The sequence below is a fragment of the Papaver somniferum genome, chromosome 11 (assembly GCF_003573695.1).
Source record: "Papaver somniferum cultivar HN1 chromosome 11, ASM357369v1, whole genome shotgun sequence".
Taxonomy (NCBI): domain Eukaryota; kingdom Viridiplantae; phylum Streptophyta; class Magnoliopsida; order Ranunculales; family Papaveraceae; genus Papaver; species Papaver somniferum.
In genome coordinates this window covers 4,067,702-4,139,790 of record NC_039368.1, presented here as the reverse complement: position 1 = coordinate 4,139,790, position 72,089 = coordinate 4,067,702, and the positions used below count along the sequence as shown (strand labels likewise).

At 36.1% G+C, this 72,089-nt stretch overlaps 4 protein-coding genes and 1 long non-coding RNA gene across 13 annotated transcripts; 4 read left to right on the top strand and 1 right to left on the bottom strand.

The window, feature by feature from the left end:
- The first annotated feature begins 1,595 nt into the window (after positions 1–1,595).
- On the top strand, positions 1,596–4,188 carry LOC113323954 (F-box/FBD/LRR-repeat protein At1g78750-like). Its single transcript, XM_026572297.1, has 3 exons — positions 1,596–2,150; positions 2,259–2,408; positions 3,709–4,188. The coding sequence occupies exons 1-3, from the start codon at positions 1,596–1,598 to the stop codon at positions 4,186–4,188; spliced, it is 1,185 nt and encodes a 394-aa protein (XP_026428082.1).
- A 2,145-nt stretch (positions 4,189–6,333) lies between these two features.
- On the top strand, positions 6,334–7,652 carry LOC113320510. Its single transcript, XM_026568417.1, has 2 exons — positions 6,334–6,641; positions 6,762–7,652. The coding sequence occupies exons 1-2, from the start codon at positions 6,413–6,415 to the stop codon at positions 7,517–7,519; spliced, it is 987 nt and encodes a 328-aa protein (XP_026424202.1). The 5' UTR covers positions 6,334–6,412; the 3' UTR covers positions 7,520–7,652.
- Positions 7,653–33,382: 25,730 nt separating this feature from the next.
- Positions 33,383–34,747, top strand: LOC113320107. Its single transcript, XM_026568046.1, has 2 exons — positions 33,383–33,702; positions 33,825–34,747. The coding sequence occupies exons 1-2, from the start codon at positions 33,474–33,476 to the stop codon at positions 34,580–34,582; spliced, it is 987 nt and encodes a 328-aa protein (XP_026423831.1). The 5' UTR covers positions 33,383–33,473; the 3' UTR covers positions 34,583–34,747.
- Positions 34,748–34,970: 223 nt separating this feature from the next.
- Positions 34,971–41,284, bottom strand: LOC113322577. 9 transcript variants are annotated; one of them, XM_026570693.1, is made up of 17 exons: positions 41,179–41,273; positions 40,530–40,592; positions 40,303–40,470; positions 40,017–40,143; positions 39,809–39,849; positions 39,565–39,658; positions 37,962–39,430; positions 37,709–37,840; positions 37,519–37,591; positions 37,310–37,349; positions 37,099–37,171; positions 36,869–36,934; positions 36,578–36,655; positions 36,267–36,439; positions 35,903–35,949; positions 35,526–35,769; positions 34,971–35,375 (listed from the first exon to the last, which is right to left on the bottom strand). In XM_026570693.1, the coding sequence occupies exons 3-17, from the start codon at positions 40,458–40,460 to the stop codon at positions 35,041–35,043; spliced, it is 3,150 nt and encodes a 1,049-aa protein (XP_026426478.1). In that variant the 5' UTR covers positions 40,461–40,470; positions 40,530–40,592; positions 41,179–41,273; the 3' UTR covers positions 34,971–35,040. The 9 variants fall into 9 exon arrangements, with proteins under 9 accessions (XP_026426478.1, XP_026426476.1, XP_026426475.1 ...); XM_026570691.1 differs by lacking the exon at positions 40,530–40,592 and having other exon boundaries at positions 41,179–41,284; XM_026570690.1 differs by having other exon boundaries at positions 40,303–40,592.
- A 23,355-nt stretch (positions 41,285–64,639) lies between these two features.
- Positions 64,640–66,183, top strand: LOC113321559. The gene is made up of 2 exons (XR_003346752.1): positions 64,640–64,712; positions 65,664–66,183. It is a non-coding gene; the product is annotated as an uncharacterized LOC113321559 (long non-coding RNA).
- The last annotated feature ends 5,906 nt before the right edge of the window (positions 66,184–72,089 follow it).

Sequence of the window (72,089 nt, the reverse complement as noted above, 5' to 3'; positions counted from 1 at the left end):
TGTCCGAATACTACAAGTGCAAAACTAGAAAATTTTAGGTTTTTCGAAATTTCTGATTTTTGGACCATCGTATATTCGGGATTTTATGTATACTACATATCTTCCGAATATGACAGGTTCAAAACCAACCATGCCATGGCTCCAGGTGGTTCCAAAGGACGTTATAGAAGGTTAGCCAACACATTTTCAGAGATTTATTCAAATGATATATTTTCCGAATAGTACAAGTGCAAAACCAGAACATTTTTGGGTTTTCGAAATTTCTGATTTTTGGGCCATCGTATATTCGGGAGTTTATGCATACTACATATCTTCCGATTGTGACGGGTTCAAAACCAGCATGCCACGGCTCTAGGTGGTTCCAAAGGTTGTTATAGAAGGTTTGCCAACACACGTTCAGAGACTTTTCAAATGATATATTGTCCGAATACTACAAGTGCAAAACTAGAAAGTTTTATGTTTTCGAAATTTCTGATTTTTGGGCCATCGTATATTCGGGAGTTTATGTATATTACATATCTTCCGAATGTGTCAGGTTCAAAACAAACCATGCCATGACTCTAGGTGGTTCCAAAGGACGTTATAGAAGGTTAGCCAACACACATTCGGAGAGTTTTTCAAATGATATATCTTCCGAATACTATAAGTGCAAAACCATTTTAATACTGCACCGACTATAATCGGGAGTCTGGGTAATATTTTATTCTACCGAATGCATTCGGGAGATAAAAATGTTACTTTATCGTCCGAATGTGTAAGGATAATTCCGCCATTATGAATTACGCGAGATGAGGGATGGCTATATTTTATATTTGGGTGACCTTTTTTGTTTTATTGTTGACCCCTAAATCCTTTTGAGTTGCCCCTAAAAATATCAGGTTAAATATAGCTAGAGCATTTTTCATTCGGCATAACTTGACATTTTTGGAGATTTATTCTACGATTTCCTTATTTATTTTTATGTTCTTCTATGTATGATTGATTGTATTTCAAAACTAGGATTTTTAAGAGATAAGATCCATTTTTGAATCTTTTTCAATGTTCTTGATTATTTCACTTCCTTTCATGTTTTGACTTGAATCTTCATTTCCATTTAGTGCTTTACCCTAGCCTTTTGTATTAATGCTAAACAATCAAATATTCTTGTGATAATTAGGGTTTAAATGATAAAATTAGAGTTAGGGAATTTTTCACTTAGTGCAGTTCAGAGTTATATAGATTTATTTGTTTTTTTCTTTTCTTCTTTGTATGATTATTTCAAGGGAATGAGGTATCAATATGAGGGAGGGAGCAAAGGATAGGATCACTAATTTACCAGACTCACTTGTTCACCATATCCTTTCATTTCTTCATATCGAGGATGGTGCTCGAACTAGCGTATATCTAAAAGATGGAACTACCTTTGGACCACTGTCCCCGTACTTTATTTTCAGATCCCTTTCTCTCGCATCCCTACTTCTTACGAGACTGATAAATTCATGGATTTTGTGGATGGAACATTGTTTCGCCATGCGTCAAATGTAGACAAGTTCTTTCTCCACTGGGACGTCGAGTTAAATGAGTCTCGGGTTCGTTCCTGGATCTCTTTTATAATCATGGGTAAGGTCAAGGAGCTCGATCTATGCTTACGCCAAGAACGCCCATTGTTTATACCCCCATCTCTTTTTACTTGTGAATCACTCATATTGTTGAAGCTACGAACTAACCCTAGTATCCACTTTCCCAAGTATATGTCTTTTCCAAGACTCAGGCGCCTTGAACTTCATCATTTTAAGCTTAGCGATGAATGCTGGAATGAGGAGCTCTTTTCAAATTCCCCTGTCCTTGAAGAATTGATTCTGGAACGCTGCAACGTTAGTATGAGTTATCTTTGTATATCAATTCCTACACTTAAACTCTTGAAATTCAATACTTGGAATGTTGAGGGAAATGGTTTACGAGACTGTGTTTTCAAAATTGATGCACCACGGCTTGTCAGTTTGTCCTACTCAGGTTATGTTCCAAAAGAATTTATCTTCTCTAGCTTTCTAGCACTAGTGGAAGCAGATATTCACTTCAGCAGTGAAGAAAATGGTTGTGCAGAAATAATTCGGTTATTTCGGGCTCTCGCACATGTAAAATGTCCAACTGTTTATGATTTAACCCTGCAGGTATGCTTTTTCGTTGATATCTTTGGTTTTTCATTTCGTCCTACTTCAATGGTTTAAACTGACTCCTTGTAACTGACTCATTTGCTGTTGTTGCTTTGTGATGAATAGGCTATCTACCGTGTACAGCGTCAGTTGAACAATTTGCTGACATTTCATAATGTCAAAGTGTTGAATATAGCTGAAGTTCTGACCACTGATCAAGGACTAATTGCTTTGCTCAAAGCAGTACCTAATCTGGAATCACTTGCAATTTTCGAGGCAAGTGTTTGGAACTGATGATTCTGCCTACTGTAATCCGATAAATAACTAATAATAAGTTTTCTTCTCTGAAACCCGATTTAAAGCCTAAATCCCATGATGGAGTTTGCAACCCATTTTTGTGCACCATTCTGTGTATCACTCTTCCTTTCTTGCTCGACTTTCTCCAAATTTTAGGATAGAGCTCCTTCAAGGATTGTGCTGTTTTCCAACTATCTTCCCAAAAACGGACATTCTTACCACTCGATAGAATTTGCTTAATCCCACTTTTCAAAATTTTTGATTGCTTAAGAATATTTTTCCATAACCCGCACCCTTGAGTCTGGTTTGTTGCTGCGCTTATTGAAACTATTGGGGATCCTAGCAATTTAGGAACAGAAGAAGATACAAGGTCATGGACTCCGGGTAAAAATGGAGAATTCTCAGTTTATTCTTGTTACGAAATGATTGATGGACAACAACAGTTACGAGGACAAGCTCAAGCTCAAGCTCAAGCAAGACAACACAGAATGCCGTCGAATTACATTTGGAATTCAGTCATCCCAACGAAAGTGTCATTTCTAGTTTGGGCTGCAGCAACGAATGGATTACCAACGAAAGTGTCATCCCAACGAAAGTGTCATTTACGTCGAAGAGGGATGGCAATCACAAACATTAACTGTTGTCTCTGTCATCAAGAACACGAATCAATTTCACACATCTTTATTCAATGTGAGTTTGCAAAGAAAGTGTGGGATCATTTCTTAAACTTGTTGTAAATTAGATGGAGGCCGCCAGATTCATGTATGGTTTTCGTTGCGTCTTGGCAGTTGAAATTCAGGACCGAACCAAGGGAATTTCTTAAATTCTGTTTGCCATTCGCCATATGGCAGCAAATCTGGGAGGAAAGGAACGATAGAGTTTTCCGCAACAAGGAAAAAACAGTAGAAAGGGTTATTATTCAAGTGAAGGCTTCCTTATTCAGTTGGGCGAGAGTTCATGAATCCTTTAAGCATTTTAAGTTTGTGGATTTCATGCACGGTTGGGAGGTTTTTAAATAGTAACTAGCTTCAAACATGTAGTAGGGGAAATGTTTTTTTGTTCCATGTTTTACACTCCCCTTTACTCGTTTTCTGTTGTCCAGTTTAAATAGTTGTGTATTGTTTCTTTTAGTGCTAGCTCAGCACTATCTAGTGAATGAATTTTATCTTCTCCAAAAAAAACTAATAATAAGTTTTTGGCTTATGTATGTTTACTGTATGTCTGTAGTAATTATTCTTTTGATATTTATTTTTCTTGTTGTTTATATCCTCAATTCCAGTTTATGGGTGATAAAGAAGTAGAGGAAAATACTAACGACACTGAAGATAATGGGGATTATGACCATGAACATGATTATGCTGACTACTTTCAGTTCGAAAACAACCACGACAATGAAGATGTCTCAGATGCAGCTGAGTGCGACAAAAACTATGGTAACTCAGATGACGGTTGGGCACCCGATATTGTGACTACTGGATGTTCGTTGCTACACCTTAAATCAGTTTGTTTTCACGAATTTTTTGGGAATCCAAGGGAGATAAGGTGGGTGAAATTGATTTTGAGGAAAGCAAAAGCTTTGCAAACTATGACTATACGTTACAATGATGATTCTGATTTCCATTTTTTGAATGCGAAAAGTGAAAAAGAACTTATGGTAGAAGTACCAAGTTTTCCAAGAGCCTCTGCAGGTTCTGTGATTAAATTCTGTTCTTGGGATTGGAGGTCTGTTGTTTTATGTCGAAATAAGAAGCTAGAATGAACCTGATTTCAACCTTTTACGGTGCATCCGACTGTTATCCATTTCTGATTCCAATTGATCACAAAATTGTAATCCATATGAAACTCCTAAAATAGAAAAAAGTCTATGGATGTTTGTTTCCAAAGCCAAGCAACAGATTGTTTTGCATAGCCAACACCCCTTTTGTCTTTAACGTAGCTTAGTGAGGTACCCAGCAAAGTATTTCAGTATAAGTCATGTTTGTACTTACGAATAGAGAGTATTTCAGTCCAGATTTCGTTATTGATAGCCCAATACTTGTGCTCTCTACCAAGCGAAATTTATCAAAGCTTGGTTCTTCCATTAGTTATTTTTAAGTGTCATTTCTTACATTTTTTAACTAGAGTTGCTGACTTGTTTCCACTCATATAACTCTTTAGAAACACGTTTAAATGCTTCGCCATCTAACAACCCCATTTTCGGTTATCTGGTGTAAGAGTCATGACTCTCGAGAAGGTCTCAGTTTAATGAGTCATGGGTATTGGATCAACTAGTTACTAACGATTATGTGAGAACAGAATTTCGGGTGACCGATGTAACAAGTTAAGTGGGTATAACTAAGACTCCCGAGAATCTCCATCCAGGAACTATGTCCGAAACAAAAACAATACATACAAGAAAAATCTTGGGACATTAGAGAAAAACGAAATATTTTATCACTAATGGAGTTTGTTCAACGATGCTCTAGTTGCTTTAGTTACTTATTTGGAAAATAAAGAGATGGGTGTAAATTGGGCTGTGCCAGCACGAGCACAGCCCAGCCCAGCATGCTAAAAATCTGAGCACAACCCAGCACAATACGTGATTTAGCCCAACACGGTCCAGCACGTTAGTTTCGTGGGTTGTGCTGGGTTAGTCATAGCATGCACAAGTACACCATATAACAAGGCATAATACATCACATTTTGTGTATACTTCACAAAAGGGTCACTATTCTAGCTAGTTATTGACATTTTATGATGGCTTTTTTTATAACAAGACATATAATACCTACATATTTGGAAAATATATTTCAGTATCGATGTTATAATTTCGTTACATATATTTGACTAGAACATTAATTTACATGACAACGATCCAATTTTATATTTGATGGGCAATTTCTCCTTGTTAATTTTACTTTAAATAATTTTACTTGTTAGTTATTGAACAAATTTGTTAATATTTATTGAACAAACATGTTATTTCTTATTATTGAACAAACTTGTTAATTTTATTTGAAATAATTTCAAATGATATGTTGTTTATTTAAATTCTCGTGATAATGTCCGACTTTATGTATACATTAAGTGATTTCAAATTGTTTATAGCACTGTGCCAGCACGGCATAACACGACACAACACGACACGTTTATTCGTGTGTTGTGCTCGTGGGCTGTGTTGTGCCTAGCTTTTGCCTAGTAAAGCACAGCAAGACACATTACATTTAAATCATCGGCACAGCACAACACGACACATGGCACGTGAAGCACGTGACTTCGTGTGTCGGGCTGGGCCGGGCGGGCACATTTTACACCTCATGGCTGTTACTAAAAAAAATGGCAAACAAAATCATCATTTCGTTTCAACCATTCAAACAAAGTCAACTTCCCGATGATCCAGCCTCCAAGAACACGATAAACTGCTTTGCTTTGATGTACGTAAAGAATGAAGTAAGAAATGAGGAAGAAGATCATTTGAAGATGTGATTTCTTTTTACTTAAAAGGATGACCTTAAGTATTTCGTACATGTCTAAAATTTCACTCTAAGAGTTGAGATGTATGACTTTCGGTGATAATAATTATCATTCTTATCCAATTACAAAACATTCAAAATCATTTTGGACTAACTGATCTGTATCTTTTAATGAATTTAGTTTTCTTACATACCTCCTGCATAAAACCACAAACACGTAAAGAGACAATAAAAATTTTAAGAAAAACAAAGCCTAAGCAACAAATGATTTACATAATTAATGAATCATGTGTAAAGCAATTAACGTGTTATTCACTAGTACAACTATGTATTTGCTGTACAACGCAAACGCATTTCACGGTGCAATGCACCAATTTCCATTCGGCTACAGTCGAAGTCACTATAAATAGCGGGTTCCGAGTACGTACTTTCCATAACAATCATTTAAGAAGCTTAATTATCCAAGCGAGAGTAGTTCAGCAAAAAAAACAATAAGAAGAATAATTAGTATTAACTTTTCCTGCTAAGGAAATGGCTGGAGCTATGGTGAGACTAAGTGCTTATGCACTCCTCCTTTCCACGATGGTTTTGGCAGTAACGGCTGTAGCACCATATCCTAAACACCCAGTCCCAAATAATAAGAAATCAAAGTGTAAGGTGGAGAAATACGACAAATGTTTCAACAGTGAGCATGTTTGCCCCTATGATTGTCCTGGAGGAGACTGTGTTGTTGATTGTGTCTCCTGCAAGCCTATTTGCAGTAAGTTAATTATTCACTCCTTATAAACTTCGTTTTGAATTTCTAATGAGCAGCACCTGTAATTTTTTTTTTTTTTTTTTTAAGTGCGTACTTATAACAGATACGATCTTTTGGGTGCAGAATGTGATCTTCCTGGAGCAGTATGTCAAGACCCAAGATTCATTGGTGGTGATGGCATTACCTTCTACTTCCATGGAAAGAAGGACCATGATTTCTGCCTTGTCTCTGACTCAAACCTCCACATAAACGCTCGCTTCATTGGACGTCGTAACCAAAACATGATGAGAGACTTCACATGGGTTCAATCAATTGGTGCCATCTTTGACAGTCACAAACTTTACATTGGTGCACTAAAAACCTCAACATGGGATGACTCAGTCGACCGCCTTGCTGTTACCATCGATGGAGAACCCATTGAACTTGCACTTAGTGCAGGTGCCAAATGGGAATCTAACGGTGTATCCATCACTCGATCACGTAACACCAACAGTATCACTATTGAAGTTGAAGGTAACTTCAAGATCACAGCCAATGTTGTTCCCATTACCGAGGAAGAATCACGTATCCACAATTACGGAATCACTCAAGAAGATTGCTTTGCTCATCTTGAACTAGGATTCAAATTTTATTCATTGAGCAGTGAAGTAAATGGTGTGTTAGGCCAAACTTACGGCAAAGATTACACAAGCAAGGTTAACATGTCAGCTGTGATGCCAGTTATGGGCGGAACTCTTAAATTTTTGAACTCGGCTCTTTTCTCTGCTGATTGTTCAGTCTCTCGCTTTGGCCTTGAGGCGCCAGGCACTGCTGGATCAGAAATCGCTGGCTTGGAATGCGGTAGCTCAATGGAGGGTCGCGGGATTGTCTGCAAGAAGTAGAGAATCACACCATTTGTGTTTTAAGTGATTAATTCTCACATTTTTATGTATTGTGTCCTCTTCTGTTGTTGTATGTGTAACTAAGCGTATGTCTGACCTTTGTAACCTGTAAAATGAAGTTGTTGAATAAAGAAAAAAGAATATTGTTATTGTATGACGGACGTTATTTTAATGCTCTTTCCTTCGCTTAAGCAAACTGGCCTATTAGCTCAGTTGGTTATATCGTTGTGCTAATAACGCCAAGGTTGCAGGTTTGAGACCTGCATGGGCCAAAATTTTTGATTTATTCTTTTTGTATTTAAATATTTTTTATTTTTTATTCTTTAAATTTTGTTATTATCGGATAATTTATCATTTTTGTCTCTATTTTATTTTGTAAATGACAAAAACTATCCTTAAATATTTTTTATTTTTTATTCTTTAAATTTTGTTATTGTTGGATAAAGAGTATTACCTTAACTAGTTGGAAGCCTAACAAGCTAAGCTCCAACAACATACTACTACATTAATTGAACAGGTTGTTGTGTAAGCCTACCAGCGAGCCTCATGCGTAACCTAGCCAAGGGAGCCGAAGCGGATGGGGGCTGAAATTGTGTCACAAGGGGGCAAACTAACTCTACTTCCATGTTAATTTCTGCAATATTACGTCATTGGGGGATCGAACCTGGGACCTTCTGCAATATTCTTTAAATGTTATTATATTTTATTTTCAAACTATTTTATGATACAATTTCATTTAATTTGTCAAAAATAAAAATAATAGGGAAACATGGTTTAGAGCAAGTCTCGTGGTGTAAGACATTTCCATCTTCTAAAATCCATGCCACCTCACTATCTGGAATAGATCATGGAAGTGGAATAGATCATGGAAGTGCAATTCTAATGGTGGAAAAATACAAAATAGCTAGAGTCCCACATCTTCTTTTGGTTTTTTATTTTTATTTTAGAAAAACGTATTTAAAGAGATTCCACTAGTAAAAATGTGACATGTGTACATTGTTTATTATTAAATCAAGAAATTAATCACCAGCTAATTTAATTGGACGCAGTTCCTTTTAGCGTTTTACAATATTCTTTTTAGCATTTCCATTCTAAGCTGCATTCCAAAAAACCTTGGAACATCCCTTGAAAAAAGTGTGGAAGACCCTAACTTGGAAACCATTAAACATTCCATATTTTTTCCATACTTGGGATAGTTTGGATTCCATCATAAGACTTGCTCTTACAAAACACTAGCTATGTACCTAGAGAAAGCATGTGGAAATTTCATGGCACCTCACAATTCCAGCAGCTCCTCCGTAACACAACCATCTTTCCTCCCTTTGTTCATGTTCCATCTCACTCTATGCAGTGCTACAATCTTGGAAGGAAAATCTTCAATTTACATTTCTTTTTCTTCCATTTCTTTTTCTTCCTTATGATTTTCTTCTCCTCGTCTGAATTCTCTGTAGGTTCTTCTTCCATTGTTAAAGCTTGGTCTGCAACGGATGTTTTCTTTTTGAAAGCTTTGGTTTTAGGAATTGATTTTCCCTTTTGAGAATCCACCGAAAATTCAGATGTGCAATTTGAGGTATGGTCATCGTCCCGTAAAACTGTGTTACAAAGTGAAGAAAATATAGGCTTTAAGAAATATTGGACATGTCATAGATGCAAAAAACACTGGATATGGGTGGTTGAAACTTAATGAGATGCAAAGAAAAGTATCACACACATGAAATGCCTTTCACGGTGGTGGATGTTGCTGAAAGAAATCCTACAAATTACCCCAAAGAACAATTCCTAGATCTAAACATCATTCATCATCCAAATGTAAAATACAAGTGCTAGAATGTAAAGATTGACACCAGATTTTACGTGGTTCGATCCATAATGAGATCTACATCCACGGGTTGTTTCACTATGATTATTGATGTTACATTTGGACTCCATTAATGACTTTCGGTTGAAGTTGTAGTCCTAAGTGGTGGTGGAAGAATATGATAAGATTGGCCTCCCTTTCTCAATCTCTTTCTTTTAGGATTAGGATAGTTAGGATAGGAAATTATATTTACATCCTTAATTTGCTTACAAACTAAGCAAACTACGCTAAGACAAGGTATAAACAATCCTATAATACTAAGTTGTTTCGGCTATTATAAGGCGCCACGTGTCGAGTCACACTTTTTTCCTTTTTTTGCTTGAGTATTGCTTGAAGAGTGGTCCTTAAGGAAAAATCCGTTTTGGTGTTGTTCTTGGAGAGAGGCGCGTGGTATTGGAGTGGATGATTGCAAACTTTGATCTTTGTTGCTGAAAGAAATGAGCGAAAGAATACACCTTGCTTCAAAAGTATATACTTTCCCCTATTCTTTTGCGACGTTCCGAAGCTTTGTTGTTATTGTACCTTTATATTTGTTGTTGTATAGAAGTATCAATCTGTTTCCATAAATGCCTTTCCTCGAAGTATATACGAAATAAGAAGTATCATTCCCCGAGGTATACGAAGTATGAAGTATCCTTTAAAAAGTATAAGAAGTACCAATCCTTGAAATACAAGAAGTATCAATCCTCAGAGTATAAGTAGCAAAGTAAGAAGTATTGGGTGAGAAGTGTAAATAAAAATAAGTATGGATCTTCGAATGTCAATAAGAGAAAAAAGCATATAAAACTACTACTAATTGTTCTCCGTTCCTTGTTGTGCTGTAACGCAACTAAGAGTTTAAATTAGCATTCAAAATTTCATAGATCAAACAAGTTTCGTATATGTGGAAGCTCAAATCGTTTTGTTTCTTTGATTTCAGTTGTATGACTTGTTTCGTCTCATTTGATAGATACCTCCCATGAAAATGATTCCTAATTTTTCTTTTTGAACCGACTCATGGTCTTGAGGTCTTATTATGCCCTTGTGAGGTCTTATTTTTCCTCCTACTACTTTCCATGTGAAACACCATATCGTTTGAAGCAAAGCAAATATTTAAAAGGAATATTAACAATTGATATGTGAGATATTTCTTGGTCTTTTGTAATTGTGTAATTGTCGTATTGTAATGAATCAAATCAAATTTTATATATGTTGTAAGTAAAAATGTTCAAGGAAAGTGGTACTTAGCTTCAATGTGATTCGATGCTGATATCAATCTCGCGGGAGAAATATATTGCATGAAGTTGTCATTCATCTAAGTTGACGTTATAATGGGATGTTTTATTATTCAATATATATTAGTGGGATTTAATCAGCTTCGTGAACTATCCTAGCTTCGCCAATTGCTGATTTGACTTCGCCCCAAGGTTGCTTCTTGCTTCGCTGCTTTACTCCAAATTGACCAGGAGTTCATGGAATTGATGATAAATATAAGAAGAAAATGTTTGTGAAGAAAATATATGCGAAGAAAGTGTTTGCAAAGAAAATATTCGTGTTCGCAAGGATATATTTGGACGTCGTAGTAAAATTCCACTTCCACGGAATCTTCACACTTGTAAGACATATGAAAACATTCGCATTTGTAAGACGTATTCACGAAAGAGTTAATTCGCCTCTACACTGAACTACTTGATTCGTTGAAGTTATATTTATGTTTCTTCGCTGGTGATGTAGCTTCCTTGACGTGCGATCATAAAAGTTGAGAAAATTGGCTGCTCGACGAAGTTGATGACGTAGTGAACTAAACTCGTATCTTTTTCTTCGTGTGATATATCCATGAACTTTATTGGTTCCGTTGAAGTAGGTCGCATGATTAGTATCCATTCAATTGGTCCATGAACCCGAAAATAAAAAAGGATATATATTATGGAGATGCAGGTAATCATAGTAGGACAAGATCTCTGGCGCATAAAACCAAAGGACAAGGTTATTTCTATCCTTATATTCATGATGATGCACAGGAATTCACCACAAGATGCGAAGAATATCAGCGATATGGAAAGCGAATTCATGCTCCCCAATATGACGCTGACGTTCCCTAATATGACACGAGTTAGGGATCACATAATTGTGCCTCTTGCATCATGTGCGAACTAAGGTGGACGCCGAAGATTGGGTACCTAGCCTCCAAATAGAGGATTTAAATTTATTTTGGGGTCTTATTAGCATCACAAAATTGGTTAAAAAGACCAAAATCAACAATTTCTGGGTGAAATGGACAGTTAGATTTTGATACTGTTTAAATGGACAAAAATGTAAAAATAGGCAGGATGTAACCAGTTTCATCGTGCCCATTTTCAAATATTTTTCTTATTTTTAATTTACACAGGATGTATCCAGTTTCAACCTTGCTATTTTTTAAATTTAAGCTAGGATGAATCCAGTTTCATCCTTGCAATTTTTTTTTGGCCATTTCACCCAAACTATTTTTTACTCGTCCATTTGAACCGTGATTTAAAAATATTTGGACAAATGACCCATTTTTCGTATTAGCATCCTGTTGAGGTATTACTTGCCTGTTGAAAGAGGTCTTATTTTGTGCGAGATAGAACTTTCTTATCTTTTTTCCAAATTAAAGACTAGATTCTTCTGAGCATGAAGTTGACTTCTGAGATTCTTGTAAACCTGTTGTGCTTTTACATATTCAAGGCCAAATGAAGATTTATCACGCACCAAGACACGTTTCTCTTCCATTAGAGTGCAAACTTCATCTCTTAGGGTTCGATTCAGCTCATCAGAATTATACAATAACCTTGTGAGGCGATTCACTTGGGAGTTAAGCTTAACAACTCGTCTATTGAAGTCGAGATTTTCAACTTTCAAATTACCGATGTGGTCTCTTAGATATGAATGAGCAAAGTTTAAATGATCCAATTGACTTATCAAATTCGTACTCTCGGCAGTATCTTCTTTAGCAGCAAATTGGAATTCATATCACTCATTTACGCATTTCGATTAAGATCTTTGTATACGAATAACCTAAAATCAAGAACTGAAACACAAAGGGAGTAATGAATGCGACAGACAAGTTTTTCTCTCCTTTAAACTCTTGATTTTTCACAGAAAGATTGGAAACTTCGTTTAATTCAACAGTTAGTTCCCCTGGAAGCTTGGACACGTCTCCCTGAAGTTTAGATACTTCCCCTTGAAGCTTGGAAATTTTCTCCAATCGCACCAAGCGACGAAGACCCTCCTAGGATCATAAGGAATCATTAATAACCGAAATAGCGCGATGAGAAGGGAAAATTAAATGCGATAAGAATATTTCTTTACCATATAGTCCAAGGCGCAGTGCTTCCTTAAATTTATGGCGGAGGCAATCTCACGTGTGGTTTGTTTGTTTGGGGAAGATTTTGAACCCAAATTTGTCATCGCATTACAAACTTGGGAGAAATCCGGGTCATTGCTAGAAGATTTGGCCGTATTGAAGATCCTAGTGATATAATCAATATCGACAAAGGAGTCCTAAAGGCGAAAGCATCGGGCCCAAGCATCCGCTTCTCCTTTAAAGAAGATTCATTCTCACTCGCTCAAGTTGTCTTGTTGGCAGTAGGGATTTGCGAGTCATTAACATTGGGTATGTGGTTGATTTGGAGAGGCATTCTTATCCTTCGCAGAGGATTCAGCGATTTGAGACTCTATTAGCAGGACGTGAAGGAAAGGACATAGTGGATGATTTCCAGTTCTTATTCTTTGCGAGAGGCTTTTGACAACCTGGTGCATTTTAAGGGTACCAACCTTTAGATCCACATTCACATCAATTTTGGGAGAACAATGTTTCTTTTTTTCCTTGGGAGGTGATGAAGTACCCTCAGCATTCCCCTTCCCAAACCAAAGCAGATAAGAAATAGAGGCAACAATATTTTTTTTGAAAAATAAAAAAATTACACGAATTAGTATTTCTTACTCGTTTAGCCCTTGTTTTGTGGGAGATCTTAAACTCCATCAAGTTGAAAACATCAAAAATCCAGGTACATCGCATGAAATATAATAGAGAAATAGGAAATGAAAATGCGAAGTCGAAGTCGAGAAAAATACATTATCAGACTTCTCAGGCCAGTGAAAAGATCAAGGACTGTAAACCTCAACTAGATGACCTTCAGCAGGACCTAGGTGAGCAGATCCATCGTCGATTTTCCCCAAATGAAGGTACCTTCAATAATCAAAGGAAACTGCATCCAAGATTCATCAGTAGAAAAACGAAGTTTGGAGTTCTTGCTGCTGTGAAAATCCATATCGTGCATAAGCTTATCCTCCTTTTCAGTCCATGTTGATCGATTAAAGTGAATACCCCAATGCGATTCTTTGCGAGAGACAAAGTGAACATTATATTGTTTGAAGAAGGACTCGACATTGTAGTCCTTAGGGTTATAGGGCTTAGATAGAGCATGGAGAACATTCACCTGATGCGCGAAGGCAGAACTCATGGAGAATGTGAATGACATTACCACATAATTGAAACACTCCTCATTTTGGCTTAATATGCGAAAGAATTTGATAGAATAAAGGATTATTTGGATCGTAAAGAAGGATAGGTAAACCTGCTTGTGTTGTCCCAGCATAACGACAATTCTATTCGTATTCCAATTCTCCTTTGTGAGCCAGTTGTAATCTAGATAAGTGGTCGGTGAAGAACTCTCTGGAATCGAAAGCTTAAATCCTTTCAATTCTAATTCTTCTTGGAATTATGACAAGGGTTTCTTGGTTGATTTTGGCGACATTTGGCTAAAATAGGAAAAACAATAGTACGGGAATATTATCAAACTTCAAGAGTTACAACAGCATCAACGGAAGATCCAGAAACAAACTCAAGAACTACAACAGTAGAAGAAAATATAAAGTCACAAAAAAATAATAATTCAAGCAAAATCAACTAACCTTGATGGAGAATCGACAGTAGGAAGAGCGTCTGGTCGACTTGACATAAAGATCAACTCGAAAAAATTGTAGAGTATGGAGAAAGAGAAAGTTGCAGAGAAGAAGAGGGAGTTCAAAAGATAGAAGAATAAATTAATGAATTAATGAGAGAATAATCTCTATCCAAAGCCTTTTTTGGGAAACCGAACCGGCGGAAGCGGTTAACAGTGAAAATGTGACGGACCGGAAAATTACGTCTTTGGAGCGTTGTCCCGCAGACCGTAACTTCCTCGATGCACCATGATGATGATACGATCCGGTCCTGTAAAGCTAGGCAAACGCACGTCCATTTTCCCTTACAGGCATGCTCGTGGAGCATGATGCATCTAATTTAGCTTCCACACCGTTCCAAACTTAATCTTGTTATATTGGCTACGTCCGATGCATCTTGCATGCATCACTGGCTTCCGAGTATTGTCCAGGCATAAGGAAAATGCCTTGGACTTAGGCATAGGCCGCTCCGAGCCTATATCCATTCCCCTACTTTGATTATCAACATAACTCACTCTATTGGCCATGTACAATTTCGCAACTGGAACATATACCAACTCTATGTAGCTTGATAGTAAGTATGAGCATTCACTGCCTGGCATGCAACTTTCCTCATCAAGTCTGGCCACAATCATCTCTTGCATCGAGCTACCGAGTCAGATGATATGAGAGGTCAAAGTGAAGCAATCATCTCTAAATTAGATGATATGAGCGACAACGTGCAGGACCGGCGATGCTGCAATTGATTGCGGTTGCCTACGTACTCTTCCCTACTCTAAAGCGATCAAGCACAAACCGTAGTTCATCACGAAGTGACAAGTAACTTATTCCAACTCGTTTGCAAGACCGTGGCATAGCAATAAAGGTAATGGCCTAGTCCGTAAAGGTCGTTCCGTCAAAATGCATTCAGGTGATGCATATTTGGTCCGCAGTATGGCATAGTGATGCCTTCGCATCATATTCCCCATTGGGAAGGCTACGGAGCTATAAATGAGACTTAAGCATCATTTATACCCTTTCGGCTAAGCTATGAAGCTTACTTGGTGCATGGTCCGCATATGCACCTTCAACCAACTACCCCTCCCTATATATGTTAACTTTACATTTTTACAACTTATATTAGGGGAGCAAAACTCATTCATCAACTCCACAGGCCGAGAGGGCTGCACCTCACCACCCTGGACAACAGCGATATACGGCCGCGATGGCTGTACATTCAATTCTGCCTCACAGGTCAATTCTAATGTCCGGCCCTGACGGGTGAACATTTCCTGAGCCAGGTCCCGTGAAGGGTCGTGATGGTTTTACTTCCATATTTTTCCAATAAGCCACTCCAATGTCCAGCCATGATGGTTGTACATCTCTAAGGCTATGTCACTTGGTGCATGGTCCGTATATGCACCTTCAACCAAGTACCTCCCTATATATGTTAACTTAACATTTTCACAACTTTGATTAGGGGAGGAAATATCATTCATCAACTCCCACTTTTACTATTCATGGTCGTTGCCATATACCCGGCCATGATGGGTGCTGGCTGTCTGATGCCAACCCGATGTCCAGCCGTGTTGGTTGTCCGCTTCCGACCCAATGTCCAGCCGTGATGGCTATCCACTGCCGCCCCGATGTCCATCCATGTTGGATGTCCGTTGCCAAACCGATGTCCATCCATGTTGGCTGAACATTGTCAACGCATTGGCCAAGGGAAAATGTACCTTTTCCTACGCAACAGAAGCTTTGAATGAAGCTTAATCTCGGGCCATGGAGCATCTCTTAGCATGCGCCATGATAAAAACATGACGTGTTATATTATTCACCCCTTTAAAAAAAATCGTCCCCGAAATTCAAAACAAAACTATTGTGTACAAACGCTTCGGTTTGGATTTCCTAAGCAAAAGTTCCATACCAGATGCTCAGAAATCACAGGTATCTTTAATTTGTCATTGAGCATCAATTAGGACCTTCTGAGAAAATGTCTCATACCGCATACTCAGGAATCCAAAAAGAGTCCACAACTTTACCAAGAATCTCAACTGTCCAGTTTCCAAAAGGATATCTCGACAAGGTATCCCAAATGTGCATCCCATACTACACACTCAGGAGTCCCTAAAGTTCACAAAGTTGGTGCCAACAAACTGTACTACTGTGTGGAAAAGGATTCAGTTTCCCACCGTCCCTGACGGTCATACAGGTTGTCACTCGTAAGTGGGATGCTAGTCGGGCCTGGAAACGCACACCATTGGCCAGTTTCCAATGGGTTGGGATGATCAGTCCCATTGTCTACCCACCATCCCAGACGGTCTTCCGGATATCCACCCGTAAGTGGGGTGCCACTTATGCCAGGCAAGCTCACAGTACTTAAACAAGCTCAAATCGATTCGCAAAGTAACTGGCCTAGCAGTTACTAACTCTTTCCATGCAAAAGTTGGCATACTCTCTAACTTTAGGTTTTCCATTAAGGAAAATACTCGCTGACAAGCCGATGCCGCACAGTCCCTAGAATGATATCGGAACTTGCTCTGATACCAACTCTGACGGACCGAAAAATTACGCCTTTAGAGCGTTTCCCCGCAGGACGTAACTTCCCCGATGCGCCATAATGATGCTACGATCCGGGCCTGTGAAGCTAGGAAAACGCACGTCCATTTGCTCCTGCATGCATGCTCGTGGACCATGATGCAACTAATTTAGGCATAGGCCACTCTAATCCTATTGTCATTTCCCTACTGCGCTTACCAACTCTACGTAGCTTGATAGGAAGTATGAGCATCCACTGGCTGGCATGCAACTTTCCTCATCAAGTCTGTCCAGAACCATCTATTATATCGAGCTACCGATTCAGATGATACAAGAGGCCAAAATGCCGCAATCATCTCAAAATTAGATGATATGAGAGACAACGTGATGGACCGGCAATGCTACAACTCATTACGGCTGCCTACGTAACCTTCGCTACTCTAAAGGGATCAAGCACTGATAAACATATTTTTGTGTCTGAATTTTCCTCAGTGTCTCTATTGCTAGTGCTTGATTTTGTACTTATTATGGTGTTTTTATGTTTGTATAGGTGTTCTTGGAGAAATACACTTGTGTGGAAAAAGTTGCTCAAAAAGTGCTATTTGGACCCCTGGAGGACATTTGCTATACGGACCCCGGATTTGGCTAAGGGATACCCAAGGTTATGCATATCCCAAATTCATCCTCATCACCCAAATTTGACCTCAGCACCCATCTACTATTCGCACCCCAGAAAAGATAGGGAGCAGTCCGGAGCCAAGAGCGTTATTTCATTTGGAGTTTAATATTTTCAATTCTATTTTCTACTGTTTCTGATTATTATTATTTTAGAAAAATGATTGTATGGTTTATTGTGAGAACTCCAATGGTGATTAATAAAATAAATTTATTTAATCATATTATCATCTCTGGTATTATTATGAGGAGCTAGACCCCATTATTGGGACAACGGATGAAGCAACTTTTCATGATTGTGGTAAATGAATTAATTCTTTATATGACTTTTTACATAGATTTAATTGCGTTATGATTTCTACTAATTATTTGTTATTTTGCTTGATGTCGCATGCTTGGTTTTAATTACTTTTGATGCGTCATGCTCACAACTTACAACTAATGTTTTATGAAATCTATTTTGGCAAAGAATTAGAGTCACAACTTCTTTTGTTTGAGCTATATTGTTTAGAATTAATGATTGAACCACAAGCATATGAAAAGTAGTGAAATCTTGCGTCCTAGTATCTCTTCATCCTGTGACCTTATTTTGTATATTTTCCTTTGTTTTTAGTATTTTGTATATTCAAGCCTAAATCAATCTCAATAAAGTCCGAGTGAACGACAACCTTATTTACCACTATTCAAAATTCGATCAATTTTTTGCGCAGCCGACGCGGACTTGTCTTTTAGGCTAGAGTTTCTAGATTTTTTTTTTAGGTTTTTATTTTTATTTGTTCTTGTTTACGTTTTTGGGTTTTTGTCTTTTTCTTACAGAATTCGGAATTTGAAGCGAAAGAAAATTTTTCCAAAGCTTTTGGTGAATACTTAAAGACTTCGAGTGAAAGGCAAAGCGAAAGGAGTGAAAGAAGAAGATTTTTTTTTTATTTTATAAGAAAAAAGAGACATTTTTACTTTTGTAGATTTTTATTTTTTTAGACTTTCTTTTTCTTTTGCACTTTATATTTTTTTGGACTTTGGACTTTAAATTTTGGGACATTATTTTTCAAAACCCTACGGAAGGGTAGTTTAAATATAAACTGTTTGCAGAGAAGGACGGTGATTACGATATCACCTCGTCCCCTCGGGTTCGTACATGACATAGGAGTCGTGTCCCGTCTGGTACGGGAGGTAAGTTTGTCGAAACACTCGTGAATCCCCTGTCAGCGAGTTACTGTCTTCCTTCGTATGCATATATGTTGAGGACTTGAAAACGGCTGCTTTAATTTCCTAGTAAAGGGAAAGGACTGGCCATACAAGATAAGGGTTCGGATTTCATCACCGTTCTTTTCTTGCCCGCCTTAGGAAAACGACACCAAATGCGAACCTAAGCCTACAATTTTGACTAGAACGAGACAAAAAGGGTAACGAGCTTAACAGGAAAGTCATTCGAAAAATATTGGTTACTCTTTTAAGCATACTTCGAAGTTCTTGACGTTTTCTGTAAGTTGAATGCGTGACTGCGCCGCCTTGTAATACTGGTGAGGCCTTGGGTATTAAAGCTCCACCGAGCTTCCCTCGCCTCTATTCAACTTACTTTAACTCGGATTGATTCCAGAAGGGTTTGCATAAATTGTAACGAATTCCCGTTCGAAGGATTAGAAGCTGGTCTAGAAACAATCTAAGTGGAGCCATCATACTTTTTGTTTGCTAAAAATCAGTAGGTTTGCTGTGGTGGAGTCAGCCTTGTTTGTGTTTGCATAGAACATCCCTTCCTTTTTAGGACTTTTCTTTTTGATTTTGTTTTTCTAGTGTATGCCAAAAGATTTTAAACGAGCTTGGAAAAGAAACACTCTAGGTCGTTTGATTAGTGACAAACCTAGTAGTTCTTCTTGTGAAGACGGGGATCTCGAAGACTCTTCTTTTGAGAGCCCCGTTTTTGGAAACTTCAGTTTTAAGAATCTGTCTCTTCGTGAGGAAAGTACCCCTAGTACTACTAGTCCTTTGGTAGTTCCAGAAATGGCAACTTTTAAAGCTTTTCTAAACCCAACTAGGACCTCTCGTCCGTCTTGTACCAAGTTAGCTGAAACCGAGGAAAATTATGAACTGAAACCCGGGACTTTACAGATGCTCCCAACGTTTTTAGGGAAGGAGAATGAGAACCCCTATTTTCATGTTATGGAATTTGAGGAAGTGTGTAGTACTCTAAGAATTAAAAACCTAAGTGATGATGCGTTGAAACTTAGGTTATTCCCCTTTTACTTAAAAGATAAAGCCAAATCTTGGATGTATAGTTTGGACTCTGAGTCAATTGAAACCTATGACCAACTTACATCTACCTTTATACATAAGTATTTCCCAGGGCATAAAACATCGTCTATTAGGACACAAATATGTACTTTTGCCCAACAACAGGGAGAATCTTTATATAGGTACTTAGAAAGGTTCAATGACTTGATATCTCAATGTCCTCATCATGGTTTGGAGAAGGTTAGGTTAGTTCAAATCTTCTACGAGGGTTTAAATTATTCAACAACAACCATGGTTGAGTCCTTATGCACAGGTGGGTTTGAGAATAAAACTGTTGATGAAGCGATGACATTTTTGAATGAAATCGCCGATAAGACCCAACAATGGGAAAATAGTAGGGAACCCCAGAAAACAATTCTTCTAAGTAGAGGAAATGTTAATAGGGTAGAAGGATCTCATGAGTCAGATGCCAAAATAGCAGCTATAGCCAAAAGGTTAGAAGCCTTAGAATTAGGTCATTCTAGTGGTAGTAGTGGAAGAAATGAGCCTTTTTGGGAAGGCCATGTTGTTGAAGAGCAAGCCAATGCTCTTTATAACAACACTAGGTTTGATAACCGACAAAAGTTTGACCCATATTCAGAAACCTATAACCCTGGCTGGAGAAACCATCCAAACCTTTCTTAGTCCAAGGGCCAGAATCAAAGTCAGTCTAGTAATGCTCAGGTCCCCCAGGTTTTGGCTATACTAAGAATCCTTCAGCTCCGGCACAGTTTCAGAACCCTTCGGATAAGAAGATTATGAGTTTAGAAGAGTCTCTTGCTTTGTTAACTCGAAACACTGTGCAGTTTCAGCAATCTGTTGCTCAAGGTTTAGAAGAAAATAAGAGAATAGGTAAGGCTAACTCTTAGGCTATTTCCGAGTTGAAAACCCAGGTTAGTCAGATAAATGAGTGTTTAAGAGAAAGAGGTAAGTTTCCTAGTCAGACTCAACCCAACCCTAGAGGAATTAATGAAATAGGTGAAAGACCATCTGATCATGTGAATGTTATTAAAACCCTTAGCAGTGGTAGAGTGATAGACAACAAGGTTTCCATGCCTGATAGTGAACATGTTGTAGTTCACCCTTCTGAACCAGAAACTGAGGAGACTGATAGAGTATCTAAAGAGACCAATGAGGGTCATATTGATACCAGTTTTGTCCCTAGAGCCCCATTCCTACAGCTGCTAGTTCCAACTAAGAGGGAGTCCAATTTTAATGATATATTGGAGGTTCTTAAGCAAGTAACTATCAACCTTCCACTACTAGATGCAATTAAGCAGATTCCCTCTTATGCCAAGTTTCTCAAGGATATGTGTACGCGAAAGCGAAAGCTTAATGTCCAGAAGAAAGCCTTTCTAGCTAGTCAGGTGAGTTCTATTATTCAGAATACCACTACTCCTAAGTATAAAGACCCAGGGTCCCCTACCATTTCTTGCACAATAGGTAAATACCGTGTTGAGAAAGCGTTGCTTGACTTAGGAGCTAGTGTGAACTTACTACCATATCATGTGTACCTTAAGCTAGGACTTGGTGAGATGAAACCTACCCAGATGACACTTCAGTTAGCTGATAGGTCCGTTAAAATTCCTCGTGGTGTGATCGAGGATGTTCTCATAGAGGTTGACAAGTTTATTTATCCAGTGGATTTTGTTATCCTAGATACCCAACCTGTCCCTGACCCAGAGAACCAGATACCGGTAATTTTAGGTCGCCCGTTTTTAGCTACATCCAATGCGATCATTAACTGTCGAAATGGTATTATGAAATTGTCTTTTGGTAATATGACTATTGAGCTGAACATTTTTAATATTAGTAAGCTACCCTCTGAACTAGATGACTCGAACATAGAAGAGGTGAACATGATAGGAACATTAGTCGAGGAGTCATTACCAAACACTTTGTTAGAAGATCCATTAGAGAAATGCCTAGCTCACTTTGGGATTGATTTTGATGATGATAATGTGATTAATGAGGTGAATGCTTTGTTAGATTCAACCCCTTTGTTAGATACTAGTAATGGATGGAAACCTAAAGTCGAACCACTACCAGTTTCTAAGTCTACCCTAGTTCCTTCGTTAGAAGAGCCTCCTAAGTTGGACCTAAAACCATTGCCAGATTCCCTGAAATATAGGTTTTTAGGCCCGTCTGAGACTTTACCTGTGATTATTTCTTCCGTCTTGGATAGTGACCAGGAAAGTAGGCTAGTAACCGTCCTTCAAAACAACAAGGAAGCTTTAGGGTGGACCATAGCTGACATTAAGGGTATAAGTCCCACTGTTTGTATGCATCAGATCTATTTAGAGAGTGATACCAAACCTTCTAGGGAGATGCAACGTCGACTAAACCCTAATATGAAAGAGGTAGTTCGAAACGAGGTCCTTAAGTTGTTAGATGCAGGCATTATCTACCCCATTTCAGACAGTAAGTGGGTCAGCCCCGTTCAGGTTGTACCCAAGAAATCCGGTATTACTGTAGTCCAGAATGATAACAATGAGTTAATCCCGACCCGAGTGACCACGGGTTGGCGTGTTTGTATTGACTATAGGAAATTGAACAAGGTCACTAGGAAGGACCACTTTCCCCTTCCCTTCATCGACCAGATGCTAGAGAGATTAGCTGGACATAGTCACTACTGCTTTTTAGATGGCTACTCTGGATATAATCAGATCGTTATTGCCCCAGAAGACCAGGAGAAAACCACTTTTACCTGTCCCTTTGGTACCTTTGCGTATAGACGCATGCCTTTCGGGCTTTGTAATGCCCCTGCGACTTTTCAGCGTTGCATGATGAGCATATTTTCTGACATGGTAGAACGGTTCTTAGAGGTCTTTATGGATGATTTTTCAGTGTTTGGTTCGTCTTTCGATGAGTGCTTGCATCATTTGTCACTAGTGTTGACTAGGTGTAAGGAAAAAAATTAGTGCTTAATTGGGAGAAATGTCACTTCATGGTTCGTTCAGGAATTGTTTTAGGGCATATCGTATCTTCTAAGGGTATAGAGGTAGATAAAGCCAAAGTTGACCTTATTAAGACTTTACAGGTCCCAAAAACCGTAAGAGATATTAGGTCATTCTTAGGGCATGCAGGTTTTTATCGTCGATTCATTAAGGATTTTAGCCTAATTTCTAGACCTCTTTGCAATTTGCAAAAGATGTTAAGTTTGTCTTTGATGATGCTTGTTTAGAGGCTTTTGAGAAGCTTAAGAATTTACTCACTACCCCCCATAGTCCAGGCACCCAACTGGAACCTACCCTTTGAGATCATGTGTGATGCTTCAGATTATGCTATTGGTGTTGTGCTAGGTCAGCGAGAAAACAAATTACTTCATGTGATTTACTATGCTAGCAAAACTCTGAATGATGCCCAGTTGAACTATACCACTACGAGAAGGAACTGTTAGCCATTGTGTTTGCCTTAGACAAGTTTAGACCCTATCTCTTAGGTTCTAAGATCATCATATATACTGATCATGCTGCTTTGAAATATCTTTTGTCTAAGAAGGATACAAAACCTAGATTGATTAGGTGGATCCTTTTGTTGCAAGAGTTTTCTCCAGACATTAGAGACAAAAAGGGTGCCGAAAATGTTGTAGCAGACCACTTGTCTAGGCTAGTTGTTAGTTCCCCTGATGATTCCCTTCCTATAAGGGATAGCTTTCCTGATGAACAATTGTTCTTTGTTACCCAATTACCTTGGTATGCGAATATAGTGAACTATCTTGTTACTGGTCGAATGCCCCAACATTGGGGTAAACAAGATCGTTCTAGGTTTTTAGCTGAGGTTAAGCACTTCTTTTGGGATGATCCTTATTTGTTTAAGTATTGTCCAGACCAGATTATTAGGAGATGTATACCTGAGAGTGACCAGTCCAGTATTATTTCCTTTTGTCATGATCATGCTTGTGGGGGTCACTTTAGTGCTAAGAAAACTGCTGCTAAGATATTGCAGTGTGGATTCTATTGGCCTTCGTTGTTTAAAGACTCCCACAGTTACTGTGTGACTTGTGAACGTTGCCAGAAATTAGGAACCATTTCCCGTAGGAACATGATGCCCTTGAACCCTATTTTAGTTGTGGAGGTCTTTGACGTGTGGGGTATTGACTTTATGGGTCCGTTTCCTAATTCTTTTGGTAACTTATACATCCTTGTCGCTGTAGACTATGTCTCTAAGTGGATTGAGGCGCTGCGTGTAAAACCAATGACCATAGGGTTGTGATTGAGTTCTTGAAAAATAATATACTTACACGTTTTGGTACACCGCGAGCTATAATTAGTGATGGAGGGTCGCACTTTTGTAATGGACCTTTTAGGCTTTTGATGAAGAAATATGGTATTACACATAAGGTAGCTACCCCGTATCATCCACAGACTAGTGGTCAGGTAGAAGTTTCCAATAGGGAGATAAAACGTATATTAGAGAAAACAGTTAATCCTAATCGGAAAGACTGGTCGTCTAGGCTTACTGATGCCTTATGGGCTTACCGTACTGCGTTTAAGACCCCATTGGAATGTCACCTTATCGCTTGTTATGGCAAGGCATGTCACTTACCTGTTGAGTTAGAACATAGAGCTTATTGGGCTGTTAAGCAGCTAAATTTTTCACGACAAGGCAGGAGCCCATAGGAAACTCCAGCTCAATGAGTTGGAAGAGATTCGTAGAGATGCATACGATAGTGCTAAGGAGTATAAGAACAAAATGAAACTTGTGCATGATAGAAATATCTTAAGAAAGTCATTTTCTCCAGGTCAAAAAGTTCTTCTGTATGATACCCGCTTGCATCTTTTCCCTGGGAAGTTACGTTCTCGGTGGACGGGTCCTTTTATTGTTCGCACTGTCTTTCCTCATGGAGCTGTTGAGATCGAGACACCGGATGGTAGTAGTTCTTCGAAGGTTAACGGTCAGAGATTGAAACCCTTTTTAGAGCCCTTTCCTACAGGTGATATTGAGGAGGTCCCTCTGGAGGACCCTGTTTACCCTTGATTGACCATCGAGGCGATTGTATGTTGTATATTAATTTTTGATTTCTCTCTTCACCCAGGTACTATCTTTCCGACTTCTCTCTTTACTAATTCCTCATGTTACTTTACTGTTTGGTATTGCTCTTTCATTAGAAACATTGAGGACAATGTTAGATTTAAGTTTGGGGGTGGGGAAGAAACTTTTTGTTAGCTTTTAGTTGCAATAAATAAACTCCAGAGCCTAGAAATTTATGCTTATTAAGGTTGGCACTAACCAATCTAAGTGGATGGGAACATCTTGGTTGTAGGAGTTGAGGAACCAATCTGATTAGATGGAAACATCTAAAGAGTCTATTCATAAAAGCACAGAGCTCAGGTGTTAGAATTAAAAAAAAAACATGGTAGTTTCGCCATATCTCGTTGAATCCTAATCCTTCTGTTTTTATTTTTTAAGTGATTTGGTGGGGCACACGATTCAAGTTGTTACCTTTGCTAGGGTAGAATAGAGTGATTGAGATACCAAAAAAAAGAAAAAAAAAAGAAATGAGACCAGACCATTAGACCAACCGGAATAAATTCAATAAAGTCGACCACTGGTGCCCTTGTATATGCCAGTTGTGTTGACCTAGAGTTAGGTTTATCGACCACTGGTCCCCTTGTATATGCCAGTTGTGTTGATATTAGTCAGACCGGTATCTCAGTCCATTAGGATAGGTTCATCTTGGCAGAGGCCTTCAGACAGATATGGGAAACACCGTTCACTTTTAACCATCTCTTTATCCATCTTCTTAATCTTTCCATGTGATTGGTTGACTCCGGTTATGATGTACAGAAACTATCTGAGTAGAGATCTGTCACTTATATATGAATTTTAGTATGCTGAGTGCAAACTCGTGTACAACAATTGGAATTTCGCATCAGGGTACTTCCTCCTGTAGTCAATGAGAGTATGCCAACCAAGGAGATTCTTTAGTGCTTTCCAAGGTTCTGCGTAGATAGCTAGGGTCTGGAGTAAAGGTTTTGTGGTACACCTCTGGTAAGCACTCCGCCGCTAGGGCCACCTAGCGGTTTAACGGCTTGCTGCACGTGCTAAGTGTAGTCATTTTATATTAGATTTGTTCTAGGACTAGCAAATAATAAGTTTGGGGGTATTTGATAGACACATTTTTGTGTCTGAATTGTCCTTAGTGTCTCTATTGCTAGTGCTTGATTTTGTACTTATTATGGTGTTTTTATGTTTGTGTAGGTGTTTTTGGAGAAATACACTTGTGTGGAAAAAGATGCTCAAAAGGTGATATTTGGACCCCTGGAGGACATTTGTTATACGGACCCCATATTTGGCTAAGGGACACCCAAGGTTATGCGTAGCCCAAATTCATCCTCAGCACCCAAATTTGTCCTCAGCACCCAGAAAAGGATAGGGGGAAGTCCGGAGCCAAGAGCGTTATTTCATTTGGAGTTTAATATTTTCAATTCTATTTTATACTGTTTCTGATTATTACTATTTTAGAAAAATGATTGTACGGTTTATTGTGAGAACTCCAATGGTGATTAATAAAATAAATTTATTTAATCATATTATCGTCTCTGGTATTATTATGAGGAGCTAGACCCCATTATTGGGACAACGGATGAAGCAACTTTTCATGATTGTGGTAAATGAATTAATTCTTTATATGACGTTTTGCATAGATTTAATTGCGTTATGATTTCTACTAATTATTTGTTATTTTTCTTGATGTCGCATGCTTGGTTTTAATTACTTTTGATGCGTCATGCTCACAACTTACAACTAATGTTTTATGAAATCTATTTTGGCAAAGAATTAGAGTCACAACTTCTTTTGTTTGAGCTATATTGTTTAGAATTAATGATTGAACCACAAGCATATGAAAAGTAGTGAAATCTTGCGTCCTAGTATCTCTTCATCCTGTGACCTTATTTTGTATATTTTCCTTTGTTTTTAGTATTTTGTATATTCAAGCATAAATCAATCTCAATAAAGTCTGAGTGAACGGCAACCTTATTTACCACTATTCAAAATTCGATCAATGACAGAACGTAGTTCATCAAGAAGGGACAAGCAACTTTTTCCAATTCGTTTGCAATACCGTGGCCTAGCAATAAAGGTAATGGACTAGTCCTTCATGAAAGAGTCATGTATTAAGAGCTATTGGGCTTAATCTTAGACGTTAGCCAGTTTAGTTTACTGTTGGGCTTATGCCATAGTGTGTTTGTTTAGTTGGGCTTCTTTTAAGTATTAGGGTTTTGTTAGTTGTCAGCTAGCTTGATGAACTGGGAACCGTCCGATCTCTTGTTGTGGATAGGTCCTTTAAGACCAACCACTGTAGCATCTGATCCCTCAATGAAAAATAACCAGTTTCTTCTCTAATTTCGATCTTCCCTTCCCTGAGTTGCTAACTGAGCTAATTTGTAACGTAGATCGTTACAATGCACTCGATCCGAATTCCCGTGAGTATAAATGGTTAATCAAAAGGATTTTGATGACCTTCATAAGAAGTTCAATACATTGATGAAAGGCCATGAAAAGATTATGAGGAAGTATGATGAAACTCAAGGTAATATTAGCAAATCAATAACTGAGAGATAAAAACGATGGAGGAGAGAATCGTTAACAAACTCAAGGTCAACGAAGGGTCACCGGGCCATTCAGAAGTACATCAACAATATGAAAGATCTGCAGGAGGTAGTAACAATAGTGGTAATCGTCTAATTTCACCTCATTTCTCTAATCCGCAAAAGCCCAAGGTAGAATTTCCAAAATTCGATGGTGTAAACCCTAGATCTTGGATTAGGAAGTGTATACAGTATTTCTAGTTGCATATTATGGATGAGGAGCAGAAGGTTTTGCTAGCTTCCTTATACTTAGAAGGCAAAGATGATAATTGGTTTCATGACTATCAAAAGGGAAAATAAGTTATTGTAAGGGAAGAATTTGCTGCTGATATAAACTTCCGATTTCAAGGACTGGGTCATGATGACATTGTTGGTGAGTTCAACAAGTTAAGTCAAGAAGGGACAATGTTAGAATATCAGGATCTATTTGCATAATTGAAGGCTCTTATGCTGGCTAAGAACAAGCACTTGACTGAAGATTACTTTACCTCCAGCTTTTTCAGTGGGTTAAAAGAAGAAGTGAGGCTAGCTGTGCAAATATTTTCACCTACAATCTTGAAGCAGGCTATGTACCTAGCTAGGATGCAAAAAGCTAAACTCTACTTCTTCTGGGTGGGAATGCATAAGCAAATAATACAGTATGTGCAAGAATGTGACATCTACCAACAACACAAGGGGTTTACTTCTCTTCATAGTGGATTGTTACAACCTCTTCCTGTACCTGAAAAATCTTGGGAGCATATCATTATGGACTTTATCACAAGCCTAACTAAGTCTGAAGGCAGAGAGATCATTATGATGGTGGTGGATAGATCTCCAAATACAGTCATTTTTGGCATTGAGCCACCCATATACAATAGCCTCAGTGGCCAAGGTATTCATAGATTTAGTTTTTAAACTCCATTGACTCCCTAAGAGCATTGTGTCAGACAGAGATAGTGTCTTTATAAGCAATTTTTGACAAGCTCTATTTGCAAGACTGGGTACATCCTTACACCTCAGCACAGCTTATCATCCCCAAACTGATGGTCAAACTGAGAGGGTAAATGCTTGTGTGGAGGCTTATCTCAGGTGAATGACAAGTTTCAAGCCAAGAAAATGGGCCACTTGGTTACCCTTATCTGAGTGGTGGTATAATACTAGCTACCACACAAGTCTCAAGCTTACTCGTTTTGAAGCATTATATGGATATCCCCCTCCATAATTTGGTATTACTTCAGCAGCTCAGGGTGTAAGTGCAGAAGTTGATAACTATATGTAAGAGAGACAACTCATGGGACAAATACTCAAGGGTACATTGGAAGCAGCACAATACAGGATCAAACAGCAGGCTGATAAAAAAAGATCTGAAAGATCTTTTGAAATAGGAGATTGGGTTTATCTCAGGTTACGACCTTATAGACAGACCACTATGCAGCTAAGAAGGAATCTTAAGTTATCAGCTAAGTTCTTTGTCCCCTATCAAGTTATAGAAAAGATTGGCAAGGTGGCTTACAGGATGAAACTACCAGCAGGGTCAAAGATTCATCCTACTTTTCATGTGTCCCAACTGAAACCGAAACTAGAAGCTAGTTTACTACCACAAACTGAACTGCCAACAACCATTAAAGGAGGGGAAATGAAGATTAGACCATTGCAGGTGCTGGATACAAGAATGATTACAAAGAATAAGCAAGATGTCTCACAACTTCTTATCCTGTGGGAAGGATTATAAGCACAAAAAGATACTTGGGAGGACAAGCAAGTTATGCATAGCCAATTTCCAAAACTAATCCTTGAGGACAAGGATCAGGTGAAGGAGAGGAATTTTTCATGAAATAGTCATGTATTAAGAGTTGTTGGGCTTAATCTTAGACTTTATCCAGTTTAGTTTACTGTTGGGCTTATGCCATAGTCAGATTGTTTAGTTGGGCTTCTTTTAAGTATTATGGTTTTGTTAGTTGTGTGTTAGCTTGATGAACCGGGAACTGTCCTATCTCTTGTTGTGGATAGGTCCTTTAAGACCAATCATTGTAGAACCCGATCCCCTCAATGAAAAATACCAGTTTCATTTCTGATTTCGATCTTCCGTTCCCTGAGTTGCTAACTGAGCTAATTTGTAACGTAGATCGTTACATAATTCGTATAGGACATTCCATCAAAATGCATTCAAGTGATGCATATTTGGTCCGCAGTAAGGGATAGTGATGCTTTCACATCATATGTCCCATTGGGAAGGCTACGGAGCTATAAATGAGACTTAGGCATCATTTATACCCTTTCGGCTAAGGTATGAAGATTACTTGGTGCATGTTCCGCATATACACCTTCAACCAACTACCCCTCCCTATATATGTTAACTTTACACTTTTACAACTTATATTAGGGGAGCAAAAATGATTCATCAACTTCTCAGGTCGTGATGGATGCACCTCACTACCCTGGCCAACAGCGATGTACGGCCATGATGGTTGTACATTCAATTCTGCCTCACAGGTCAGTTCTAATGGCCGGCCATCACAACTGAACATTTCCTAAGCCAGGTCCCGTGAAGGGTCGTGATGGCTGTACTTCCGTGTTTGGCCCATAGGCCACTCCAATGTCCAGTCGTGATGGTTGTACATCTCTAAGGCTATCTCACTTGGTGCATGGTCCGTATATGCACCTTCAACCAATTACCCCTCCCTATATATGTTAACTTAACATTTTTACAACTTTGATTAGGGGAGGAAAAATCATTCATCAACTCCCAGTTTTACTATTTATGGAAGTTACCACATACCCGGCCATGATGGTTGTTGGTTTTTCGCTGCCAACCCGATGTCCAACCATGTTGGTTGTCCGCTGCCAACCCAATTCCATCCATGATAGCTGTCCACTGCCAACCCGATGTCCATCCATGTTGGTTGTGCGCTGCCAACCCGATGTCCAGTCGTGACGTTTATCCGCTGCCAACCCGATGTCCAGTCGTGATGGTTGTCAACTGCCGACCCGATGTCCATCCGTGTTGGATGCCCACGGCCAACCTGATGTCCAACCATGTTGGCTGAACTTTTCCAACGCATTGTTCAAGGGACAATGTTCCTTTTCCTACGCAACGAAAGCTTTGAATGAAGCTTAATCCTGGGCTATGACGCATCTTTTAGCATGCGACATGCTAAAAACACGGGGTTTACACAAAAGTGGATAGAAATAAAGAGGTGTCACTCAAAATGGATGATTATCAACACGTGTATACGGTTACGCGAAAAATACGGAATTATATCTACGGTTATAAAGAATCTCAAAAGACAGGGCGAATACGAAGGTCATGTGATTCTCTTACAATTCCTCATTCGCCAAAATAATGCGAGAAGAGGCAAAATGTGGATACAAAATATCGCATCGCCTATGTGGAATTATTTTAGACAACCTAATAAGTGTGAGAATAATTCATAGCAACCATTAGAGTGCAACCTTAATTGGTCACTATTGAGGTAAGAGATGACGTCAATTCGACACTAAATGCGATGAATCCCAATGCGATAAAGATAGAAAGTGAAGATACGTTAAAGTGCGAGGAAGAATAAAAGGGCGTAGATGATGTTGACTAAACACTCTTTACTATAAGAAAAGGAAAAGGTTCACGTGAAAAGTGTGATACTGCTTGAGAAGAAAAGTTTGACTTACCAACATCAGCACGATGGTTGGAGACAACATCTCGCAAAGATAGCTGAAATTGTAGGCGAAGTAATGAGCTTTATTAGTTGTCATCCATCATGTAATTTTAGTTTTCATTCACTATGTAAATGCCTATATAAGAGAAATATAGCATTGTAAAAGGGGTTGAACTATTTTTATACTGAGAGATGTCTTGAGAGGAAAGTTTTGGGAGTTCTAAGTTAGGATTTATGTAAAAGCTTAGTCTCCAATATCATCTTCTTAATAAAATCATAAACTTATATTGGTAATATAATGTTTGTTCTTGACAGTTTTACATTTGGATGCACTGTAGATTTTCCTGCAGCTATAGTCGATGAAGATAAAAGTCATATAATAGGGTGAGTTTTAGTTACCCTATTTAAGAAGAGTTATATAAAATCTATTATGTTTGGTTGGGATGGGATTTAGGAAAAGTAGAGACAGGAATTAGATGAAACCTTTTAGTTTTAAGTCTCTTAAAGTTCATCCATCTGAAATTCCCAAAATGAAAGAAAAAACTACTGGTGGGTTTGTTTGCGTAATTCACGATTTTGGGGAATCTATAATCTCATGGGATACTAATTTTTGGGATTCATGTAAATCCTTCGTGTGTTTGGTAACTCAGTTAAAATTCTTAGGATTCATATAATTATCTTGTTTTTAATGTTCATATATTGTTCGGCATTATCCTCGGAATGTAAAAATTGTATATATATATATATATATATGGAATTTAGAGTTAACAAAAAGTGGGTCCATAAATCTCTCGATAAATTTCCCAACAAATCATAGGGAGAATGGATCGGACTCCATATGAAAGATTTGCTGGAAAATTAATTCCCATAAAAAACATGATTCCAAGGATCTGGACAACCAGATATACAAAGGAAAACATAATTCCACTAAATCCCCAGGACCCAAAAATTCCATCTTTAAAATTCTACATCCAACCCACCACAAGGATTTATGTTTCCAAAATTCAACACCCCTTTTGTCTTTCATGCATGGGGCAATTTTGGTGCTGACTACACAAGGACCTATCTAGCCTGACCAGTAACTGGGTTTTAAAATGCCACTTTATCAAGCTAAATTTTTATCAAAGCTTATCTTTTCCATTAGTATTTTATTAGTGTAATTCAATTACACTTTAGCTAGAGATCCGTAGAGTGTAGAGTCGTGATGCGGGGTAGAAAAACCAGAAGCATTTGAGAAAACGTAAAGGTCATGACACTCAGCTAGAGGCTAGGATTGGTTCTTAAAAGAACTCTTTGGAAACACATTTTGATGCTTGGCCACCTGACTGCCCCTTTTACGGTTAACTGGTGCAAGTGTCATGATTCTCGTGAAGGTCACAAAGTCATGAGTCATGAATATTGGATCCACTAAAGATTATGGACGGAAGTACATATAGATCAATCAGACTGAGTATATATAAATACAAAGTTGAGATGGGAGAATACAAATTTCGGAGAAAAACATGCAACTGAGACGTTATGAAATACCGAGGTCATAAGGTTAAGTACGACTCTCTTCGAAATTCTCCAAGGAACTACATTGAAACAAAAACAAAACATGCTAATAAAAATCTTTGGGACAGTGGAGGAGACCAAAAATATCAAGTGGAAGGATTGAAATCAAATAACGTATCGATTTAAAGCATTGTTTTGTTGTTTGAAGGCACTAGCTACGGATACCCATCTTTGACACATACAAGTCATTGGGAAAACTCACACAAGATGATCGCAACCATTTAATCCAAAAGTCAATTTCCCAAACGATCTCGTTTAGTTAAAGATAAAAATAAGCCGATCGATCCGTAAACCATATGAATTTATTTGATGTTTGCAAGAAATGATTAAGAAAATATGACTTGTTTTTCTAATCCCTTGATTTACAAGTAATGAGTACATGTCTTAAATTGTACTCAGATTTGTAGTGTAATGACATAGTAAAGATTAAAATACAGAATTGTGTAATACGTAATAAACCTTAATTTATGGATTGTTCTAGCTATGACTTTGTGTAATAATTATCATCTTAATCCGATTAGAAGACATTCCATATCATTGGCAAATCGTTATATCATCTTGGACTCACTAATTTGCATCGTTTGCATATAGACGTAAAGAAACACTAAAGACGTTAAGCAAAGCAAAGCCTATAAGCTACAAAATTTTACATAATTTATGAATTATGTAAAATGCAATTAACGTATTATTTACTAATACAACTATGTCTTTGCTGTACAATGCGAACACATTGCAGGGTGCAATGTACCATTTTCCCCTCGACCTAGAGTTGTAGTAACTATAAATAGGAAGTTTCGGGTACGTACTTTCCACAACAATCTGTTAAGGAGTTTAATCATCCAATTGAGAGTTGAGCAAACAAAATTAGTAAGAATTTTTCGGTATCAACTTTTCCTGCCAAGGAAATGGCTGGAGCTATGGTGAGACTAAGTGCTTGTGCACTCCTCCTTTCGACGATGGTTTTGGCAGTAATGGCTGTACCACCGTATCCTAAACACCCAGTCCCAAATAATAAGAAATCAAAGTGTAAGGTGGAGAAATACGACAAATGTTTCAACAGTGAGCATGTTTGCCCCTACAATTGTCCTGGAGGAGACTGTGTTGTTGACTGTGTCTCCTGCAAGCCTATTTGCAGTAAGTTATTTATTTTTAGTCACTCTTTGTATACTTCATTTTGAATTTCTAATGAGTAGTTCCTGTAATTGTTTTTTGTGTTTAAGTGCCTACTTATGACACATCCGATTGTTTTGGTGCAGAATGTGATCTACCTGGAGCAGTATGTCAAGACCCAAGATTCATTGGTGGTGATGGCATTACCTTCTACTTCCATGGAAAGAAAGATCATGATTTCTGCCTTGTCTCTGACTCAAACCTACACATAAACGCTCGCTTCATTGGACGTCGTAACCAAAACATGATGAGAGACTTCACATGGGTTCAATCAATTGGTGCCATCTTTGACAGTCACAAACTATACATTGGTGCACTAAAAACCTCAACATGGGACGACTCAGTCGACCGCCTTGCTGTTACCATCGATGGAGAACCCATTGAACTTCCACTTAGTGCAGGTGCCAAATGGGAATCTAACGGTGTATCCATCACTCGATCACGTAACACCAACAGTATCTCTGTTGAAGTTGAAGGTAACTTCAAGATCACAGCCAATGTTGTGCCCATTACCGAGGAAGAATCACGTATCCACAATTACGGAATCACTCAAGGAGATTGCTTTGCTCATCTTGAACTAGGATTCAAATTTTATTCATTTAGCAGTGAAGTAAATGGTGTGTTAGGCCAAACATACGGCAAAGACTACACAAGCAAGGTTAACATGTCAGCTGTGATGCCAGTTATGGGTGGAACTCGTAAATATTTAAACTCGGCTCTTTTCTCTACTGATTGTTCAGTCTCTCGCTTTGGCCTTGAGGCGCCAGTCACTGCTGGATCAGAATTCGCTGGCTTGGAATGCGGTAGCTCCATGGAGGGTCGTGGAATTGTCTGCAAGAAGTAGTGAATCTAGAGATGAAATATCTCTCACAAGTCACAACCATTTGTGTTTTAAGTTCATTTCTTTTGTTGTATGTCTTACTAAGCGTCTGTCTGAACTTTGTAACCTGTAAAACGAAGTTCTTGAATAAAGTTAAAAATATTATTATTGTGTGACTAAATTATTTTCTATGTTTTCACTTTAGCTAAGCAAACTGGCCCATTAGCTCAGTTGGTTAGTCGTTCTAAACTGCTAATAACGCGAAGGTCGCAGGGTCGAGACCTGCATGGGCCAAAATTACATTTTGCTTCTATTTTACTAATCCATGTAATGATGGTTTTATCAGCGCTTTTTTGCAAGCAGAATGATGAAGGCACCAAGATTCATAGGTAAACTGGAAAGGCGAAGACAATTTTAGACTGTCGATTAAATTTTATTGAATAGGTGAGTATGGTTTACAAAACGCTAGCTATGTACAGCACCTAGAGAAAACTCGTGGAAACTTCTTGGCACCTTACAATTCCAGCAGCTCCTCCGTAACACAACCATCTTTCGCTCCCTTTGTTCATGTTCCATCTCACTCCGTGCAGTGCTACAATCTTGGAAGGAAAAACATCAATTTCCATTTGTTTTTCTTCCATTTGATTTTCTTCTCCTCTGTCTGAATTCTCTGCAGCCTCTTCTCTGATTGCTAAAGTTTGGTCTGCAGCGGATGTTTTCTTTTTGGAAGCTTTGGTTTTAGGAATTGATTTTCCCTTTTGAGAATCCACCAACAATTCGGATGCGCAATTCGAGGTATTGTCGGCTTCCCGTAAAACTGTGTCACGGCGAGGAAATTGTAGGTCTTAAGAAAGATTTGACATGTCATAGATGCATAAAACACTGAATATGGGCGGGAGAAACTAAACGAGACACAAATATAAGTATTACACTCATGAAATGCCCTTCATGGAAATCGCAAACTTACCAAGTCTTCTATCATCTGATGTTGGCTGATCTTTCGCTTTCTTTGCATGGTTGAAATCTGATGAAAAACCACGAGTCGATCTTGGTGTGTCCCCCCACTCATTCAAAGACTTTTTCAGAGGGAAAGGAAGGCCAGGTAATGGAGTATTGACCGCCACTGCTGCGTCTTCATCTGTCAGTGACCCACAAAGAAAATGTGGAGCCTTGTTCCGTGAAGGATCTTTGTCTACCGCTTTTTCAGTGAGCTATTATATGAAAATGAACATGTGGGCTTGGTAAGAGCAATTTCAATAAAGCCTTGTTCATACAAGATAGAAAATAATTATAGCCTCAGAAATCGGATAACAATGCATGAACCAAAGGAGAAATCAAACCGACCTGAAAATGAACAACATAACCATCCGCACTGCAATATGCAACGATACCTGCAATTTGGCATATGTTGATCAGAGCAAAGCTTGGTGATTCAAGTTCAGAAATATATGAGAGTATTGATTCTACTAAAAACTAGAGAGTGCATTTTAGTTTTCACGAAGGTCAAGAGTAATGGTAACTCTATCTGGATACAGTTCAATGATTAGGGTGGTGTAATAGCACAACCCAAATCTTCAGAATTTATCCCGGCTTTGGAATGTCCTATCTTAAAGCCGATCAACAATATAGTTTTCTAGATTTTTCATAACTTTTTATAATATATATTACAGTCGTAGTATGGGGTATGTCCAGCAAGGAAAGTATATACCTGTCAGTCTAGAGGCTTGTACACTCCAGACGGGAAATGATGAACAGAATAAACTATGCAGTCCTTGTTGTTGTGTCCCTGCATAAGGCTTCCCAGTGACAGGAACATCGTTTGCAGACTTCAACAAGCTGAGAATCCTTAGTGTACCATCATCGAAGGACATAATGACACACCTATAAACAATTATGGAAGGAAACTTCAGGACACTTCCCAAATAAACCAAGGGATATCAAAGTGCAATAACTATCAGGAACTGAAAGAGTAACTGAAGTATGAATCACATGTTACTTCATAAGAAAAATCATAGATACCTCGGATCTGGGAGCCAATCCACACTATATATGGTTCTCCTCATCGGGTTTAGGTCCCATAGAGGGCGATATGGATCACTGCAGGGAGATCAACAAAGATTTCAATTTCATAAATCTGGAAGGAAACCGTGGTGATGCTTCTAGTCATTATTACAGCAAACCCAACAACCCCATATCCATGGAAACTTCCCCATAAATTCATTGGCATGTGGAAGATGTATTCATTGTGATAAACCAATTGGGCATAATCCTCTGTTATTAAATGAGCATAAACTGCCACTTCAACCTTACCGTAAGTCCCAAAACCTTAGGCCGCCATGTCCAGCAGTAGCAATTACATTTACACTCTCTGCATCACTGGAAACAATAATTGTATTGTTAATAGCCCGATCAATCTTGTAACGAATACTATGATTTAAAAGATAAAAGTTAAGCTAATAAAAAAATGACAACAGAAGACAAAGATTAAACTTAGAGAACAAATAAGAAATCAGAACTCAAAAGTCTCAACATCATCTTACCTACCACAGGGAGCCCAAGCAAGGGATCTTATAGGGGCATTATCTGCACTGAAGCGTAGCAAAGGTTGGGTATCTACACAGTGAAGAAGCTCGCAACCGTTAAATAAAAGTGATAAGCTGAAAAACAATGTTCTCAAAACAAGGCTACAATTATAAGACACTTAGCGGGAACCAGTTGATAAACAACTGAAGATAACTCATTTGACTATACCTTGAGGGGAACCAGTTGGAGAGAATTTCCACAAAGCAACCTAATATATAAGAAGAAGAAAAAAAACACGGTGAAAAATCGCTTCTCAAAACGAAATGCATATCGAACATAATTTTTACTTCAGAATTAAAATGAAAACTGAAAATACATAGTTTTAACTTCAGAATTAAAAGGAAAACTAAAAATACAAACTGTGGTGTAGACATTACAGTTCCATCATGGCAGCCTGCTACAATTAAATCATGGGGGGATGCACGCGACCACTCCAAGGTTAGGGGAATGCTGCCAGATGAAATTTTAATAATATAGTTTAGTAAATAAACATACATATAAATCCTTCAATATTTGGTCACACAGGTTATAGTAATTCCTCATCTTTATCGTAGAATACCGACATACCTTTGCCTGTCCCCAGTTTTCAACTCCGAGCATTTGAACACTGGCGCAAGTTTCATAAATCGAGGATCAGTACTGTCGGTTTGGTAAGAAGCATATAAAGCTTTGATCTTACTTGGAGAGGGAACCTCCCACCTGCAAACATGGAGTTACAATCAAATCACTCGTTCCTTAAAAGTAGATTTCCACTTGTATGAGAACATGAAATAAAATATGACGATGAAGATAACTGAAAGGGACGAAAAGATGCACTTACACTTCCAAGGAACCATTTCCAAGCAATACAGCAAGATAGCCCATGCGATGCATATCTTCAGAAGACTCGAAATCAACATTTAAAGGCCGCCATTTCACATCCCATGCAACTTTACCATTGTGCGCAAGACATAACACAAGTCTAGGCAAAAGAACATCCTTTGGAAGCTGAAAATCAGGCTTGTTAGAATCTAGGCACCCATCAGTAACTTCTATCTGGTTTAATGCCGTTGAGTGTTGACCGCAATCTCCAGATGCTGGCAAAACTGGAAGGGGTGATTCGTCTGCTTGTCCCTCAGTCAATGCTTGTCCCTCAGTCAATGCTTGTCCCTCTGTCAACTTAGCAGTTTCAGTAGACCTAATACCTTCAATAAAGATCTCATCCCTTCCCTTCTCTTTCCTTTTTCTCTTCTTCCTGAATGTATTAATGAGAAGATCACACTCTTCTTGTGCTTCTTCCTGTAACTCAATATTAGTTTCAGCGAATTTCAGTTCCGCTTCTCCATCATTATGCCTCTTTGCCCCAAAATTAGTTAACATCCCAGGAGGTTCATCTAATAATTCATCATCAGAAGTTAGAGCACTTCTTTTTTCTCTGGCCAAATTATTTGAAGTTCTACTTTTGGTTCTTCTAGATCTTAAGTTAGTCCTTGTCGACGGTGGTGAAGTTCTGTCAGTCGCCTTGTCTGATGGAACAAGTGCCAGAGATAACATGCTACCACTGTCTAAGTCACCAATAGAATCCTCAGTAACTGTTTTCCTTCTCAGTTTCCTTTTTGTTTTATTCAAAGGTGAAGAGGTTATTTTTGTTTTATTCAAAGGTAAAGATGTTATGCCCGTACACTTTTCAATCAGAACTCCAAGTGCCCCAGCAATCTGGTTATTGACATCTATATTCTTCACAGATTCCTTAGACACTGGTTTCTTATCCGTTCTCCATTTTGCCCGTTGATAAACCTTCAATGGTGGGACTGTTTTCTCTGTTGGATTCTCTGTCGGAATAGCAAGAGCTTGAGTTATCTGACTATCGCCATCTGCACCAGCAACAGATTCCTCCATAACCGCTTCCTTTCTCTGTCTTCCTCTTCTCTTTCTCCGAGGCGGTGAAGCTTGGTCAGTTTCCTCGTCCGTTTGAGAATCCAGAAACACCTCGTCACTGTCCTCTGAAAGACTAAGGTCCTCAATGATCGGGGTCTTTCTTGGTCTTCCTTTTGCCTTCTTCAATGGCTTTGTAATTGTTGTCTTTCTTGGTCTACCTCTTGGCTTCTTTACAAGTGACGAAGATTCCTCAGTGACTATTTGCTTTCTTGGCCTTCCTAGTTTACCTTTTTTCTTGGTCAATGGAGGCAAATCTTCCTCTTTCCCACTAACATTCAAAACACACCATATTTGAATCACACCTCTGCCCGTCAATGAAGCACCTATCTTGTGATAAGAAGATTCTGGTGGATGAGCAGATACAGCAAGATACTGATAGATAGGCAGGATGATGGTGTCACATTTACTAAGAAAAGGAACAAAAAAACAACTCCACAACACGTAAAGGTCGTAAAGTTGAAATGCATGAAGATAATGACTTAACCTTCCTAGTATAGTAGGAGTACCTCACACTTGATATCACAATCGGATTTTTGATGAACTCTAGGACACCAATCCAACGCCCAAACATGTCCTCCAACATATAACACAAAATCTTTCCTGAAACATAATTCGGTAAGAAGCATAACAAAAAGATTGTCGAAAAAGAGCAAGTTTAATCATAAGAAGTTAAGGTATGTACAAAAAATAACTCCATTTTTTGAACACTAAGCATTAAGGCAATAAATAACACGGACAGAACAAATATACCGAGGTTTTGAAGAATTTGCATCACTAGACACCTGGTCCATCTGCATGAACATAAATCAACCAAAAAGTAAGGTTAGGAAAGAACATCGTATAGATGGATATAGGAGTTCAAATAAAAGTAATTATACATTAAAAATCTACCTTGAAATGTAAACACAACAAGGATGACAAAGATATGAAAGCACAAAAAAAAAATTCTACCATGTACCTTGGGAACAGAAGCAGCAGAAAACTGAGGTAAGTTTACATCATTACTGACATTTTTTCCTTGCTGGCTTTCAGTTTCGCGAACGAATTTAATTGTTCTTGGTACATAACGAAAATCCTCCCACTGCCTGTACACATGCAGTGAGTTTAACAGTTAATGACTAACAAACGTTGGTAGTATGTCCCAAAGTCCGAAGATAATAGTTGCACTTGCAACATTTTTTATGACAAAATTGGGAGTGAAAAATGTTAAAAACAAAGAACAAAGAAATGAAAAGAATCCTAACCTTACAAAAGTGACTGATGACTCTTCTGGGGCATCCACACACAAAGGTTCTTCCCCACAGAGCTCAGATATTTTATCCATTGCTCTGAAATGATTCTCAGTAGAATAATCGAATGGTGAAACCAGAACATCTTCTTCATCAGCAGTAGAACTATCCATCTCCTTTTTCCTGCGAATTCAACCTATCAAATCTAAGACCAATTGGTATAAGAAAAATGTTAATCATACCCCCATTAGCACCAGTACTGAGGAAACAGATGTGATCATGACGCGTGAGCTCACTTAACCGAACTGCACAAGTTCAAATCAAAATCTCATGTCTTCGTATAGCAAAGCGATGGTGCAAAGTGATATGAATAGCACGGTGCCACGGTGAATTAAACTACAACTATCTTTTCGACCGTAAATGTAAAAAGATTTTCAGTTAACTAAACAAATACAATGGAAGTACGGAATTCTCCATCTTTATTTCGGTCAACATTATCTGAAAATAGAATTTTGGTTTTTCCTACATTTGAACTAACTCAAAAGGCAATTCTCAAATCAATTCCATAGAAGGACATTACAGAAGTTTAAGTAGCACATGATCTATAAAACTATAAATAATTGTTCGATCAGTGAATTCAAAAACAAAAAAAGAAACTCGTCTTTAATCCAGTATTGAAAATTCTGCATTAACCTAAATCAAGTACCTGCGAAAAATCACTACATTCTTCTCTTTGGAATTTCTACAAACATTTAACGAGCAGATTTGAACTTTCAAAATCTCACAAAAAAATTGCTAAAACACTAAATTCACTAGGATTAAAGCATACTAACAACGATTAAAACATAACCTAATCAACGAAGAAGTATAAGAGTTTAGGTAATTAGTTACCTTAATTAATTAGATCTTTGGAAGAACTTCTCTGGTTCTCTCCGACATAAACCCTAACTCACCTCGACTGAACTGGAACTGATGTTCTTTCTTGCTCCTCCTCTTCTTCTTCTTTTCAATTTCAAGTTTTCAACTCTCTTAAACTCGAGGAATATGGGCTACGGATTTACTACCCAACTCAAGCCCGGTGGTTTCTTATCTAGAGCGAAAAAATATGGATGGGCTTTTTAACCTGGTCTTCTTATGTTTCATACAAATATTTTCAATCAAAAGGAACCATGTTACAGGGCATACAAGAAAATTTTAGGCATAAAAAAGAACCCTGATTTTGGGCATACCAAAATCTTTCTAGGCATACAAAACAATAGTCCCATCTTGGGTGACCTTATAAGGGGTACCCTATGGGTAGTTCACTTACCTATATACCCTTAATACAAAAATCTAAAATCAGTATTCTAAAAAATCGAAATCAGTTTCCCTTACCATCTCTTCTTCCTCCTCCTCCTCTATCCGAACTCTTCCCCCTCCTGCGAAAAAAAATTCATCATCGTGATTAAATGTCGATTCGTAAAAATTTGATCGTCGATTAAACTCAACCACATAATGACTCGTACAAAGAAAAGCAGGGACTAGGCAAACCAAATCGTCATCTAATCCATCAATTGAAGAAGAAGAACCAATTGAAGATGAAGGTGTAGAAACTAAAAATCAACCACCAATTGAACCAGAAATTGAACCAACTGCATCTCCAACTCCGGAAATGAGGATAAGAATGCAAGTTTTACAAACCCAATCTCTTATTTGCTGTTTTTCATCGATTAAATGACGGTTACAGTGTTGGGTTCGGCTCAAAATTGAGTTTCTTTTTTAGCCGAACTGTTCTTCACAAAAGCTTCATGTAAGTGTATATGAACAGTTCGGCATGAAATTTCAAGCCGAACCTAGTCACAGATAGAGATGCATAGGGGTTCGGCGTATTCGATAATCATAATATGTGTCGAACCTAGCACATTAACGAGGTTCGGCTATTACGATATTCTCAATATGTGCCGAACCAATAACAATATTTTAACCCAAAAAATAACAAATTGCTGTTCGTCTCATACGATTTTCGAAATATAAGTCGAATCGGTAATTTTTTTTTTCCGAGCTATTCAGGATGTTGTTGGGCTTACTATGAAACTTTCATATAAGCCGAACTAGTGTCTAGCAAACAGTTCGGCACATGCAGTAAACAGATTCAGTAAGCCGAACCGTTCATCAATTGGTAGATTCGGCTCATAGATGTGAGCCGAACCTCAACCTGTTTCTCCGAACCATGATTCAAAAAACCTAACTTTTGATAATTGAGAGCTATAGAAGTGAGATTAAGTATAGGATATAAGTGTACCTGTGTATTAGAAGCATTGGGTTCCTCATCAATGTCTTCATCATCAGGATTGGCTCATAAAAATCATCATCTTGAGTTTGAGTGGGTGTAAAATCATTCTCATAATCTAAGAAATCAGCCATTTCTGGATCATTGTTGTAGTTGATATATATTTTCCTAGGTTTTTTAGATGAATGATGACCCTCCTCATCCTCCATTGAATCAAGAATTAGAATTTTCTCACTTTCTCCTTCTCTTTCTCTCCTTCTTAACCAAACCAAAACTTTGATTTTTTTTTCCTCAAATTTTTCATCTAAACAACTCTTATAATTCTGAAAATTATTTTAATCACTAAACAAAATATTTAATCACTAACCAAGATTATTAACATTAATACGTAAAGGGCAGATTTGCCATTAAAAAAATTTAGGGTTAAGGGGTTATCTGATTTTGCTATTTCACAACCTTTTTTGTCTTCATTCAGTATGCCTTGGAAGATTTTGGTATGCCCAAAATTATAGTTCATAAAAAATGATTACCCTAATTAGGTGTGGTCATAAAGGGTATAAGGATAGGTAAACTTACTTAATTACCTTCAATGAATTTATTAATTTACTTATTTATTATTTATTTTGTCATTAAAAAAAATTGAAAAGAAAAATTGTTTAATTTATTTATGGAAGGTGGTTTGTGCTCTTGTTGTAATAAGCTTATGGATATTTTTGGTGATCATGCGCTACATTGTGCTAATGACGTTGGTTTTAAGTTTTGTCATGACTTAGTCCGTGATGTCATTGTGCATATCTGCTACAAGGCTGGTGTCCCTGCACGTAAAGAAGTTGTTTTGGGTTTGTCGACAGTTGATAACAAGGATTTACGCCCAACTGACATCCATGTCCTAAATGGGAAAATGGTCAAGACGTGTGTATCGATGTTACAGGTGTGTCTCCGTTCACTGGTGATGGAGTTCGTGCTTTCATCCCCGGCCAAGCCATTTCGAGAGCGATTTCGCGTAAGCGTTCTAAGTACTTGAATGAATGTGGCACACATGGTTATGGTTTGGGTGTTTTAGCTTTCACTACTTTAAAGGAGCTTAGCGAAGATACTGTATATTTTTTCAAGCCTCTCAAGAATTGCTTAGTTAGTAATGATGCTGGTAGTGGTCTTGGTAGTTTTATTTTTTATAGATTAGGCATTGCTATTCAAAAGGGTGTTGGTGCCCAGCTTGTTGCTCGGTTACCAGCAAAGATCCCTTGTGTAAAATAAAAAAATTATAAGAAAAATAGGGTTTTTTTCTTCTTTTTTCCATTTTAGTTTTCTTTATTTTTTGCTGGTTTTTTCATAAATTAACAAAAAATATTTTAAAAAATTAAAACAGTAGAAAAAAAAATAAAAAATATTTTTTTAATAATTTTATTTTACTTTTTAAAAAAAAAATTAGTTTAAGAAAAACAGAAAAAAGAAAAAAGAAAACTAAAAAAGAAAAAAAATAATAAATTAAATAATTTTTTAAAAATATTTAATTTTTTAAAAATTTAAAAAATATAAATTTAAAAAAATATAAAATATAAATAAGGAAGTTTTGACATTATGCAAAATATATGGATAAGGAGATTTTAAGATTACTATCTAATAACCCATTTTTGTCTTTACATGGTATGCCCTAAAACATGGTTCATCAAAAGAAGCAGATGTGTTTCTGTTTCTCAAAAAGTAGAGGGTGTTTTTAGTAGTCAGATGCAAAAAAGAAGATAGAGTTGCTTCACGAGAAAACAAAAGTTTTTCCTATTTTCTATCCCAGTTCCCGTATTTCCCATCCACATTAATTCTCATCCCCAATATTCTTATCTACCACCCATATATATTTTCATATATCCTAAATACTATTCATTTGACATTTTATTTACACCCGTTATAAAACTTCATGGCAACTAAACAAAAAACAAAAAAAATCCAGTCACAACATCACTTATCTTCTCCATCTCAATTCTCCGCCACCTCCACTCCATCTCCACAATCCACCGCTACCCAATAATCCCAAAACGAAGTCAAAACTAAATCAGCTGGACTGCTGAAGTAATTTTCCTTTGCATCAATACATAGTCATGGAATCGCACAAGAAGAATCGAAGAAACATACGTCATGGTACATTTTTAGTAATTAGAAATTGACGTTTAATCCCATTTTTAGTGGGCTTTGGACGCTCTAGTCCTGCTACCTAAAGCTTAGTGTTAGGAAGTCCTAATTTACCAAATCTAGAACGAGTTGGTCCAAATATTAACGATTCAGTCCAAGTTGTATTTCTCAGCTGACTAAAATAACCCCCCACACAGAAACATATCTTGATTTGTTCGCAAACCATTTTTTCATTCCATTTCTCCACCAACAGATCTCTACGATAATAATAGGAGATTCAGAACCTCTATACGAGAAGAACAAATTTTCATTTCACCCGTTAGATTGCAGGTTAGTATTTGAATTTTCATTACTCTTTATTCGTTTATTTCTCATTCGATTTTGTATGTCATTTGATTTTTAATCGATTCCAGATGTTTGATTTGTGATTAGAAATGATCATGATCCAATATTTTTGCATATCATTTTACTTCTCGTCTCTAGCGATATGTCGAGGAAGAATTTTAGTTAGATTCTCTTATTTTAGACCTTACTTTTAGGGGCTAGATGGAAGAAGAGGAGGAAAAATGAAAACGGTTTAGTAATTGAAGAAACTGAAGCTTTTGTAACAGGATCTCAAGAGACGGAAAACCTTATCAACGGAATTCTTGAAAAATTTGAGCGACACTCAACAGATAGTAGTAATCCTCATTTTCGCCTGTTTATTCATATAATTATGCCCTAGTTTATTGTTATTCAGATGTTTATATGTCGTTTCGGTTCGATTTCTTCTCCCTACGTTTTATAGATGCTTGAAGCAGGAAAAATACTTTTTCAAGATCCTAGTAACAATTAAATTTGAAGAAATTCAAAGATTTAAGAGAGATCTCTTTTAGCAATATGTTAAACACGATGGAATTGCTGATAAAATGGGATCTCTGTTCACGACTTCATTGTAGATCCATATGATTAATGGAGTTTGGATTGTGTTAACTACAACCAACTTCTTGTAGCAGTAGTATGACCTAAAAAATGTACGTGGGAGGGGCATATTCACAAGCTTCATTTGGTCAGGTCAATTGGATCTTTTGGAGGATGGACTAGTTTTAAATCATCATACAACAAGGGACCCCAGCATTGTTTCTTCGTTGCTATTTGAGTCGTCTCCCTGCTAATCCACCAAGTTAAACAGAGTATGTGCGCAGAATGGTATGTGTCTGACCTACATTTCGCATATTGACCAATAGTATCCTTTCTTTGCAATTTCAGTGCAGAGTTGTTGTCCGTGTGTCTCCGGGTACTCCTTTATCAGTCCATGACTTTTGATATGAATATTTCTTTTATTGTTTTCTGTAACAAAAAATTTGCGGAAGTAAAAAAATGAGAGCAAGTCGAAAACCTAGTGAGACATAGATATATAAATCAGATTAGTACGTAATCGACACTATCGTAACAAGACCCAAGATTATATGTCACAATTCATTAAATATTTTGGAAGAGTCTGAAGTGGCCAACATCATTCAAATAGATTCTTATCTATTGTATTCATGTCTATTTTTAATTACGAGCAGCTTCTTACTGGTCTTTATCTCAGGTTTTAAAAGAAGCTGAAGTTCCAATAGATGAACTATACAGTAAATCAAAGACATCAAAGATAGATAGCTCTGACTTATTTTTTCGTCCTGAACTGTATGATCATAGTAAGTACATTAGGTTGCTTATCTTTTTCTCTTTTTTTAAGGGTTGGTTAACTAGATCTATTTAGTGGTTGTTTTCCATGTTGTATCTAGGATGAAAAACTAAGTTAATAAAAGATGCGATCAAATGCAATTTTACTAGAATTAAGATAGAATCATTCTTGTGAAATGAAAATAACATTATAATTAAGTAAGTAAATGGGGAAGTTGGATGGAGATGTTAATTTAACTAAAATTCTTTTTTTTGTTGTTGTTTAAGTTACCATTTAGTTTAGTCTTCAAGTTGTTGGAGACTGTATTGGGTTATCATTCGTTGTAAAATACACTGGAAAGTGAGAATTGAAGAACCAGGTTATACTATTTTATGTCATTAGTATGTTTGTACAGTTGATGCATCTCAAAGTATGACTGATGCAATTTTCAAAGGATTTTGTCATTCATTGAATTTGTTTCTTTGGATTTTTCTTGCGAATTTATTTGTACATTGGTTGTGTATAATTGTTTCCATATTCTCGGTTTTTTCATTTTCTCGAATTATATATCAGTTCAATTTCAGCAATCACCTTTTGTTATTGAGTTATTAATGTGTACATGGATGTACACCTGTTTATTCTTGATGTGTACATAATTGTACACCTATCATTAATGTGCACATAGTTGTACACTCGTTGATCGTCAATGTGTACATAATTGTACACCTGTTAGTTGTTAATATTTGATGAGTCTTGTGGGTGTGTATGCTAGAATTTGTTAGGTTTCTAGACAGGTGTACATATTTGTACACTAATATGTTCGGTAATTACTTGTTTTAAGTTTAGTTTTGATTTTGATTGTATACATGTTTTGGGTGTACATAATTGTACACATGCTGATTATTATTGTGTACGTAGTTGTATACATGCTGAATATTAGCGGTACATAAATTAATGTCTTGTGCCATTAAGACTTGATTTGGAATCCAACCAGAAAAGAAGACTTTGATATCAATTTGTCTCGGTATTCAGAATCCATTGACGGTGAGTTGATGACCTTTCGGGAAGGTGGACATGGAACTACCCCACCCGCCAGCACTTGAGAAAAAAGTCGATAAGCTGCATTGTGTTATGATATTGTCAATGTGTTAAAATTTTGGATTTAGGGTGGTACCTAGATAGGTACATTTTTCTTTCTATGTTCTTTTTCATAGAATTTTTTTGTTGAGGACTCGAGTTTGTTTTGTTATATGCATCAACAGATAAATTTTTGTTGAATATTAATGCAATATTTTTCTAGACTGGTTAATATATGTTGGAACTAAAGGTGTGTTTTTTAAATATCACTGTAGTATTATAAGCAGATCAAATGAAGAATATAAATCCTAAATTTTAAGATTACTTATCTTAGATTATTTCTGTGCATAATTATGTTCATTTTTATGATATTTTTTTATTTTTCGATTTATCCATTTGATGTTGTTCGTCTGATCTTATTTACATGAATTGGATAAGCTTGGAGAATGAGTTGCCTCACTGTTTAACTCGGAGGATGAGCTGAAGATGATAAAGGAGGTTGTGAGAACATTTTCCTCTGGAAGTGACCTTACCTTATGCTCCTATGCTTGCAACCTAAGATGCTGCAACATGGTGCGAGGCATAGTTCCCTTACTGATTCTTATCTTAATGTTGGTCTCAACTGATAACAAGATTGTTCTAATTAGGTTTCTTAGTTGAATTTGACGAGTACAACCTTCGTGTTCACCAACGCTACCGATGTAGCTGCTTTTTTTCCTTTGTTATGGATATCTTGTTTTTCCTTTTTTATGCATATAATGGTTTTATATGTATTAAGTTTAAGGACTCGCAAACATCAAATGGGTTTAAACACTTTTGGCATATATGGCTTAAGGTGTGTACATACTGGTGCACCAGTAGGTTGTTTATAGGTGTTTGTAGGGGTGTACATATTAATGCACTAGTGTATTTTTCCATGAAAAATAGGTCGACGTGTGGATATGAATGATCGATTGTATGCATGTTTTAGGTGTACATATTGGCGCAACTATGTAATTTCCATAGTTATACACATGTTGATTCAAAATATATGCATAGTTATACACATGTTGATTGTTAGCGTATACATATTTGTACACATGTTGGTTGTTAATGTGTTGAAGTTGTACACCTGCTGATTGGTAATGAGTACAAAACTGTACACCCTTATGCACCTTTCACATCAATTTTTTGTTTTGGTTTTATGTATTAAATATTAAGAGTCATAAGATTAAAATGGTAGAGCGTATGAACCTATCACAAGGTTTGCGGAGGTTGATGGTTCAAATACATTTGACTTTCCATGTTATGTTTATTAAATATGGATTGATGCTTAGGTAGATGATTCAAGTTGTATATGTGTACAAACTTATGCACCTGGTCTTGTCATATGAATATATGGAATGTTTTTTAGGTATGGGTGTTGGATTTTATGGATTTTTTATATGTGTACATGAGATTGCACCTGGTCTTGTCTCATTATTTTATGTTTTTATTTGGTATGTATGATGGATTTGTTGGGTTATGTAAGTATGTACATAGTTTTACATCATTGTACAAACTCAATAAAATATATAATATATGACTTGTTTTGTGGGTATATATGTTTGTTTTTTTAGATATTTTATATGTGCATACATGGTTGTACACCACTGTGTTATCTCAACAATATGTGCATGCTTAATGGGTATAGATGGTGGATTTTTGTAAGCTTTTACGTAGTTGTACACCATTATACTTTCTCGTGATTTTATGCCTTTTTTATGGATATGTATGTTGGATTTGTTGGATTTTTGTAGGTGTGTGCACCATTGTACAATCTCAATAATATATATATGACATGTGTTGTGTGTATGGATGTTGGATAAGTTGGGGTTTTTAGGTATCTTGTCAATAATATATATAAACCTTAAGTTATTGTTTTTCGATATCTTGAAATGATTTTAATAGCATTTTTTCTATGTGTTTAGTTACTTTTCGAGGGAGCTTAAGAAAATCGAGAAGAACAATGGACAGGTTTTGCAGATGGAAGATTTTCTGTTCTGATTTTAATAGCATGCTTACTATGTGCTGGATTTCAATAGCATTCTTGTTAGTGGTGCTCGAGCGTACGATTTTTAAAAAAATGATAATTATATGGTCACATGGGTACTCTTTTTATAGCTCTCTGAAAGAGCTTTCCGAATATATAAAGTTTGTGAATTTTGGACAAACTGTTCAAAAGATAAATTGCTTTTAATTTTTTTTATATTCCCTCCGTCCCGCTATTAGTTGACCTAGTTTATAACTAAATTTAGTTATAAACTAGGTCAACTAATAGCGGGACGGAGGGAATATAAAAAAAATTAAAAGCAATTTATCTTTTGAACAGTTTGTCCAAAATTCACAAACTTCATAAACTAGGTCAACTAATAGTTATAAACTAGGTCAACTAATAGCGGGACGAAGGTAGTATTATTTAAAATTGCTGACATCATCATGAGTCACTTTGGACTAAACTGTAAATATTTGTACTAAATTGTAAATCAGGAAGTTATATGTGTATTTTTCATATTTTTAATAACTTTTGGACTAAATTGTACCTAGTTAACTCGAGATGGACTAATCCATACTTTTTGACGCGATTTTGGACTAAACCGTTTTTCTCCCCTTTAGTAATGATTTTGTACTGCCAACAAAACTTATCATATCATGTTGGGATATATATTTTAAAATAATTCTTTTGTATATTTATATCAACAATTCGAGCTTGGCCCAGTGGTTAAGCATTTTGGGCTTTGAGGGTGAGGTCTCAGGATCAAATCCCTCCCCCTACTTATATATATATATATATATATCATTAGTCCGGGAGCGGGGCCTTGGGGAGTCTCTTGAATTTGGAAAGTATTTTTGCTGTTTTTTGAAAATATTTTTCAAAACATTTTCTGCCCTTAATTACGCTTTTAATTGTGATAATTATGGCATAATTTAATTGTCCGTTTTCTAACTGATTGAATGGAATTTTTATGGCAGCAATAAATTTAATTTATTCTCTATTAATTTCGGTCTTTAGTGTTAGGCTATAAAAGGCAGTTTTTGAGAACAGAAAAAACATAAGTTTTAACAGCATTATTTTTCTGAGAATCAAGAGACCAGTTTCCTGAGCAAGATTAGAAAGAGTGAAAGTGATCAATCTCTCATTTTGTCCGTGATGGATTGAAGAGAGTTTTATCTCGTCTGTTTTATCCTGGGGACATTGTGACGAAGAAAGAACTGCTTGCAAAAAATTCAAGGCAGAGCCACGAAACGTCTTAAAGAGAGCCACCTGGTCGTGACTCAGCCGATAACTTGTTTTTTGTGTTTAATCCTTATTTTGCAGGTATAAAATGGGCGACTGTTCCAACGTATCATCCCAACAATCTCTAATAATCGTTGAGCTTAAATATTAGTTGATGAAACTTATATGGAAGGGGGCTACGTTACATGTTAGTCCAATCTTGCATTTTAGGTTCAATTTAAAATGTGGCTGGAAATATTGAAACTGGAGTGTGTTTATGTAAGTGAGGGCTTATCCAAAATAAGAAATGAGAGAAACACAAATACAAAGAGGCGATTCCATTGATTGAAAACCATATATGAACATTGAAGCCCGAAACTGATTTAAAATCATAAAAACTAACCCCAAAATAAGATCAAATCTTACGGCCCATTGATTCATTACAAAGTTGATTGTACCCAGTCTTCAAAAGTTAACTGAAAGAAGCTACGGATCGAGCATGGGTGATTAAAGAACGATTAGGTTAATTACTAACCTAATTCACCGATTAATTCATCTATGGCGCATTAGATGATAAAAATAGAGAATTTACTATATTAATAAGAATCTAGCTTTTGATTATTTAACTTGATATTTTTTGGTTTTGTTTAATGAAAAGGAGAGTTCAGTGAAGAAGAAGGCAAATAAAAATAATAATACTCTAGTCAAAGCAATTTGACTCCTGTAGGTGCTACATAGGAAAAACTGGAATTGAAAAGTAAATTAGTTTTAGAAATTATGAAGGGATGGGAGATAGGAAAAGTAGGGATAGGAAATAGGGAAAACCAAAAGAAATACTTTCTTTTTTATTTCTAAAAGTTAGTTTAATCTTTGATTCCCAAAATAATTTTGACTTTTCGATTTACTTAAGTGGAAAGATTCAATTGAACTTTAGAACGAACTTTGTTTCTTGTTTCTAAAACTTAGTTTGATCTTTGATTCTCAAAATAATTTTTGACTTTTCGATTTACTTAAGTGGAAAGATTCTATTGAATTTTAGAACGAACCTTAGAATCTAGATTTCAGTCGAAAGAAAATAGTGAGTTGATGCTTGATCTAACAGTGTCATGGAAAGAGTTGTTACATTGTTTACGTGCAACTGTAAATATTATAGTATCCAAAAAGCCCCCGGAACAAGATCATATGGGCACACCCGAAACCCGGAAATACATTACAGCTTCGGAATACAAATATCTAACCCGAACCCCCAATCACTTGCATAGAAACCTATACCATTTACCAATTTTTTATGGACATTACCGTGTCTCCAAAAAATACAGTTATTTTTTTTTTGTAGAAATCAATTAATGAAGGCATACCGACCTTCAATATTCTAAACTTCATCTGTTAAAGCATTGCTCGGATGAACCTATCTAGCATTGGTATTAAAGTGTGGTTATCAAATTTAGCTCCAAAACTCGGAGCCGCTTGAGTCGATTACGAAAGTCAGATTCGTTAGCTTAGACTAGAAGCATAGAAATGTTGAGACATGCTATGGCTACTCATGAAGACCTGAAGACGATTCGAAGAAAGTGAAGACGTCATCTTTCAGTTTGAGGTTCGTAACTACAGGACTTGTTTTATTTTCTATTTTTTGTTCTTTTAAGAATTTATTCATTGTACTTCCGGATGAATCCAAAGATTAGGAATTATGTTTGTAAATCAATTTCAGGAACACAGTTTAAAGAAATAGACTTACAAAACTTATTTCCTAGTTGAAAAGTGAGTTCAATACCGATCTCAGGTTAGATCCTATTTATAGGATTGATCCCTAGATAGGATCATCTCCAGGACTGATCCCTTGTGGCAAGGATTGATCCCACAACCTATCTTAAGCCAGGACCGATCCCAAGTCAGGACCCGCCCTAACTATGTCTGACGCATATTTATATATTCAATTGGTCTTTTATCTTTGGGTTTCTGCAGATATCGAGATGTACCTGAGTTAGACATGAAGTTTTCATAAGTGTCGACATTGTGATTGAACATGTGCTAAACCTTAATATCTAATTGTTCAGGTATATTCCTTTAATCTCAAGGCAAAATCATGGAACCGATTTGTCAATACCTATTTTGGTATCGAATTATATGATTACTAAATTTCATAGCTGTGTTTTGATATCTCTAATTGTTATATTCGTCAAGTACATGGATATGTGCTGCTAATCTTAGTTATCATATAAAGAAATTGGTTTATGAGTTGGAACAAAATTGTATTCGCTGATTTTGGAAATTTAATATATATTCCAAATCTGTAGTATTTTAAAAATTGCTAGATCTTGTTTCGAAACAAGCCTCCGTCATAACTCTATAAATGGAGAGTCTTGTATCTCTAGAAAATCATCCCTTGAACACATACCTATGTTGATTTTGTGGGAAATCTAACTTGTTAAAGAGATATGAATATCTAATCAGTTGAAATATTTTGCATTTTTTTTTTCATTTTAAGTCTTCCTTGGGATCAATAAGCCTCTAGATTACCGTTGGTGGAAGCTTGATTAGTTATTTTCTTTTGGGTATTTAATTACTTGTTATTAAACAAACGGTGTAGTTGTCTTTTAGTAGATCAAACGTGTTTATTTTATGGTCCTTCTCTTATAATAATATAAGGCCACTCAAGTTTGTTTGAGGATTTGATTATCGCATATCTGAGTAACTCTAAATCTGTCGGATGGAATATTATTGATCACTCAACATTAACATAATAAGATCTGTATGTTTGATCAACAACGGAATCAAGTTGTTTGCGGCGATTATTTTGGAGATTATAATTGAAGATTGAAGATTTTGAGACTTTTTTTTTATTCTGATATTTGTATTATTTCTTGTACACTTGATTATGTGAGATCCACAAGTAGTTTATCTTGATAAAATTAAGACTTGTGGAAGATCGTACAAACTGTCTAGTTACATTAATTTTCTAGGATAGATCTCATTCTTCAAGATTGATTATTTCGGCAATCATTCTCTTGGTTTGGTCTTTAGAGAAAATGATTTTATTAATATAAACGTATTAGAGAATAGCTCGGTTGAACCCTCCAAGTGTTGGTATGTCAAGCTTGGTTATCATATTTTAGTATCAAAACTCATCTAGAGTCGCTTGATTAAATACTAGAGTCAACTTCGTTTAGGTTAAACTAGAAAGTTTAGGAATGTTGAGACTTACAAGTAATACTCTGAAGACCTGAAGAATGTGAATAAGTAATGACTACAACGAGGAGATCATCTTTCTACTTGAGGTTAGTAATACTGACTTGACTTGTTTCCATCCCTAGCGTATCTTTCAAGTCGCTTTATATTGAAAACATAACATGCCAAGCTATTTTTATAACATTCTAGTGATTAGACTTGGTCATATCATTATGATCAATGTATATAATTATTTGATTATGTGTGAGATATAGGTGTGATTTCATCATAGAAAACTATGTATTATTACATTGGTTTAAGGGAGTAGATGTATGAACTTGTTTCAAAATTGAAAGGGAAATCATAAGTGTGTTGGTCTGGTTTTTCATTGAATAATATTTGGATGACCAATGCAAGATGACAAGGTAGAACCTATCTTAAATTATATTGAGAATCAAGGTATAACCAGTCATAGCCTATATTGTGTGACATGGTATAACTGGTTCTAACTAGTTTTGGTAAGTATGGTATAAACCGGTCATAAACTATATCCAGTGACATGGTATAACCGGTCCTAACTAGTTTTGGGAAGCATGGTATAACCGGTCATAACCTATATTGTGAATCATGGTATAACCGGTCCTAACTTAGTTTGGGAGTCATGGTATAACCGGTCCCAAGAGCAAAACCAAGCTTCCAACATATTCACATAATTCCTTATGTTGTGTGTGAATTCGGAATTAAGGTTTACTAAGACATGAAACTTCTAGATGTCGACATTATTTGAACATGTGCATAAATCTTATCATTAATTGTTCAAAAATATTCCTTGATGCAAATGGTGATCCCAAACCGAAATATTGAAAAGCATTTAATTATGACTTTTTATTTTATATATTTTAATTACCAGTAATTAAAGCATATCTTCTAAAAAATGATTACTGTTAATGTGCTAAACTGATAATAGAAATTTTCTAAGAGAGATTTCGGAAATATTGTTAGACATTTATTGGAAATAGGAAAACCGAAATTAGGTACTTTATTATATATCTTAAGAATATTTTTCGTTTTGAAATTTCTTTGTTGTCCAAATAACCTTGGTCTATAAATACTTGAGTTTGAATTTCTTGCTAACTATCCTAAGAGCCAGGAAAACTTCATTCGTGTTGTTTCTGGTGGATCCATATATTCGGAAAGGAAAATACCCTAATTAGGCAAGATCTCTTACGACCGGTCGTTTAAAGACTTCTGTGGGATCAAGAAGCTTTACGTGTACCGTTGATGGGAAACTAGATAATTAATTGCATTGTTATTTTATTCTTGAGAGCCTTCTCTTCTGACATAAGGGTCACTCAAACTAGATCAAAGTATCGACGGGATCTATAGAACTAATTTTATATCTAAAGATATCTTGTGATAATCCATTGTTAACAGACTTCGTTCTGTGTGTGAATGATCACAACTAGATTCAAGTTTGTGTTGTGCGGATTATTTAAGAAGACAATTGAAGATTTAAAGACAAAGAATATTTTTTTATTAATTTTCGTATCTTGTGAATTTGTGCGTACATCTTGATTGGCTTGGATCCAACTAGATCTTGTTTATCTTTGATAGACTTGTGATTATCTAGTTGTTAAGATTGGCATCACTTTATAGTTACTCTTTTAGTTCTATATTATTTGATTGCAAATCCGGGAATTGATTATTTCGGTAATTCAGTTTCGTATTGATCTAACCAGACAAAAGAGTTTATTAGATTAAACATAAGAGCCATTGTTGACAACTCAAACATATTTTTTTACCAAAGATTGAACAGAGTCGTTACCAAAAAGATTTAATTCATTTATTGTTTTTGGAATACGATCAAAAGGAATAAAGAAACTTGAGATAGTGATTTCTGTTTTGAGATTCACGTGCGTGACCAAAAAGTCGAAGACGCATGGATACTGAGGAAACTAAGTAATTAGGGGTAGTTTACTTGGTCTCAAATATATGAAGTTGGCTTATGTGCTTTGTAGAACGGCTTAATTCTAAGAGCATTCAAAACTGGACTAGTTCATGAGGTTTTTCTGCATTTGCAGTTTCCTCGTTAACAAAATCTTGTGCGTGTTATTTACTTCACTTCCGCATTATAATTGTTTAGTTATAATAAAATAAATAATAATTTTGTACGTTAACCCGAATTACCTTACATTGATCTTATATTCAATCGGTTTTATAACCGTAACTATTGTCAAGTAAATATCTTGTTGTCGTATTGTCTCGAGTTAGTCCATAGACAATCGCACAAGGTATAGGACCTATAGTTTGAATTAAAAATATTGTGGTGTATTTGGGTACCCTCGTCTTTTCAAATCAGAAGATCCTTTACTTTATCACTGATATAACGATAAGTGAGTTTACTGAAACATATTTAGTCATTTGTTGTTTCGAGTTACGATCTAAAGAAGTTGAGAACACAAATCTTAACGACGATAAAGCAACGAGATAACAGACTCCGTCATGAGATTCACGTGCATTGGCCAGATTGGTCGTAAGCACAGAGATACTAAAGAAACTGAGTAACAAAAGAGTGTATACTTGGTCTCAACTATAAAAAAAAAATTGGTAGTCAACTTTTATAGTATCTTAATTATGAAAGTATTCAAAACTATATAGTTCCCGTAGTTTTTCTGCCTGGCACCTCGTTAACAAAATCTTGTACATTTTGTGACTACTTTACTTTTCGCATTATAATTATTTTCACAGTCATAATTAAATAATATTATTTGTATATAATTTACTTGGTAATCATTCCATAGTTAGTTCGTTTTGACCTCTGATTATCACCAAGTACACCTTGTTGAAATAATATTTTGGTCGTCATTGTTTCTGTAAAATTTATATAAGGTGTGTCTGCAAAGGTTGATATCGAAGAGATCGTGGTGTACGTGGCACCCTCGTCATTTCAGTATTATCTCACCAACACCAAGCGGTGCCCCCATTGGAATGTTAATCCATAAAATGTTATACACATCTTTCTTCGTGCCAGATGGCTGTAACAACCTAGAACACCCTTTTATCAAATTAGCCAAATATCACTTTTATTTTTGACAATATCCTTAACCCTGAAACAACAATCCCACAGCTACTACAAACAAAAATCCTTATTTCTAGTATCACTTCTTTCTGTTTTCTTTTTTGGTTCTTTACAAGTAAAAAAATGATGTTCGGGGACAGTTACAAACTGTTACTGTATTATTTTTGTAGCAGTTTTAGTTTTTTCTACGGTGTTACTAAATCTCCTATTATGGAAAGTTTATAAAACCCGTTACGGAATGACTATTGAAAATGACTCATAAATTCTAAAACTGTCACTGTTAGTAGTTTTTGGTAACAATTTATTCAATATATGTTACTGAATAATTGCTATTGTAACTGTTTTTCATAAAACTGTTGCTATTATTTGAGTAACCATAACAATTTTTATTTAAACTGTCAAGCTAAAAAATTATAGTGGAACTGCTACCACCACCTACACCACTAGCGCCGCCACCACCTCCACCACCAGCACCGCCGCAACCATCTCTACCATGCCCGCCACCATTCCACAACCACGAGTTGGGCTCCTTGAGCTTGAAATATAAATTCTATAAAATTACTCTTCACATGATTCGACCTTGAGACCTATTACACCTAACTATAACTCTTGAACCACTATTCCATGCTTTGTTTTTGGTTAATGTTATCCATATAAAATACTTATTCTCATTAAACAATAAACTATCGACCTCCACCACAACCTTCTTTACCACCACGTTTGTTGTCACCGCCCAACTACAACATATTTATATTGTAGTAATTCCACATGTCGTACCACTTGTTTATTATTTTTTATTAGATTTCAATTTCTATTAAACCTTAGATAACCATCCATGCGATCCATGGCTAACTATAGTGCATGAAATTAAATCAATAAATTGTGTGACATGTCGGTCTAGAACTAGATATTATTTTGAACAGGATTTCCAGATAACTAGTTATGTAGATAAATAGTAACAATTGTTTCATAGAAATGTCGCGATAAGGTCAACTATAGTGACATATTAAATCTGTTACTGTAATAGGGGTATATGGTAACACTTGGTCTAAAAAATGTCACAATAATGTCAACTACAGTAACATATTAAATGTGTTACAATAACATGGATAAATAGTAACAGTTGATCTAAATAAATGTTACGATAATGTCAACTATGGTAACATATTAAATTTGTTACAGTAACAAGGGTATATAGTAATACTTATTGTATAAACTGTTACAGTATACAACTTAGATGACACTATGTAACATTTCTTACAAAAACTGTTACCATTATTTAACAACCTGACATTTAGTAACATGTAATTTACGAATTGTTACCTTATAAAAGTTTGAATTGTTACTAAATGTCACTTTTCTACTAGTTTGTGGATAGTCAGGAATGAATTAATCTATCTCCAAAGTGATCAAACCCAGAAAACATTATACATATGAGTCTATGACGCTCAATTTTCAAAGAGAGTACACTAGGGAAAAACCTTATTTGTAACCTGGTATGCCACCCTCAATGAACCCATGCGCTACAAGAACAATAACAACCATCTCGGCAGGATGGGTCACCCGGAACCTAAAATGTATTAAGATTAATATTGATGGGACGACTAGGGGACACCCTAGATATTAAGGTACATGTTTCATCTGCGGGGATTCAACGTAAAGAAATGTGGTTGCGATGACGCAACCTTTAATTATGCATTACCACTGCACTCATAGCTGAGACGTGACCATGCAAATGGCTACAACAACGGATATGGATGGGCAAAAATACAATACAAAACAGACTCGGAAAACCAGTATTAGCTCACAAACTCGGATACACCACTGTTGTGGTAAATAGTTGGTATGATTTTAGAAATCAAACATCGTTTTTCAAAATCTTTTATCCATCACAACTACAGAGAAGAAAACTAGACTGCATATGGTCTGCGGCATATAAGAGTCAACAGGAAAGTCACTCAATACTTTAGGATCATACGATGCTCAACTTTATGAAAGCAAATTGTATTAAATGACTCAATGGGTATAACGTACCCTCGTGTAATCACTTCTTAATTAATCTAATAAATACCTTTAACGCTACAAAACAAAGAATAAACATCTAATAGAAATGGGAAGTACCTAACCATGTGTAATCACTTCTTAATACTACAATTTCCATTTTAGAGTGGAAATTGTAGTATTTTTGAGGACCAATAGGAGATGTGTTTCTCCTTCTCTAATATAGTCAAAACTACGCTTTTTTGCTTCATTAAAAAAAAAATCTTTTCTTTTAAAAGACATTCTCGGATTCCCTTTCTAAATTAACTTTTCGTTTTTCAACTTAATTAAGTAAGAAAGCTACTTCTAAAATCCAAACACCCTCTAAACCACAAGGCTTGCTCTTATACATGATATTAGTACAGCGAAACCATACACTTTTTATTCCGTTAGAAAACAGTAAATTTATTGCATATGCAACCATTCATGGTAACGACTAACGGTTCTTTGGGCCAATAAATTTCTAGCCCTACTAAATGATTAGAATTCTAGACTAAATTCAAAGGCCTACTAACTTCCTTCTTACAAAAGCCTTACATCGGACCATGAAGTACTAGCCTAGATAATTCGGCCGACCGATAGGAGGACCCGAAGGGAGGAAGTCTCTTTTATGAAAACTTTTTGTAAAATGAAACCTAACGCAAATGTGCAGTTTGATAAAAAGATTATAAATTTTTGGTGTCCCTGGTTAGTCTTTTTCACCGGACAGAATTATTAATTACCCCTCCCTTTTAGTATAATTATTAACTCTTTATTATCCTATTTATTAACTCTTTAATATCGTCTTTTTCAGGGGTATAATAGGCAAGCAAACTAAAAGATAACATATCCAAATATCCGTTCCTTGAAATTTTACAAATTTTATCTCGTTTGAAAGATTTTAAAAGGATCTCCATAATGAGTACAAACAACAGTATCAAATTTAGAGTTTTTACGAAAAAGTTCGGAGGTGTTTATCCTTTTAGGCATGCATAACCATTATGCAAACCATCACAAAAGATACATAACATATTATGCAACCATATTTTGGTTTATGCATCAACTAATTTTCCGTTCCAACTAGTAAAATAATAAAAATATGTACTCTCTCCGTTTCAGGAAAAGTGATACTTTCACCTTTTCAATTTCGCATATTTTTAGAAAATATCGGGGATCACAAATTTTCTTTTACAGTCCCATTGCAGTGGTGTTTCGTTTTTCTTCGGTCGGTCCTCCCCATCGTGGCAGCGGTGTTATAGTAATACTATCCTAAAACTCCTTGAAATAAAAATGTATTTAGATGCTAATTTGTCCAGATACATAATGCTAATTAATTTTAAATGCTTTGAATTAAGAATGTATCTGAATTATTACGCAGGATACATAGTCTTAACCTTGAAAGCGTTAAGATAAAGATGTACTTGGATGGAAGTTAGTCAAGATACATGGGATTAACCTTAATATCCTTAAGATAAAGATAAAGATAATCTTAAATGTATTTATGATAAGGATGAGCGAAGAAACTTATTAAGGGAAACACAGATGTTTGTTGGACTATATACATAATTTTGAGCTAGTTAAAAATCTTTATTAACTTATGCCTGTAGATAGAGGTAGAATTCTGACTTAAAAGGTACACATTTTCTAATTTGTTTCTCTTATAATATGCCTGCTTAGAGTTTTCTCTTACTTGAATATCAGGTTGTCTTACTGGGTATCCCATTTTATTGAAATTCGAGAGTGCTGGAATTGTTAAGGTGTTGTCATAATTCAAGTTATATAAGTGGAAAATTCAAATATCTTAGATTAAAAGAAACATTCTAGGTTTCATAAAAAATCATCTCTTTTCTTGTTTCCCTCTTTTATATTCCCAATACTAGAAACATCGAGTTAATTATGGTGATATCCACTTATAGGGAGTGAAATTTTGACGATGGGTAAAATGGTCATTTCTAGAAAAAATTGGACCAGAGGCAAAATGGTAATTTATGACTACGGGTGGATTGTTATTTTCACTACATTTCGAGCGACGGAAAAAATAGTCATTTTTGAGGTTCGGCAACACAAAATTCAAAGACGTCCACTCCTAGTGCAAGAGGATTTTCAAAATAAGTTCAGCCCTCGTTGTCGAAAGACAAGCTCAATTATGGACCTAGACTCAACGCCAAAAGAAAAGCTCAGCCTTAGCTTCAGCCCTCGGTACAAAAAGACGAATTAAGTGGCCAAACTCAACCCTCACAAGAAACTCATCCCTTGGTCCACTAGGCACTTATAGCCATGATTCTTTGACCGTATTTGAGCTCAAAGATTGATTCTAAGTACATCCCCGCAAGATACAATTGGTTATCTCTACTCTAGCCCCCGAATCAAATTACCGAGACCTCTTGAATGGTTCGTAAAACATCCCCATTAGATACACTGATTATTGTGCCTCCTGCCTTGTGATAGACTCCTAGAAAATCCTTTCGAGATACACTAGTCATGTTGGCCCCATAATGTGGACACAATCATAAATGACTCCTACCACATCCCTGCGAGATACACCAGTTAAACAAAACTGATATGTGGTCTCGTAGAGACATTATTAGGCATAAAAGCCTTACTATCCATCTCGAACACGTACTTGCTAACTTTGAAGAGACTTAATTTCATGACCTAAGACTCAGCCAACCTCGTGATATAATCTGAGCTGAACCAACTCATCTGAAGAGTCATGTACAAGTACAAGCCTAACCTAAGGCACAAGCCTCCTTTTCAGCTTCTCATACACGCTTAAGGTTAGTAGATTGAGTCTCGCAAAATCTTTCTCAAAATGTGGATACACATCTCTAAGCTCTGCCTGCACATCAAAAGGACCCTCCAGCAAGAATTCGGCCTTCATATGACATATGTGACCAGCCATGCAGAGATAGAATCTATCCTCAGCTCCTCTGGAGTTCTGCACACGGTTTCTTAGGCGTTTCCCTTTCACGTGACCCATCCTAATCATTCTCAAAAATCAGGAATTTTCTTATATCCCGGCCAACGTCGGCTATAGAGAATATCCTACTATGTCAACACATCATCAAAAGGTTGACTCATATACACACAATAAGGGAGATATCAATTAGGATTTTGGCCTTGTAGTTTAATACATATGTGATACCTAGATTATTTCTCGCCACATAAGAGAGTAAAGGCGGTAGAAAGGAATAAGAGAATAAACTCAGCCTAGTTTACCCCTAGATATTCCTGAAAAAATCGGAAGAGTGCTCCATATGGCCTATTTTTACTGACTTGGAATTAGAGAATTCAGTTATAAATATACCATCTACTCACCAAGCTATATATAACTTTGTCAACAACTCTTCTAACAATTATTTTGCAAACCTAAAGTTTTCTTATCTCTCTTTTCATATGTACTGCCCTCCCTAGGACCATCCCTAATCTCTTATATGACCGAGCAGCTCTTGTACGACCATTTCTATTGATTTAGGCGAGGACTATTCATGCTCTAACTCCCGAAACTCATTTTCAGAAACCCAACTTTTACCCTCTTACTGGCTTTAGGTAAATGCACCATACATCATAAATATGGAACAAACACTACACCAAATCTAGGTTTGTCTAACAATGAGTTTCCTAACTAATTTTATTTTGGTAACTCAAATGATTCATTATAATTCTAGTAACCCTTATAAAGGGTTAGCAAATTAAGTAATAGTTACCATAATTGAGAATTATCTAATAAAAACTAAATAACTATTCAAAGTATGAGATTATTAGTTATACATACCTAACACATTTTACACTAAATCACTCTTACTAATAATCTTGCCCAAAATCCATGTATACCAAAATCCACCCCATCTTTATAACTCTTTGTCATTTTTATTAGTAACACAGTTTTACATAGCTAACACAATGGTTTATTTTTGAATTTAGAAAACGTAAAAATACAATTTTAAGATTTTATAAATTTTTTGTTTGGAACCAATTTAAGTTCTAGAACCTTAGAATAACTTATATCCCGGAACCAAATGATACGGGAACGGAAACCTAACTTAAAGCTATTTCCCAACTCATTTTCCAAAACCACACCGACACAACCAAAATCCATTATGCTCTGAAGCTAGAGATATCAACTGAGCTCATCGATGGTCGATTTCGGTCTCCCAAAACCTTCATCGACAGTCAATTGAAGGAAATAGAGTACTGAATCTCAATAAATCTTACCTAATTTTGCTAGAAAACTTGCTCTGAGTTACCTAAAAATTGTAACATTGAAGGAAATAAATCTTATTGCTCTAATTGCAGGAAATAGCTCTAAAATTGCTCTGTTTTCGGTCTCCCAAAGCAGTACAGGTTGGTTTCTTTTGTATTTTCTAACTTTTTTTTTTTTTGCTTTAAGACAGTGATAGCAATCTGGGTTTGTAGTATTAGTTCTCAGATTTCATTCTATGTGAATTAGGTGGAGTCTGAATTATTGTAACATTGAGTTTATAAATTAGATTCACATTAATTAACCTAAACACATGATATTGCCCTAAATATGTTTGCTTTCAATAACCGATTGATTGAAAATTCATAGATTAACCGAGCCGGTGTTAGGAGGTAAAGTAATCTTTGAGGTGAATTTGATCTGGTTCTAATTTAATCTAAATAGACTACCACCTCAAATTTATTTTTGCTGCATATTGATGGTAGATGAAATTTGAATACCATGTTTTTGTTCCTAAAACGATGAAATCTAGTTATGTGCAGCTGATTGCGTAATTCAAGTGCATCTGTATTTTTTGGGTGAGGCTTGAAAGAAGAGTTTTGACTTGAATTTACAATTTTATCTGTAGAGTAGTAGTTAATTAACAAGACCTTGTTACGGTACATACAGTATGTCAGGAATTGAACCTATGAAATGAGTTTGTAAGTTGCGAACTCCTTAATACACTGAAAGACTTATAATAGTTATGAAGGGTTAGCCTAACCTGTATGCAAATTGGCATTCTTGAGAATGATAATGTTATGTTTTTCTGATCTGAGTTTGAGCGTTGAATCCCAAATAATAAAGCTTTAATCTTTTCTGTAAAAAGAGGATGATGAACCAAAAAAAAAGTAATGATTGAATCAGAAATGAGTGATTTTTTATGGGATTTTGTTGTTTCTACTTCCTTGTTCTATACATTTTTATGGGATTTTCTGGTTGACACCTGACTTCCCTTTAAAAACAGAAGAGCTCTTTCCATTACTTGACATCAAAATTGATAGAACACTACTGTTGAAATTTGATTATAGGAACTTTTTAGTTGACAATGAATTAAAATATTCATATTAATTTGATCAAAATGATGGAACATTACTGTTGACTTGAGATTGATTACAAGAACTTTTTAGTTGACACTGAACGGAAATATCCATATTAACTTGATCAAAATGATGGAACCCGTGCAAGTTTAATTTCCTTACATATAAGCTTAATTCTCATTATCTCTTAATCAACTATAGTAGCATAATGGACTCACACCGCTGTTTCCTTTTGTTCTCTTTGCCCCCAGTTTTGATTTTTGTTCAAGTTAATAAAAACTTTATTCTTTCGTCATGGTTGTTATCTGGTGGTCGGCCACGCTTAAACCTGTATGCTTGAGCTTTGTCTCTAATATCTTTATTTATCCATAGTGTGTCATGTACCCTATTGTCAATCTTTGGAACCATAAGATGGATCTTTATTTTTTCCTACAGGCACTTGAGGAGGTGGTCATACGAGTACTATCCTCAGTGTTCTGTATTAAGGGATCTCGAGATTAGGGTTTAACTGGCGCATGGGTTGGTAAGCCTTATCACTCCTTAGTGTCTTTTCGATGCCATCACACTTTCTCGTAATTCTCTGCTATTTGAACTCGTCTTAGGATGATATTATTACGTTGTGCTGCACCAAATTGAACGTTTGGGATCAACTAGTTAGTGAATCAGCTCCGTACTTATTGATGCATGAAATTTGATAGACCTTGAATGGTATTCTGATTTAACTGTTTCACTTCATCTTTAGGAAGTCAGAAATTTGCTGCCATTGGTATTCGGGTATCGCAGTGGATAACTTGCCATGGTCCAGTACTAAAATGTTTCCACAGACCATCGGCACATAGCTGATGCACTAAATAATTCATGAATTCTTATATTCTTACTTACTTCTCTTGATGTTTATCGTCATGCTTTGTGCACCACATTACAGTTCTTACTATTATGTGTCACTAAATTCCTCTATACGCCATGAATTCGGTGTAGCGTCATGGAGCATACCCTTGCTATTACTATATGTATTTCAATATCTAGCCTATTGGTTTTGAGTTCAAACGACGACCTCTACAAGGTCGTATTCCGATTCTTGGTCATTCTAGCAACTTATTTTAGATAATGGTGTGTGCAAGGGATATGTCGATGTCGTTAGTGGGAATCCCACTATGATTGTCGACGAGATAGATTCTCCTCATTAAGTGGTTGCTTCTCCGGTGAGTTTACTTTATAATATTTATTGCTTTATGAAGACAGGCTAAACTCCTTAGTAGAATTGTTCATCTAGGAGTCTTGGCTTAGGTGTCTACAGTTTGTCAGGTACTCAAGTTACTGTAATGATCCCAAAGAACTGAGTTTTCGCCTCAGCAGCGCAATGTGTCTGTTATTCAGCTGCTTGGTTCTGATAATGTAAAAATTCACCTCATCAACCCAATGTGTCAGTCATTCAGCTGCTTTGTTTTGATAATGTAAAAATTTCTTGTTGCAGGAAGATACTGTACTTGCCTTGGAATCCTAAGAGGTTAGTGTAGAATCCAAATTGTGTGACCCCTTGTTGCGCAACAGTTCTGTTTTATTTGCAAACCTGTTTTCTTACTTATTCATCTGGAGATGATAATGTGTGACTGAGATTCATATGGGTGGTGGCTTAAAGTGCCAGGAGAAGTGTACAAGTCTTGGAGAACTATTTGATTATGAACCAGATGCGCAAAAACGACATGCGAAGTACAAGGTTTGGCTGAACAGAAATTGTATCCTACTTCAGAAGCACCTATTATGTACCTGGCCAAGGTCGAACTTACCACTACACCTTCGGCTAGATAGTTTTGAGTTTTTTTTGTTGAAACAACTATAACCAGTTTATACATTCAAACAGAGTTCAGTAAATAAATTTTGTGTCAAGGTAACCCCATGTTTGATTTTGGTTAAAAAGATAGCCAAGGGATTTAAGTCTATTTTAATTTGATTTCACTATATCATAATATCAATACTACCATCCCTTGCTTTGATTTCACAATTGTTAATCTTTTTGTTTAAGTTATTGGTTGTCAGTTGTTCTTTTTGTTGCTCTCACATGATTTTCGATTGTTAATCTTTTTGTTTTAGTTATTGTTTGTCAATTTTAATGTGTTGGTTAAAATTTTTGTCAGTTCTGACAGATTTGCAGCATTCTAGTTAAATTTCAGTTTTGAACAACTGACAGAAATATCGGTTAACCGTAATCGAGCATAACTAAACCAAAGCGAATAAGATGATGGTTAACACTGGTTTCGAATCACAAAAAACGAGTAACTCTGGTTTGTATTGTTACCGAACGAAATATCCAAAGTTTATACAAAAATAGGATTCGAGTCTCAGTCACTGATAAGTGACTCCAGATATTCCGATTTTATGCACTTACTTCCATTTCCTCAATCTTGTTTTACAAATGGATTCCCGGATAGAAATTAGATTGACCTTATATTATCTGAAACCAACTAGTTGGTCTAGACAAGTCAATCTCAATCTGAGAACGCCCTTTCACTTGTTTTGTTATCTAACGGAATATTCAAAGTTTATAATAACATCAGATTCGAGTCTCGGAAACTGACTAACGACTCGAATATGCATATCGGGTTTGCATAGCATAAAAGGCTAATTCACGAACAAATGATTTAGGTACGCATACCTGGTATCTGAAATCTTGTTATCTGAAACCTAGTATTTGGATTGAAAATTGATTATAGTGACTAGATATTTACCGATTTTGTGTGGAGTGTGGACCAAAATATGCCTTGACTGATCTCTGATTAACAAAATTTGATTTTTGTCTCAGAAATCGATTAATGATTTGAAATTACTGATTTTGTTTACTAACATCTGTTTCCTCAATCCCGTTTTTATTATAGACTCCCTATGAGAAATTAGATTGACCTTGTTATCCAAAAGATAATATTTAGTCTAGACATGGAAAAATTAATTTGACATGTGTTTGTATGCCTTGAACCATATTTGAAGCTAGAAATGACACATTAGCTCCACCTTTGCGAATTTCTATGATATATCCTGCTAAAAAGTCGGCCTAGTTGATCCGTAATTTACTTATCAATTTATATATGCGCAACTTATGTCGAAATCTTGTTTGTTGTAAGTTCGATTATGGAAACTTATCTTCAATATTCACCAGGATAATCCTCAGTTCGATTTTAAAAATCTGGTATATATTATTTTCCAGAGCAATATTTATTTCGTTGTAAGTCAAAAATACATCTTCAGACGAATGCGTTAATTTTTAATATTGAAACCTTGCTAGTTACATCGGAGTCGTAAACCTACTAATGTTTGGCATATTATATGGGTTCATTGTCTTACGGATTTTTCGACTTATAGTAGTCCACTTACCTCCAGGTTTCGATCTCGAAGCCAGGTTCATGCCTCGAAGTTGGCGAATAGGGGGCCGTTTAAGGTTTGGGGGAATATTCCAAAGGAATATCTGCTTCCACTAACTCAGAATCTTCATCAAAACCATAAACCTACCAATATTGTTCATATTATCCTCAATGTCATCTCATATTATGTCGGAATCTACACCTGAGTACTAAACCTGTCAGATATTTTTGACATGGTTATAATGACATAATCTTGACATGGTGGCACCTTTTTCTCTAAAACATCTAAACGAAGATTAATTTGAACCTAAGATTTCCTTGACGTGTTCCTTATATAAAAATATACAATCCTACCAAAAATGAGAGTATTTCGAAATACAAAACTTTGGATTTTGGTCTTATGAAGATTCAAAAGAAACACACTTTTGTTCAAAAGAACACACTTGTGTGTCACCTTTTTCTCTAAAACATCTAAACAACGATTAATTTGAAGCTAAGATTTCGGTGACATGTTCCTTATATAAAAATATACAATCCTACCAAAAATGAAAGTATTTCAAAATACAGAGTTTTGGATTTTGGTCTTATGAAGGTTCAAAAGAAACACACTTCTGTTCAAAAGAACACAGTTGTGTGTCACCTTTTTCTCTAAAACATCAAAAAAACAATTAATTTGAAGCTAAGATTTCCGTGGCATGTTCCTTATATAAAAATATATAATCCTACCAAAAATGAAAGTATTTCGAAATACCGAAATTTGGATTTTGGTCTTATGAAGGTTCAAAAGAAACACACTTTTGTTCAAAAGAAACACATCTGTATCAATCCGTATGAGAATCCATAACCAATTTTCCACCGTTCAAAAACCTCCACAATCTGTATGAGGAACCGAGGATCAATCTGCACCGTCCAAAATTTTATACAAAAACCAAAAAAATTTCTCCTCTCACTTTCCTCTTTCTCTTCTTTCCTTTCTCTTTCTCGGTTGTTTTCCTCTCTAACTCCGCCTCAACCAAAACCCTATCTGGTAACAAAATTTCCAAATCAAGGCCTAACATAAATCCTTCACATTTATTGCTCACAGTGGCTGCATCTCTTAATCTGGTCAGTTTCAGTTTAATTTTAATTTCGAATATCAGTTTCAATGTTTCATATTATCAATTTCACGTACTAGGGTTTCATGAAAAATGGTTTTGGGTTTTTATTTTAAGGTTTCATACTAAGATTTTGGTACTGATTTTTCTCTAATTCTTCTTTTTTTCAGGGTTAGTTTGGAAGTCCATTTGGAGGAGTCGCTGTGTTCAAAGGTTTGTGAATCTACCTCTGAATCTCTTGCTAGTTTTTGATTTTGTGATTTTTGAATTTTTTTTTTCCTTTTTAATACAACTTGTTTTCTGTGTGATTTGCACTAGGATATTTGAATCTTATGTGCTTTTTGTGTATTTTTTGAGGAATTTTTTTAAGGGTTTCTGTTTGTCTGAAAAATAGGTTATTGGGTTTTAATCTCTGTTTAGGGGTTCTTGTTTTGTTTTTGAAAAGGGGATTTATACTTTTTGACCTTGGTTAGATTGATAGTCTATCCTTCTATGGTTAACCAGCACTTCATAAATAGTATTGATATGGGTTTTGTTGTGTTTTGTATGTTTGAAGTTTGCCTAAATTTTCATTCAGGGGTTAGTCTGGATTTGTTTTTTTGTTCTTTTTTGTGGGATTTAATTGGGATTTTTGTAATTTGATTTCTTGGGTTCAATTTAATTGGGATTTTTGTAGGTCAGAGAAGAAGAAAATTGGCAGTGCATCAACAAGTGAGGCATTAGTGAATAAATTGGCGGGACTTGCAGCAAGTAATTTATGGATTGTATCTTACTATTGTCTGAGAGGTTTGAGGCTGTAAACCATGTCCTAATAGAGGTGGCTCTTAATGGTTCACCATGATGCAAAGCAAAAAGCATTACCCAGCAGATATTTAGATCAAAGCTGTAGGGAAGAGTCAGTTAAGTTCTCCCTTTTAGATTACTTACTTTCAATAGGACCAAGTGCTTGCAATTCTTAAAAGGCTGGAAATTATTTGAGAAGGTGGTCATAAGAAGAAGCAAATGTGTAAGAACTAGGTCCTGCAATCTTTCCCTGTTATTTATACCCTTGAAGTAATGTATGTGTAGTTTTTAATTTCTAGTTTGTCCCACATGGTATTTCAGGAACCTGTGTTTCATGTTACAAAATAAGTAGCAGCTAAGAAGGAAAAACCAGAATCTTGTTGCTCTGAATCGGATTTGATAGTGATTCCGAGAAAGTGAGTACCTTTTCTTTTGTGGGTTTTTTTATTTTGCATTTAAAAGATGTTATGTTTGAGAAAAGTTTGTCTCTTAGCTGCTGCTACATCTAAAAAGGTTGCAGCTCCTTTAACTAAGAATGGAAATTTCAAGAAGAAAACGAATCAAGTACTGATGATAGTTCAGATGATTCAAGCTCTGAGGATGTGAGTTTTTCTGGACCATTTGTAATATTATATAATAAGTTCAGTTTTCATTAGAACTATAGTCATTTGAAAGTGTTCTATTTTTCTTATTGGTTTTATTGGGTTGGTTGATTTATTGATAAAAAGAAAATCCATTGATGCAGCAGCCAGTTGCATAGAAAGCTGCTCCTTGCACCAGCAACAAAGAAGCAAGAATCCAGTGATGATGACAGTTCAGATAACTCATAAGGGTTACATAGTAAGTAGCTGGTGTAGTAATTTGAAAGTATCATGAGTTTTTGTATGCCGGGTTACGTATTTTGTATGCTAATACATATCAATACTTGTTCTAATGTAGGCACAAATGAGGGAACAAGCTGGGTACTTAGATGAGAATAGTAAGCAACAATCCATTACTCATGAAATCTATGTGATTGTATTACCTACATGCCGACATTAACTTGTAAGAACTATAGGAAATAGTCATTGACATGTGTTCTAGTTTCGTGTGAATGCATTATGAGAATGTATGTGGTGATTGACAACACTGAGAAGAGTCTAGTGTATTTATATCCATCTTTATGTGTATGTTGTATCAGATAAGGATAAGACTACACCTAACTTCTTAAAACAACTGTGCAGGTACTAGAAACATCATCACCTAGTGCTATTTTGATGCCCATACACGATCAAGTTTTGAATCCTTGCGTTATTACAACTCCAGCAAGAGGAACCAGTTCACAATGTCAATGAAGAAGTCCTCTTGCAAGTACAATTGAAACACCAGCACTGAGCACATCTTTAAGCTAGGGGTAGAGGTAATTTCGACTGATGATGTTGGAATACCAGTAGATATAAAGCAGTATAGCATCTGTCTAGTATATGGCACATGAACTAAATCATTTTTTTAACACCTGAATGTCTTATATGTGTTTCAGCCATTCAATTTGGTGAATGATTACACTGTAAATTGTTCCTGAATGTATTGTAGTTTCAGAAATAAGAATGGTTACAGTAAGTTGCAGTGTCAAAATTTGAATTTGAAAATATGGATGGCCTGAAATACCCAGGTGACCGGAACTGGCATTCTCAGGTGACCGGCTTCAAGCGAGGATCACCTGAAAGTGCCGGTATTTTTTTATTAAAATCTAACGAATTCCTAACGTAGAAAATGAGTTAGACTATTTTGAAAAACAAGACACATGTCATCTCTTTATTAGTCACTTGAACTGTTATACAGAAGGTTAGCAAACATTATAACACAATCTCTACATTACAAGTAATTATGAAATATAAAATGTCAATAGTGAGGAAAAAATTGTAATGAAATGCATGTGTTAGCCTATTTAAGTTTCCTAATGAATTAAAAGCGTTAAATAAAATACTAACACATTATATAACTGGCTATGGATAACCATTTTTCTTAGTTAGGGAATTTAGATCTAATTTTGTTGTAACACTTTTCTTCTATAAGGAAATCCTTGATTTGGTGTAGTGAAAATACCAAAAAATTGGAGTTTCACCTATCTAGTTGGAGAAACAAAAAATCTCTTCTTTACATATATATATCTTGAACGGAGCGAGCAATATTTTTATACCCACTATACTAACTAAAGACATCATATTGAAATAAAATATTTTTTTTTTCTAAGATTCTATTTTTATTATTTTTAAATCTCTTCTTCGCTTATAATTGAGATTCTATTTGAATTTGTAAAACTATTGAAATATGCTTTGGGTTTCGAATGCAATTTAGTACTAGGGTAGGATGCTTCAAATAAATAAATAAAAAGTACTAGGGTAGGAAGGATTCCAAGGTTGAGTACTTCAACTGATTGTGAAGTGTTGTCACATTAATTAAGGATCTAAATAACGTATAAAATAATTGATAATTAAGATTAATTTATTTATGACTGTTGTATATTGTACGATGAAATTTAATCACTAGATTAAGTACAGATTACTGTTTCGATTATTTCTCTTTACCCACCACCACCACGTTATGTTTGTTTTTCCACTAAAATAATTAAATTTTCGCATATATTTTGATTAATTTTGTTGTACTTCATTTACAGAAATATATAAATAA

Excerpts from the sequence above, each read along its gene's own strand:
- LOC113323954 (XM_026572297.1), top strand. The coding sequence starts at position 1,596 with ATGGGTAAGGTCAAGGAGCTCGATCTATGCTTACGCCAAGAACGCCCA. Across the intron at positions 2,151-2,258 it reads TTTATGATTTAACCCTGCAG|GCTATCTACCGTGTACAGCG; the intron begins GTATGCTTTTTC and ends TGTGATGAATAG. Across the intron at positions 2,409-3,708 it reads AATCACTTGCAATTTTCGAG|TTTATGGGTGATAAAGAAGT; the intron begins GCAAGTGTTTGG and ends CCTCAATTCCAG.
- LOC113320510 (XM_026568417.1), top strand. The coding sequence starts at position 6,413 with ATGGCTGGAGCTATGGTGAGACTAAGTGCTTATGCACTCCTCCTTTCC. Across the intron at positions 6,642-6,761 it reads CTCCTGCAAGCCTATTTGCA|AATGTGATCTTCCTGGAGCA; the intron begins GTAAGTTAATTA and ends TTTTGGGTGCAG.
- LOC113320107 (XM_026568046.1), top strand. The coding sequence starts at position 33,474 with ATGGCTGGAGCTATGGTGAGACTAAGTGCTTGTGCACTCCTCCTTTCG. Across the intron at positions 33,703-33,824 it reads CTCCTGCAAGCCTATTTGCA|AATGTGATCTACCTGGAGCA; the intron begins GTAAGTTATTTA and ends GTTTTGGTGCAG.
- LOC113322577 (XM_026570691.1), bottom strand. The coding sequence starts at position 40,460 with ATGGATAGTTCTACTGCTGATGAAGAAGATGTTCTGGTTTCACCATTC. Across the intron at positions 39,431-39,564 it reads ATTGTGATATCAAGTGTGAG|TATCTTGCTGTATCTGCTCA; the intron begins GTACTCCTACTA and ends CCTATCTATCAG. Across the intron at positions 37,172-37,309 it reads TCCAACTGGTTCCCCTCAAG|ATACCCAACCTTTGCTACGC; the intron begins GTATAGTCAAAT and ends TTCACTGTGTAG.